Source organism: Ammospiza caudacuta, chromosome Z, assembly GCF_027887145.1.
Source record: "Ammospiza caudacuta isolate bAmmCau1 chromosome Z, bAmmCau1.pri, whole genome shotgun sequence".
Classification (NCBI taxonomy): domain Eukaryota; kingdom Metazoa; phylum Chordata; class Aves; order Passeriformes; family Passerellidae; genus Ammospiza; species Ammospiza caudacuta.
Genome location: NC_080632.1, coordinates 6289246 through 6351731, shown reverse-complemented (window position 1 = coordinate 6351731; position 62486 = coordinate 6289246). Strand labels below are relative to the sequence as shown.

The following is a 62486-nucleotide window of genomic DNA, read 5'->3' as shown; positions in this document are numbered from 1 at the left end:
TTATAGATAGGATTCTTATGTATATATTAATATATGTCTTGTTATATGTAATATGTAACACCTAATATATATTTATACTCTACATTGTTACGGTTGTGTGTTTAGTTCTATTATATTGAAATGCATATGCATTTGTATAGTTCTAAAATTGTATTCCTTTAATTCTAGGTCTAGGGTTATTTAGAGAGGGATATTGATATTTCTGTGCTTGTATATGGGCTGTACAGTTGTAGTATTATGTAATAAATTTGTTAGACTTCAATTGATATTTGCTTATAGTTAGTGTTTGTAGATAGTTTCAGTACATTTTTAACTGCATTTGATATTTGTAAATATTTCCATTGCATGATAGTAACAATAAATTTATTTTGTAACCTTAAATTGATATTTGTATGTTGGCAGCGCAGGTGTAGTAATTTATAAAAAATTTCATTTTTTAAACTTAAGTTGATTTTTGTGTATTTGTTTACTGTCACAGCATTGCAGGGTGGTAGAAATGCAACCTTCTTTGAGGTGTCTCATGCAGAAGCTGCTCAGAGGAAGGCCACGAGAACAGCCATTTCCAGTCCATGTGTGCATGGACTCATGGACTCACACATAGCTCAGCGGAGGAAAGACAGCAAAGGTCTTTGCATGAGATATTCCAGGGAGGGTTTTATTGCATCACTCACACCAGAGGGACCAGAGACAAAGGAGCAAACCATCTGTTCTGCACGACCTAAGTGTGGGGTCAGTGACCAATGACCGGAGGGCACAGGGGCGGGCAAAGGGCAGGGCCAAGGGCAACAACAACCTGTAGGGGGGATGAGGGATGAATAATTGGGGTGGACAGTGTCAACTGGCCAGTGGGGGAGGCAATCTGATGTAGATTGGCAGTAGTGCTGCAGAGCGTCATGGGTTAAGTCTTCTCTATCAGCATGGGTGGGGAAAACTCTATGATACTGAGTTTGAGGGGGGGAGTCAGAGGATTCCACAACTCCTCTGTTTTTCCTGACTATGAAGACTTCCCCAGTGCACCTCTGCAGGCACTTAACTTAACAGGGAAACAGGGGTAAAAACAATGATTATAATCCAAAAAGTTCCTCTAAGAAACAATGAAACCTATCCTGTCAACCCTCATTGTCCAAACTGTTCTGTGGTAAATAGGTATGATTCGTACTGATAAAATTGAAAGAGTAATCAATATTGGTACGGTAATTAATATTTGAGAATAATAAAACAGTTAAAAGTTGTAATGCCAAGAACAGAAAGGGAGAGGAGGGGCTTCACCCCCCTCCTGGTAGATGTTCTCAAGGACCACAGGAAGAGGCTGAAGATACAGTTGCTAAAAATGAGCAAAACCTGTTTGGGTCCCAGAAAATGCTAATTATAAGGGATTTATTGCCTTGATATGTAGATGTAGTGATATGTTAGTCCTGGCTTACATTGTACTGGCTTGGTGCGCGTGTGTAACCCAAAGGTGAATTAAAGGACACAGAGGAACACTACGAAATCTTCATCAGACAACCCGCCAAAGACTTGTGCAACCACCGAACTAAGTGGTGGCACATGCACGGTAAAGGTGATAATGAGGGCGGAGATAGAAATATGATGAACCAAAAATAGGAGGATATGGTATTAATACATGGCATATAAGGGGTGATTTTCACTTGGCAAGCTTGTACGTGAGGTGGCACACGGGTCCATGAGCCCTGCTCTCCGTACCCCACGGCTACCTTTTGCTTATGCACTATTATTGGAACCAAATTATCCCTTTTTTTAATCACTTTTATTGTATCCAATCATTGTATCCAATTTTATATCTTTTTTTAACCATTCAATCAAAATTGCTACTACCTATGATATTGTTTGTTTTTTTTATGATGGGATAATTGGGCAGACGTAACAGTTCATTGATGTCATCTGAGTTCTTCTTAACTTTTAAGTCCTTTACTTGCTCCTTCAGCCCTGGATGTTTATGAGCATAGATGTTGAGTGTGAAGCAAAGTTGAAGCAGAACATCCGCTCAAAGTCGTGGCAGCTGTGTCCATGGGCAAGCAGTGAAAAGTCTCTTGCTGCTGGTTTTATAGTGTTACATGCTTGGTGCCATTAGCATTTGTTAGCAGCTCATTTGGTGCTTAGGATGTCGCATTGGTTTGTTTCCTGAACTAGGAGTTTCAATTCTGTTAGCTTTTTTTTTTTTTTTTTTTTTACATTTTTTGCAGCAGTAACCCCAGGGACCAATACTGAGGCTACTATTTTCTTTTTTCCATCTCAAAATCAATTTTGTTTCTGCAGCCAGATTTAAACTGATGGACAAATCTGTTGAGCTTAATCTTTTTGGTCACAAATTATGGTAATGTTAGGTGCTGGCAGAGCAGGCCTCCCCAGGTCATGTGGGTCACTTTGGCCATGGGACCATTTATTTGCTGGTGGAGAGTAAGGTTTCCAAGAGGCTGCATGGGCAAGCAGGGCTCTCTTGGAGGTAATTTCTCAGAAAACAACCTGTAAATAGAATACATCTGCAAGAAAAAATAAATTGTAATAGGCTGCAAGATTTAGTAAAGACTGAGTATTTGAAAATTTCAATTCACGGATTGGTTACATCTAGAATACATAGACAAAATTGTATTTAGTTACACATCCTTTTAGTGAGGCTGTTAGAGTGTTTTAGCTCTCTGCTTCTCAAAGCCTTTGAAGACTCCTTATTCTTAAGACAAATTCACTTGGATCTTCTAATTATCATTATAAAAAGGAGACAGAGCTGTGCAGTTAGAATATAACAGAATTTTGAAAATGGAAAGCATTCTTAAAAGCTCACAAGAAATAGATATAAAAGAAGCTATGCCTTTTTAAATTTTTTTTTTATTTTATCAGATGACTTGTGTGTGTTTGAACAGTTGAACATTGGAATATATCTTTGCATGAAATTCACACATATAGAACAAAGAGTCTCATTCATGTGCAGCCACTCCAGTGGCAGGAGCGGCTCCACACGATGGAGTGCGATGCTGCAGTGCAGGAGGGGCTGCGGTGCAGGAGGGGCTGCGGTGCAGGATGAGCTGCAGTGCAGGAGGGGCTGCAGTGCAGGAGAGGCTGCAGTGCAGGAAGGGCTGCGGTGCAGGAGGAGCTGCGGTGCAGGAGGGGCTGCGGTGCAGGAGGGGCTGCGGTGCAGGAGGGGCTGCGGTGCAGGAGGGGCTGCGGTGCAGCAACGCCCGCTTCGTGGCCTCCATGAGCCGTATCCTGGAGGAGTATAATCGTCCCTTTGAAGACAACATACTTGTTCCCCTGGATGCTCTCACTTATGATACACCAGACAGACCAAAGAGAAGGGAGCAAGTGTCAAGGAAGGATGTTCAAAAATGGAAGGAAAAAACATTTAGGCATGATAGATGAAGTCAGAGAAATACAGAAGTACCAAAGAAACAGAGCAGTTGCTTTGATATTTCTGTATTTCTTTGATTTTTTTTTTTCTGTCAGATGACTTGCATGTGTTTGAGCAATTGAACATTGGTATATGACTTTCATGACATTCACACATATAGAGCAAAGAGTCTTCTAGACTTCTGAAGTTGCTGCAGGTGAGGTTTGGGTTCCCCTAGAGGGTAGACAGGAGTGGTGAGCACTGGAAGATCCAGCTGCAGTCCCCATCTGCCGGGTTTTTTCTGTTTAGGTGACCTGGAAAGGCCCGGGGTGGCCTTGGACAACCCGCACTTCAAAGGACGAGAAGAGGCTCCAGATATTTTCTCGGTCTCGGTGTTTATTAATTGTTTATCTAAAAGATTTTCTGTTGGCCCGACAGAGGTCTGCTCAGCAGTCAGCCATGAGCACACTCCGAGAGCCCCCGGGGCGGTCACCTATCTTTATACTCGAAGTTACGTATACAATATTTATCATTTTTCCCTAATACCTTTTACCCTTATTAACCAGTGCACTTTTACTAATAACCAATCCCAAAGTGCCAACATCACCACAGAAGATGGAGGCCAAGAAGAAGAAGAAGAAGGACAGGACACGCCCCAATTCCTCCATCTTACTTCTTTAGACCCCCCTGTACAGAAATCCTAAACCCTGTGTCTTACACTCTAATTAACTTATCCCTTCACCATTTACCCCAGTGAAATCCTCCTATCCTCATACAGGTGTCGTCTCCTGTGTAGGATCAAAGTCCAGCCACCAGACACTTCTGGCAACATTCCAGGACTCCCGAGCCCCCCAAGGGTGGTCTCGGTGCCTCTGCACCTCAGTCCTGAGGTGCTGAGATCCCACACCCATCCATGTTCCTTTCAGTGGTGGCTTTAGGGTGTCTGCAGCCTGGATCCAGAGAGCTCTGGGGGGCTCCTGTGGCTGCCTTTGCACTCAGGCTGAGGATGCCCAGGAGCTGCTGAGGTCGGCAGTGGGGACCAGGGCTGGGGCTTGTGGCCTGGCAGGTGTGGCTCTGGGGGCTGTGACATGCGAGGCCATGGGTCACAGTGGGAGCTGTTAGCAGGGGTGTTGAGAGTTTTTGCAGGACAATAGACATATGCAACATATGCACAATCCAGCCTTCATAGAAACTGAGTAAGGTCACAATGCCATTGAAGGACATGAAAGGAGAAAAATACACTGAGAAGCAGACAGTTCAGGATGCAAAGGCAGACAAGAAAACCGCAGCGAGACGCATGAAGAAGAAAGACTTAACCAAAATTAACTGAAATATTAAAATGAGTGTGTAAAAAGGATTTAACCAATCATGTATTACCTTGAGGTGTGAACAATAGAGAACAGCATAAATATAGTTATGCATATTGATGATTGCATGATGTCCTGTTACTGATCCTCTGCAAAGGGGCATGGCAAGCTTGGCAGCTGAGTGACATGGTTCTGATGGCCGTGACATCACAGAGGACAGGTCACGCTGGCACCTGTGTCCAGGGGCAGCACTGGGCAGTTGGATTCTGGCAGTCAGTGAGTGCACACACAGGGGGACAGCTGGGCTGGATGGGGGCTGGGAAAGGTGCCCTGTGGATTTAAAGCCACAGGGAGAGTGGGGACTCTCAGGGCAGGGCACTGTCCCCAGGGCTGGGAGAAGTGGGGCTTGGGGCTCTCAGCATGGCAGGTGCCCAGAAAGGCTCTGGGGACATTGCAGTGTTTCCAGCCCCTTGCTCCCTCCCAGCCAGATGTGCTGAGCCCCCTTTCTCCCACCAGGCCATGTCTCCAACACTGGCCTTCATCCTGGCCCTGTTATGCACCCCCAGTGGGTTGAAAGCAGACATGAATATTGATAAGGATGTGGTCAGGCGGATGCGGGAGCAGGAGGAATTTCTGCATCAGAAGATGACTCAGCTTCTGCAGGAGGTGGATGACAACAAGTCTATCATGGAAAGCCTGTTCCTTTCTGCACGGCAGCTGCTGTGGCTGCCATGGCTCACCAACGCTGGGCAGAAGGTGAATCCAGAAACTGAAAAGAGTGAAGCTGAATGGATGCAGGAGCATGAGCAGTATCTGCTTCAGGAAAGGATTCGGCTCCTGCAGGAGATGGATGGCAACAATTCCGTCATGGAAAGCCAGTTCCTTTCTGCACAGCAGCTGCTGTGGCTGCCTTTGCTCATCGAGGCTGTTCTGCTGTCTCTGGCCTTCTGGCTGGTCAGGAGATGGAACCGTGGCTCTGCCAGCTGCAGGACGCAGGAGGGATCCAGCAGCAAGTGGAACATTGTCCGGAGGAAGTTCAGCAGTAAGGAGAAGGTCAGTGAGCATGAGAAGGACAAAGGTGCAGACTGGAGTGGCAGCATTTTGTCTGTGCCCAGCCCATCACCAATGGGCACATCCAGGATAAGGCTGGAGTGGGCTGTGAGCAACCTGATCTCATTGGGAATGTCCCTGCTCATTGCTGTGGGGTTACACTGGATGGTCCATAAAGGTCACCCCCAAGCCCAGCTGTTCTGTGATTCTGTGATTCTGCAGCAGGGCCTGCCCAGCACGAAGGTGCTGCAGGAGCTGGTGGATGAGCTCCTCAATATCTGCCGAGTGCTGTCCCGGAGGAACTTCATGCCAGAGCTGCACCCAGCTGTTGGGATGGACACCAGCCCTGCAGTCTGCGGCGTCCAGGAGAACAGCAGCACCTACCACACGCTGGTCATCCTGCGGCCACCCCCCGGCCACTCCTTCAGCCTGGAGAGCAGGAAGTGGCGGCCAGCCAGGCGCATCCGTGTGGCCCTGGAGTGCCTGTGCTCCGGGGAGCAGCTGCTCGGGCACACGTGCTTTCTGCACGCCTCTGATGGCCAGCTGCCTACAGATCAGGAGTGGTACCTGATGGACACCCTCTGCACAGGCTCGTACTTGGATGCCAAGAAAGTCACCCACTGGGTGCAAACGTTGGTGCTGTCGGCCTGGCTGCTCCTGCCGCAGTCGCGCCACTCCCAGCTCACGGCACTGCCCTGCGGCAAGTCCTGCAGTTTCCGGCTGAGCGGCGCCTCTGGCCTGCACTGCAGCATCGAGATGGCTCTGGCCGTGCAGCGAGGCTGCTCAGGTGCCTGCCTGAGCCTGGAGTAGGCAGCAGCCGGCTCTGCCAGCAGCCCCGTGTGGGCCAGAGAGCTGCCGCCTCTCAGACTCACTGCTGTGATGGCACTGCTGCTGAGGTGACAGCGTAGCCACCAAAAAGGAGTTGAGGAAGGTGAAGAGAACCATTCCTCATGGGACATATTTTGTTTTCTGTTAGGATTCTTTAGTTCCTTATTATGACATCTGAGAAATGTACCCAGACATTTTTTAATAATTGTGAAACCTCCCAAGGCAGAGCTGGGAAGGTTAACATGATTTCAAATATGTAGAAATTTATGTTGCAAAAAATTATACATCCATAGTTTTCCTACACCACTTTTTTTTTCATTAAAAAAATAAAATGAAGTTTTTTGACTCCTATTTGGTCTCCCAACATGTCACTTGTGATGAGAATACAGACAAGTCACAAACATTAGTAAATTGTCAATAGAAGCAACTGTGGTGGCAATTCAAAATTTCATTGGCTCAGCCACAGCTCCATCTCAACTCTAGGAAGATTTCTTTGAAAAAGAAAAGAGAAAATATGGTCCACTAGATACCCATTATTAAAAGGAAAGAAAAACCTCTTGTATCTATGCCAAAAGTGACAGAGCCTAAGTGAAAAATGATCATCACATCTCAATTTAAAACTGCTGGCAGGTGCCCCACACCCAGACTGGGTCTTCTGATCTTTAGCAGGGAGCTGGGGCCGTTCCTAGGAAAAGAAAACAACACAAACTTCCTGGGCAAAACCAAGCTGTGTAACTGCATCAACTTGGGATCTTTTGGGCTGGGTTCTAACTTGCATTGCATGAAGTGCTTGCTGCACTGCTCTTGTTGGTTCTCCCAACTTAATAACTACTGTGACACTACTTGCAAGCATAACTTAGCACCAACACTGAACCTCCTCTTTGTCTTCCTTCTGGGTTAGAACAAAATAAATTTGAAGAGGAATAGTGCCTGAAAATTTGTTCCTCTACAGCTGCAAGTTGATCCATAACAATTCTAACTAAGAGACAGCAAGAGACTATCAGCTCTTCCAGAAGCTCTTGCGTGGTCATGGCTGAGGGAGCTTTTCCTGCAGCACTAGAAAGGGCTCCAGGGGCCCTTGGCCAAGGATGGGGATCAGGGCTCAGGGAAAAGAACCAACGGGCTCAAGGCAAAGGCTGAGAGGGCAGAGCTGCCACAGTGTGGCACAGAAAAAGCCTTATCAATTTTTTCCTTTTATTTTTTGCTGTGAGGGAACGAAACCAAAGAAATTGGTCTCAACATGCCTTCTGGGACTGCAGAGATCCCCACACATCAAACCACAGGTGAACCTTTACCCATACTAATTAGACCAATTTTGCATTTCTCCCTCACTTACAAACTGTATGCAAACTCTGAGGCAAAGGCTTAGGGATGCCAGATGAGAGTAAATGGTCATTCAATATCTTTTATTTATGGTAAGTATCGCTGGCTGAGGGTCTATATACAAATAACGAACAGGATGGGACTGCTGTGGAACACGCCTTGAGCTGTTTTGTTTTTCAGCATCAGTCTCATTACATGACTATGACAATGGGCAGATGCCAGCAGCTCACATCCCAGGCAGCAGACCAAGAACTTAATGTTACAACTTACTTTATAAGATTTTTGACTAGTCACAAAAGGAAAAGCATATTGACTGTAGTTCTAGCCAACCACTATAAGCACATGTATCTTTGGTTAAAACAATGGCTGCCTATTCCAAATACAACACCTGCTTGTAAGCCTTAAAACACAATGCACAGAGCTCCATTATCAAGCTTCAAACTTCCTAATACCTTGCTAGATAAACTTTTCTGTAGCTTAGGGAGTAATTCTAGACAAGCATTAATATACAGACCATTGTTCTATTTCTCCTTGCCTTTCTACTTGTTAAATAATTTTTTGTTGACCTATCTTATGGCTGCTATACCTTCATCCACCATCTCTTTGAGATTTCAAGAACTCTCTGTGAATGCATTTCCTACCTCTCTCTCGTATGATAAAAACTTCTTTGATAGTTTTGTCCATCATTTGTCGCACACACTGAATTATGCAGGATATTACTACTAATATAACTACCAAAACACCCAATACATAGAGACCTATCTTACAAAATTCCCTTAGTCAAGGTGCAAAGCTCCATTCTTGGAACAAGTCATCTAACCAGGACCCACCATCTTCTTTAATTTGAGCTGTCAAATCTTTCAGTTTTTGTATGCTTTTGTGGGTGGATTCAGAATGATCTGACAGGTTCATACAACACAATCTCTCAAATTCCTCACAACCATATCCTTGTGCCAGTAAAAGAAAATCAATTGCTGCTCTATTTGAAAGGGTAGCATGTCTAACACTGTTAACATCAGTCAACATATCACTGATTGCAGTGGATGTGGCATTAGTTTGTTTACTCAGTCAACATCCAAGCCGATCTAATTGTTTCAATGCCATTGCTGAAGCCAGTTGGGGTAAAAACGAACCTGCTGAAACCCTTTTCGCATCCTTCCAAGACATGAAATCACTTCTACAGTTCTCATCATAATGACGAGCAGATCTTGTTCCCCTGTGTTTCTTCTTAATGACTGCTTTAGCAGCAGGTGCTAGCACAGTGAGCATTCCATTGCTACATAAGCCACCTTAAAGGTGTGATGGGATGCCCTGCTTAGCCCTATCTCCACAAATGAATCAACATCCTTTTGGCAATTGTCGTGGATATTGGTCCCTACTATTTGAATAATTACACCAAAAACTGTAATTTTGGTATGCAGAATAATGGGGAGAAACATTGTACTTGGGAGGATTGCCTTCTCACTAACCATTACTGTAAATGTAAAGCAAAAATCCATTGTTAAAGGAGCAAGGATTTCTAATTCTTGGGGTTCAGATACTGCTCTGGGAAGTTCTTTGGCCCAATGTTCCAATTCAATACAGGATTGCTCCCATTGTCAATTTCACCAGGCTCACCATTAGATTGTTTTTTGATCAAAGGCAAATCCTTTACTGGTACACTGACCAGACAGATTGAGAAAGGCTTTTCTGGTTCCCAGTTCGACAAACATATGATATCTGGGCCTGCTGCCTTAGCTAAGATCACCCAAACATTTGGTTTTGGTTGTTCCACAAGCAAATCTGCACTACAAGAAGTAACTAAAACCCAGCAACACCAGCATATAATTTGATTTTGCTCTATTCTTTTCATAAGCTAATCTTTTTGCAAAAATCCTCACATATATATCAATTTAATAACTTTGCTTTTTGACCTTAAAATAAGATTTCACCTTCGAAAGTCCAAAAGACAGGATCTTTAACATAACAAATCAAAACCCACACTTTTTCCAAAAATCAACTCTATGAAACCAACAATTGTCACACTTATAAATAACATAAAATCAAGAGTTTACAGGTTCCACTGATGAACAAAGAGCATCAGGCATGACCTGTGATCCCTCTGTCCGGCTCACGTCTGTGTACTTGCTTCTTCGGTTTTGGACTCGTCAACACATTTTTGGCTGTAATATGGTTTGATGTTTTCCTGCTGGGACCCACTTAATTCCTGCACCTGTAGAGACAGAAGCATACCCTTTGCCCCAAGGGATTAATTGGAAAGGACCTTCAATTGGTTCTTTCCCAGGGTTTCTAATTAAAACAGGGGGATTTTTTTACAGTTTCACCTGCGTGTTATTTGAAAAATGCCTAAAAATTGGTGGATTGGGTTCTGCAACTGAGCTGTTTAAAAAATTAAAAACATACAATGCTTTGTTCAACCTCATCTGTGGTGAGAATCTCTACTCCCTGCCTCTGTTGATTTAGAATGTGTTTTAATGTCTGATGTGCCCTCTCAATAATTGCTTGACTTGTGGGAGAGTGAGGAACACCAAGGATGTGATGAACACCCCAATCTTTTAGAAATTTGGCCAATTTTTGAGATATATATGTGGGACCATTGTCGGTTTTTACTTCTTGGGGCACACTCAATGAAGGAAAAGCTTGCAAAAAATGTTGACAGGCATGATTACCTGTTTCACCTGTGTGAAGAGAAGCAAAAACTGCACCAGAGAACATGTTCACTGAAACATGAGTATTGTTAAATTTACCAAAGGAAGGCTATTTAGTGATATCCATTTGTCGTAACTGCAGGCTTTGCAAACCTCGTGGGTTGACTGCTCCTGTAGAAACAGGAGGGTGCACAAGCTGACAGTCAGGGCAAGTACTGATGATAGCCTTAGCTTGACTTTTGGAAATTTAAACATTCCCACAAGTGCTTGTGTGTTTTGGTGAAAAAAGGCATGACTCAGATTTGTTTGTTCTAAAATGTTTGGCAAAGTGTTTGAAATAACCACTGTCAGTTTGTCTGCTCTCGCATTTCCTTCCACTAAAAATCCAGGAAGCAAAGAATGAGGCCTGATGTGAGAAACAAAATATGGATTAGTTCTATATTGCAAAGTTGTATAAAGACATGAAAGCCAATGGTATAAAGTGTCATTACTAACATCCTTTAAAACTGACTCTTCTAATCTTTTAACTACATTAGCAACATAAGCAGAATCTATGATTAAATTAAAAGGTTGTGGGAAGAGCTGGAAAGCCCAAACTACAGCAGCAAGCTCAACAATCTGAGGAGATCCTTCTACTGTTTGAATGTCTGACTCTCAGGCATTAGTTGTTTCGTTCAGCCAAGTTATGACTCATTTGTAACTTTTGCCAGAGCCATCAGTGAAGAGAGTTATTGCGTTTAAAGGTTTTTTACCTAACATAGGTTTCTCTCTAAAACTCAGTTTTTCTTACAATAATTTGGGAGCTGGGTAATGAACAGAACAAGCACCTGGGAAGTCCAACAATGCATACTGCAAATCATTCGAATTTTGCATTGCCCAATTAAGATAATCTTTTCTCATTGGTAAATAGATAACTACAAATTCTTGACCTGCTAAACTTAACAATCTGGTTCTGGCTTTAATTACAATTTGTGCTATCATCCCTAGAACTTTAAAAACAGTCTTTTGAAACCTGTAGGAAAGAAAAATCCATTCTATTATCAACAAAGGATCTGTCTCAGAAGGGTCTCACTGAAAAAAGAGACCACAAAGTTGCATTTTTTCTCCTAAAATTGCAATAAAGAAAGGCTTTTCTGGAATACAGTGATGAGTTTGTTGTCTTTGGAGAACTCCCATGACCTTGTCATGGGCTGCACGAGCTTCAGGTGTTAGAATTCTAGGAGAGTTGATGTTGCATCTTCCTCTCAGTAAATTGAGAAGTGGACCCAGTTCATCATTGGTGATTCCCAAAACAGGTCTGACCCAATTCATTTCTCCTAGAAGCTGTTGCAGCTTGGTGACACTGGTCCGGAGCTGTATCTTCTGCAGTGTTATTGTTTTTTCAGTCATCTTCCATCCCAGATCCTTCCAGGGTGGAACTTCTTTGATTTTTGTTGTAGAAATTTTAAGTCCAACATTTTGGATTTCAGTAACAACACTAGGACAAGCTTGCTCCATCTCTTGCTCTCTTGTTGGAGCTGCGATGAGCAAATGATCCATATAGTGTAGAATCATGGATTTTGGATACTTCGGTCGAACTGGAAACAAAGCTTGTGCAAGAAAATACTGGCAAATTGTAGGCAAATTCTTCATTCCTTTTAGCAATGGTTTCCAGTGGTATCTCTGCATGGGTTCTCTTTGATTGATGACTAGATCTGAAAAGGCAGATCTTGGACCATCATCAGGATGAAGTGGGATGCTGAAAAAACAATCCTTTAAATCAATGACAGTGAGAGGCCAGTATTGTGAGATCATTGATAAAGAAGGAAGTCCAGGTTGAAATGGTCCCATATCTTCAATCACTTCATTGATCTTCCTCAGGTCCTTTCCTTAGGATTTTTCCTCCTGACAAGCTGAGAGGCCTCTGGAACAAAATGTAAACAATGGTTATCTGCTGCTGTGGAATGCAGCAGGTGCATCTGTGATTGGTCTTGTGTTGGATGTTTCTAATTAATGGCCAATCACAGCCCAGCTGGCTCAGACAGAGAGTCCGTGCCACAAACCTTTGTTATAATTTTTTTCCATTCTATTCTTAGCTAGCCTTCTGATGAAATCCTTTCTTCTATTCTTTTTGTATAGTTTTAATATAATATATATCATAAAATAATTAATCAAGCCTTCTGAAACATGGAGTCAGATCCTCATTTCTTCCGTCAACCTGAGACTCCTGTGAACACCGTCACAGTGCTTTTACCTGCCTTTGGTTTTCCTTATGTTCTGCTTCTGTTTATCTCTGCTCTTTCCTTAATTGCCTCAGCAAGAAGACAGTTGCTCCCCTTCTACAAGATGCACAAGGAAGAAGAAGAAATGCATCAGAAGAAGAAGAAATGCATCTTTCTCACTTTATCCCTTCCTGGAGTACTTTCATTTCTGTGACAGCTTTCTCAAATCACAGCTTGCAGGGTTTCATGCCTGTGCTTCCCACCTCTGTAAGGGATAAATGTCACAGAGCTCTGGCCACTGTTCGGAGGTGCTGAAGCTCCTGAACTCCTCTGGCCTTCTCCACTGCACAGTTCTGACTGAAGGGATGGGTTTGTTGGACATCAGTGCGGACATGGTGAAGCCACGGGGCACCAGCTGCAGAGGGTGATGCTCCCCACACCAGGAACAGATGTCTGGAGAGGTGCCACAGCAGCCAGCAGAGAGCTGGGCTCCAGATTATGGCCTTGAACTTTGAATAAGGATTACCAGGTTTAAATAAGTTATGTCTGCTAACAAGCAGGGAAACGGGTGCTGTGTGTGAATACCTGGTTTCTCAAAACCAGCCTGTCTCCCTTTTTCATGGACAGGTCTTTGGAGGATCAGAAATGTGGGTACAAAAGCACAGCTACAGCCTCAAATATTTGCATGCCTTTTGACAATAAGGGAGAAAAACCCACTCAGGTAAACTCCTGGCCCTTGTAACTTAGGATTTCATCCTCAGTGTTACATGCGGTATTCATGGATATCTTACCTATGTGCAAAGGAATATTTTCCACTAGGTCTACAAGGGTATATTTCTGCTTGGGGAATGTAACTATTCTCACTGAAAAAAACCCTCTGCACCAGGTTTGTATTGGGATGTGGACCCTCTGGAAGCAGGTCTACCTTGAATTCCATGTTAAACTGAAGTTATAAAGGAGAAATAATATTTTCATAACCAGCCTTGCTTCAGATCTTACACTCAGATAGAATACCACCGAGTGCAGTAGGGACTAAATAAATATTTCACTGGTAAACAACAAGCCTAAATTGTTTATGAAGCATAAAACAATTATCTTTGACTCCACCTGATGCTGCTGAGCAAGCTGTTCCTATTTATTGTGCTATTATTAGATGGGAATTTAGTGCATTGGACAGCATCTTTCCTGAATGGATGACATAACCAAGTCCATGTGGCACAGACTCATTCTCCAGCACAATTCCGAACTCTGTACACAGCCCATCATCCTGCATGGAAGGATTTCTTAAAATCCCAAACACATGTGAATGTATTTATCATTTAGAAAAGGGTGCCTAGACTTTCAAAACACTCCTGTGGATCTAGATGTTCTGACTACTACTTAAAGACTTGAGGATATAAAATGTCATTATATGTACATACAACTCTGATTTAATTTCTGTATGGAGACAATATTTCTGCAGAGTTCCTTAACACAAAGTGCAGCAAAAAAGCCATGCCAGTTTGCACTGTCAGTGATGAGAAATGAGAGGTAAAAAAGCAGATTTTGTTACCACTGGAGGTAACACTCACACAGGAAAAACCCACATGGAATCAGAAATTGCTTGGTGAGGTGGCCACATTTAAATAAAACCTCAGAAACAGCTCTAAAAATGGAACAGAGGGATCTTTAAGGCAACTGTCCAGGAAAGTGAAGAAATTGTATTTTTGGCAGTAAGCACTGAGAAAACCATGCAGAGAATAAAATAAAATAAAATGAACAGGAACCACGTGCCCTGGTTGCTGCCTTGGCTTTGGTGAACCTTGACCTGCTGTTGCACCATGTTGCAGAAAGCAAACATGGGTGAGCAAGAGGATGGTGTTCCAGTGCCATTTTATCAGTGTTCTAGTCTATATCAATATTTATTGATATTCTCTTGGCATTTCTAGTACGCTTACTACACACTCACCCTTTCCCCCTCTCATGGATCCATTCATATTCCTGTTTTTTGAGGCTCCTACTCTGACAGCTGGCAGAGCAGTGGCAGTGATTGCAGCCCCTGGTCCCTGTGCATCCATGGGAGATGTCCAGAACCATATCCACTCCCATGGTGATGCCTGGGAGTGAGATGTCAGACACTGAAGCAATAATCTTTTAAAATATTTTGCGTCCCCTCATTGTTTCATATGTATGTTTTGGTTATTTTCCTGTTTTAGAAGCCAGTGAAGAGTAAGGCAGGCATATCTGTCACTCCATAATAAATGGAAGGAAGCACAGTCTTGGAGCACAGATCTAAAACCAGCTTGCTAAAATTTACAGTTAAAAAGCTGGAAGTGCACCATAAAGTGAAGATGCTAAATGGTTCCGTTTCAGAGGCAAAGGGCATTTAGAGAACATCCAGGAAAGTTTTAGAAGCATTTTGTAGCAGGTGAAAAGATAATGAAAAGGTAGAGGGAATGTTAAATAAAGCTGAAATGTTAAATAAAACTGAAGGGGCTGGAAAAATGCAGATGCAAAATGAAAATGTGTAAATAACTGTTTAACAAATTGAAGGAATTGCTGAAAAAGTACAATGTGCAGACCCCTGCATATGATTATTAGAATTGAATTGAAATTATTTTTAAATGAGAAATTGTACAAAATGAATAGCTGTATTTGAGGATAAACATTTGCCCACCATCTCCAGGGTGGGCAGGGTGCCCATTAGTGCAGCACGTCTGTGGTGTGCCGGAGGTGTCGGGGGACAACGCGCCGTAATCGCGCTGTGCCGCCCGGTGGGTCTCGGGTGAGAAGCCCAATTGAACAAAAAATCCTAAATTCACCTCGCTCTGCCCTCGCACCGAGGTGAGAGGGGGCAGAGCGGGGGACACCCGCAGGATGCCCCGCGACGGGGCTCCCCTCCCATCCCGCGAGCATCATTCCCTCCCTGCTCCCTCCAACTTGTGCCCGGCTGCCGCCCGCGGGGCTCCGGGGAGTTTAAAGCTCCCGGTCTCCCACCGCAGCCTCCCAGGGTCCGGGGGCCGGCCAGGGACGGCTCTCTCGGAGGGGACGGAACAGAGCGACTCCGCTCTTCCCCAGGGTGATAGTGGAACCCTGGAAAAAGTTAAAGATAGAATCTAAAATGTTAGGCTTTGTGCTTTCCCAGATCAACTGCACCTGCGTAAGCAGTATGATAAATTATATAATTGTTAGATGTGATGATTGTTTAGTAATTAAATGTAATTATTATATAACCATAAGAAGAATAGTAAGAAACTATGTTGGAAATTCAGAGAGGGGCTAAATTTATGCATACAATAGAACAATATAAGTTTAATAATTAACATGAAAGTTATGTAACGATAGAGTATAAAACATGATCATTTCGGATGTATGGTCGGAGTCAGATTTGGGTTGAATATACCCCAATTCCCAGAGCTCTTAATAAAAAGCACCGCATATAATCCCCCTTGATTATGTGTTTTTGAACGCTAACAAGGGGAGCGGGCGGGGACCTCTGGCTCTCCTTGACCGGAGCGGGCAGGGCGCTCCCGTTCTCTTTGGCTGGACTGGGCAGGGTCGGGCGGGAGGTCCGGCTCTCCCTGGAGGGGTCCGGGCAGGGCAGCTGGCTCTCCTTGAGGAGAGCGGGCAGAGTCAGGCAGGGCACCCCGCTCCTCCTGAGGAGACCGGCCGTGCACCCGCAGTGCCCCGGGCAGGGCTCTGCTCCGGCTCTCCCCCCGCAGCTCGGGAAGGAGGAGGAGGGCGCGGGCGGTGTCGGCTACGACCCCACTCCGCCTCCGCCCCGCCGGCTCCATCGCCATCGCGGGGCTTTTTTCCAGCCATCCCTCGGGCGCTTTTTTGGGATGCCGTGACGTCAGCGTTGTCAGGGATGAGTAACCGCCGTGAGGGAGCAGCTTCGCCTCAACCTCCCGGCGAGGGTCCTGTGCCGGGCACGGCGCCCCCAGCGCTGGGACCCTGCTGTCCCCGGCCCGGCGCCGTGGTTGGGGTCGCGGCCAGCCCCCCTCCGTGTTCCCGGTGCTGCCCGCGGGCTGCCAGCCCCCTCTGGCCGCCTGCCCAGCCCCGCTTTGGGGCACGGCCGTGTTCAACGCGCTCCCAAATCCGTAGGTGTGATCCCAGCTATGTGAAATTGGATCCCACCTACGTGTGATGCCACCTGCGCGGGTTTGGTCCTGCTGCCCTTGTAGCCTCTGCATTTGCCCGCGCAGCTGTCAAAGAGCCCGTCCTTATCAGAGTGGGGTATTCAACCCAGCCCCGCAGTGGGGTGTCTGAAGCCAGGCAAGGCTTTTCACACCTGTCCAGCTCAAACACAGGAAAAGCAGATAAAACCGGTGAGCAACCCGCCCACCTTGTCCTTGCCGAGGTGAGTCCATGAGTACTGTGGTCATTAGCACAAGTGCTGTGTAACTTGAGTCCTGCAGTTGTAATGACTGCGCTTGAGTAGCTCAAATGAAATTACTGCCCCGGCTTCTTCTAGCAGCACGCAGGCTGAGAGAAGCACTTGTTACTGGAAGAGTGCTTCCTTGTTTGGATTAAAATATCTACAGGCTGGTTTCTTGCTCTTTTGTCTTTAAGGCAGCGTGAACTCGTTCAGGTTTTGAATGTTGGTACTTGCTCACAGTGGGGAAATGCTTCCTGATAATTAAAGCACACCTGTGTCTTACCGATTTGTTCAATGAAAAACCACTATTTATTCAGGCATAAGAGTCACCCAAGACGGTCCCGAAGAAGTGCTATTCATATCACTAAGAGACTTTCTGATGATGAGTGGGTAAGTGTTAAATTTATTCTTTTATAAATTTTTTTTTTTAATTCTGTCTCCTTACCACTAGCTTTGTAAAGAGGTCACAGGCAGGCCTTTCTCATTTTGCAAGTCTAATATATTCAGCCATCCATCCTTGTGCTGAATGATACTTAACTATTCTGTCATTCACAGGCAGAGTCTGACCCTCCCTTACCACATATTTTACAAGAGGTTTCCAAATTAAGATTTAAGGTGTGCAGCACCGGAATTTCAGATGTTGATGTGCCACCAAAGAAAATGTGAACAGGGAACCAAGGGGTGGATTCAAAGTAAAAGTCCATACATGCACTAAGTTTAATTAGGCCACATCTGTGCAATTACCATGTGAATTAGGTTTGATTTAAAGTGACTGAATATTACGTTAAAAAAAAAAAGAAGCAGGGATAAAGGGCTGATGTTCTGCTGGATTGGCTTCTACAACAAGCTAAAATCCCTTTTTAAAAGATCCATCACACATTCCAGACTTGCAGCTTTTCATTACAGTGATCTGCTACTGCAATCAGACAGCAGGCAAACTGGAGAGGGGTCTAAGGTACAACCCACTGGTGAAGCAGACCCCTCCTTTGTCCAGCTTTATTTCAGAGAGGAGCATTTCTGTTTGCAACCATAATGAAATACTGAGGTGCATGACAAATTTAAAGAGCAGACCAGAAAGCTGTCAGCCTCTCTTACAAACTGGGAAATGTCACAACAACAACATTTGATTTTAAGATCAGCATTGTTGCAACAATCACTGTGACAATATGAGCTGTCCAAACCATGAAGTAACCTAGTTGTCAAAACCAGCAAATTCTCATATAAGGACAAATCACTGCAGAATGAGTAATCTTCTATCTGGAGGTTTTAGATGCAAATGTCAACTAGGAGGAAATATTCTGTGTGGCAAGACAGGGTGTTTGTTTTGCCTGTTTTGTTTCAAAAGTGTACAATCTCATCTATTTCCTTGCAAGCAGGAACTGATCTAACAGTTAAAGTTGAAATAATCCTAAATTGGGGATGTTCAAACCTGCAGATTCAATCTAAACTAGCAATTATGCCTGTATGACCACATGTTCCATGTAGTCACATAGGTATTTCTATTGTAATACAGTGTTCAGGACCAGAGTTTTGGGTGCAGTCTTGTTGCAGAATTTTGTTCAGACATGGCTTATAGAAGGGCCATGATCACATACAGCTGGTTAAAAAGTAAAAGGCAGCTGTAAGCAGCAAGTTCTCAGGCTTTTCCCTTAAACAGTAAATACCGTGTCCTTGGCTAAGTGATGAGGAAAATATGGTGAAAAACATGGAGTCCTTGAAAGGGTGTTCAATAACAAGTCAACAGCAGGATGAGAAAAACAAGTATTAGCCTCAACAAGAAACCACAGGTATTGACAACAAAGGAGGGGTTGGTGTGTAATCTGTAACCAATGATGAGCTCGGGTTTTGCAATATGTATGAACTAAATTAACACTACTATAAAAGTGTGTAAACTGGATCAATAAATCAGAGTTTGATGCTCATCAATGGGATGTGATCATCTCCCTTCACTTCGTCAAATGGTGACACCCAATCGTGATATGGCAACGCACCACGGAGGAGTGAAGACACGGGTCGGGTCCTGAGAAGCAGCTGGGATGGCAGAAAATGCGGAGAAAAGAAAAAAAAAAGGGATAAAAAAGAAGCTGAGACGCATCGTGCCTCAGGCGATCGTAAAGGCAAGCCCGACCAATATTGCTGCCGGACCTTGAAGAGCTGCAATCAGGGCTGATGATTTAGGTATGGAAAGGCAAGCAGCATATGATTTATTTACTGCCTTTTTACAAAAAAGGCAGGTGCAAAAGGATTTACCAGGGCTATTGACTTATGGCTACGATAGGGGAGTTTTTATTAACCCCCATACAGTTCACGAGTTAATGGAATGGCATAAATTTGGTGATTTATTATGGGAGGCTACTTTAGAGGACAATAAAACTGCCAAGAAGTTAGGTAAATTATGGAGAGTCGTTCACAATGAATTACTGCAGTTTCAGGCCGAGAAAAAGGCTGCCCGGCAGGCAACAGCTGGTCATGGGCGTAATAAAGATTACGATCAGGACAGGGGAACACCATTAGCTCCTGCAATGAGGACGGTTTTATTACCTGCTTCGCTGCCCTCCTCTGCTTCAGCAAGCCAGTCTAAACAGTGCGCTTCTGAGGCTTCCGCACCCCCTGAACAACAGGAGCCATGGCCGAGACCACCCGGTAATCTCCCGAAAATCAATGAGCCGATCCCTAGGGCGGAAAACGACCTAGTGGGGGCTATTGCAAGGGAACAGAGGTTGGCGTGGGCTGCGCTTGCCAGAGAAGCTACGGAAAAGGGGGATGAGGAAGTGCTGCTACCGAGCTGGCTTGTCCTGTGGTATTCCATCCGCAGGAGGGAGGAGGCATGCAGGCTACTATTACAGCCCTTAATTGGAAATTGCTGTCTCAACTGAGGTCTACTGTTAGTCAATTTGGAGTGAAAAGTGAGCCAGCCAAACAGATGTTAGATTATATTTTTGATACCAGTCTTCTTTTGGTGAATGATTGTCATGGATTAGCTAAATTGATTTTTACTCAACATCAGCAGTTGTTATTTAATGCTCATTGGCAGGGGCTTGTGAACAAGTGTGTGGCGGTCCAGAGGCAGCCGGGAGACCCTCTCCATGGCATAACTGTTAATGAGCTTATGGGCCTGGGACCTTTTCTTCGTACCGAGGCACAAGCTTTGTTGGGGCAAGAGAAGTGCCGGGAGGCTATGCGGTTGGTCAGGCTTGCTATAGAGAAGGTAAAAGAGCCGGGAGGGGTATCCGTGTATATGGGAATTAAGCAAGGGCCAGAAGAGTCATTTGGGTCATTTATTGATAAGGCTGCTGCCGCAATCAAAAGGGCCGGGGTACCAGAATATCTTAGGGGGGCATTACTCAAGGAGTGCGCTCCTCAAAATTGTAATTCTACTACTAGGAGCGTGCTTAATACTTTGGGTGCCAATTGGACTATAGAGGAGGCATTAGAGAGGATGGCTTTGATGCCAACAGGACCACAAGCCTTTGTGGTAGATGCAATCAAACAATTAGGGCTAAGCTTACAAGAACAAGCAAAGACCTCTCAGAATCAGGTGTTAGCTGCTCTTGCACCACTTCAAACGTCAGCAGCACTGCCTTCAATGCCTAGTTGGTGCCAGAACCGCAGTGACCACGCACCGACACAAGTCGTCACTGCTGCAACAGCACCCTCTCCTGTCTCCAACCCACCACAGCCGGGAGCCTCGGCTTGGAACCGGCAGCCGCCGTAGGAGTTATGCTGATGACCCCGCACCCACGAAAAATCCTGACAGGGATTCATGGACCTATTGTTATACAGGGTCAAGCTGAGTGCTCTGCTGTTCGGAAGATCATCTGCGTTGGGATTATTTGTTTTGCCGGTATCATTGGTGTGGACTATATGGTTACAGTACATACCCCTTTCCCACCACTCCAAATTAACAAAGGACTGAGAATTGCTCAGCTGGTGCCACTTGAGCCAAATGACTAAGGGATTACAGGTTATAAAAGGACAAGAGAGGGGAGAAAATGGTTTTGAATCCCCCGGAGGACTTACCTTACTGACTTTGAACCTTTCTGAGAGACCCAAGAAAAGGGTGGAAGTGGAATTTCAAGGACAGAAAGGATCATTTTCAGGCTTGCTCGATACTGGAGCAGATTCCAGCATTATTAGCCCTAGCCGTTCACCTCCTCTCCGGGTTCGCATGAATGAAAAATAGCTAACAGCTTTCTTACCACCTACCGTGCAATGCCTGATAAGGCAGGACATTATGGCTCAGTTGGGGGTGGTTTCAACCCTTTGGGGTAAAAGCCATTGCTTGGAACGTGGCTGGGGAACCTTATAGGGATACTAGGTGTGCTTTTAATGCTTTTGCTTATTTTACCTTGTATTTTTAATTGTATTCAAGATATGGTCAGTAGAATGATAGAAAAAACCTGGCAGACTAACCTCCTTGAGGCAAAAAAAAACAAAAACGGGGAATATGTTGCAGAATTTTGTTCAGACATGGCTTATAGAAGGGCCATGATCACATACAGCTGGTTAAAAAGTAAAAGGCAGCTGTAAGCAGCAAGTTCTCAGGCTTTTCCCTTAAACAGTAAATACCGTGTCCTTGGCTAAGTGATGAGGAAAATATGGTGAAAAACATGGAGTCCTTGAAAGGGTGTTCAATAACAAGTCAACAGCAGGATGAGAAAAACAAGTATTAGCCTCAACAAGAAACCGCAGGTATTGACAACAAAGGAGAGGTTGGTGTGTAATCTGTAACCAATGATGAGCTTGGGTTTTGCAATATGTATGAACTTAACACTACTATAAAAGTGTCTAAGCTGGATCAATAAATCGGAGTTCGAGGCTCATCAATTGGATGGTCGTCTCCCTTCACTTCGTCAAGTCTCTCCCTTTTTTGGGCTTGCTGCGTCCAATGAATCTGTTACCCCGGGAGGAATGAGCGTGTTCAATGCATCATATCCTAAAATTGTAGCAGAATGGACGTGATTGTATCATATTGCTACCAGACATTATTGCATTCTTGCATTCTCAGATTCAAAGTGCTGCAGGTGATTTGCTAAATTTACTCCAATTTCCATTTTATTTACCATCCAGATTAATTCCGTGGATAAATGAGATGTAATTATGCATTATATAAGTGTATAAACGCAGAGCAATCATGTAATGCTGTGTAGTTACACAGGGACCTTTGCACTGAGGAGCTGCTCTTGTTCAGCAGCAGCCTACTTAAAAAGATTTAGATTCAACCTTTAAAAAGAGAGAGAAAAAGGGAATCCTGTTTTTGTTTTTAAAATGCCTTCATGAATTTTATGATATGTTAAGTGTGAAAGTTGTGGTAAGACTTGGCTCTAGTCTGAGTATTTATCTGCTTTCTATATTGTTTGTTGTAAAACAGATAAAGGCTGTGAATACATTGAAGGGATATAATTATCTGGTTACCTACCTTCTTCTAGTATTTGCACTAGTTTCCAAATCTACTTTCTTGCAAGTAGATTTGAATTGAGAATTTTTTCACTGCTTTATGTATCAGTGATTGGAGATTTGGCATGGGGACTTCAGCTTTTGCTGGGGGTGGATGGTTGAAACCTCACCCAGCTGCTGAGTGACAAACGTTTTGCTTGTTTGCCTGACATATGTGCTTGGGAGTTTCAGCTCATTTCCCTTCAGTGCACTTGCTCCCCGTGAAAAGAAATAACAAGCATGGAAGTTGTCAACTGCTAATTACTGTTGGGTGGTGAAGAGGTCAAGCTTTGCTGTGGGCAGGGAAGGGAGATAGAGGTAATTACTCCAACGTGTGCACAAGTATGTATGGCCTGAGATATCAGTAGAGCAGTTTAAAATACCCACACTTGCATGGGTATATTCATCTTCTATGACCAAGGTTTGTGGGGGTTTAGGACTAAATATATGGCAAAGAGAATTGTAAACATGCCTAATGCAGATACCGTTTTAGGGGATTTATGTTCTTGTAGTGAATTTTCATTAGGCTTTCATTACAAAATTGCATTTTAATCAAATCCTACTTCTTAATCATAACTTCTGAGTCACTATTATCTCATATATGGTGATAGATGTCAGGATCATAAAGCTGCTCAATCACAGTAGATAAAAGGAACAGAATCTATTCACAGCTTGAAAGTAAAAGATTGAATATAAGGCATCCTCCATGAGAGGCTTGTCACAGGATCTTGGCAATCTTACTGAACCTGTTTTCTTTGCCTGCTTGGAATTTGGGATGAAAAGGACCAACCATATCTGCATCAGAGTGATTGTACAAGGATCAACTAATAATGTTTTATTCCCTTTCCAAAGAGAGCACACAGCACAGAGAGAGGCATCATCATCAGGATTTCATCTGAACTGGGTTCAGTAATGCATTCAAGGGCAATATACATTTAAAATACAACCTAGGCCCTTAGAGACTGCTGTGCCTGTGCACAAGGGCTGTGCAACTCGTTTGAAGCTTTATGAAAGCATGCTGAAGCATTTTGGCTTTCAGTTGCTTTAAGTGGAATTATGCTGGTGATGAAGTTAGTCTAATAGTCATAGCTTGCTAATTGACCACTTTTCAAAACACCACTAGGAAGGAGACTTGGAGGTCCAGCTGGTCTGTGAGTAACAGCATCATTATGATTGCTAGACTAAAGCCAGAGACAATCTTTCTTCTTGCCTTTTCACTCCCAGTAGAGAATGAATAAATGATAAGTAGGGGAAAGAAGCAGGCTGTGGTTTTCCCTGTTTCAGTAAGCACCATTGCTTAGATGACCTTCTAGCCCTACTACATGGTTTTATTTGATGCAAAAACCTGCCGTGTGTCACTCACAGGAGTTTCTTGTTAACTTGTATTTAATGATTTTCTGTGAATTGATTCTACAGTATTGTGATTTCACCAAGTTCTCTCCCCTAAATCTCACTGCAGTACAGTTTAAATAATCCTCTTCCCTGTACTGAATGCTGCTCATTTTGCTTTAGGCACCAAAATCTCTCTGTGTGACAAAAGCCCTTATACTCCAGGTTAAGAAAGTCCCAAATTGAAGAGGTTCACTTATCATAATTTTACAAATAATTGCAGGTGTCATGGGCAGAGCAGCAGTATGAAAAAAAGCGAACCAAGCGAGCCGCCGTGACAGACTCAGCTGAAAGCCTTTTCAACGACCCTATGTGGAATCAGCAGTGGTATCTGGTAAGAATTTGTTGCCCTGTGGAACTGGGGAAGGTGGTTGTGCCACCAGCTGCATTATTTTACCAGTATCAGAGTGGTTGCACAGAGGGGAATAAATTAAAAGTATCTTTTGTTAGCGTATGCTGTAAAAATGAGTGATCTCTATAAATAACATTTTCAGACAACCTTCTCTCTTCTGTGGAATGTCACTTCTACAAAGATCCTCGATCCATTACCATATCTGAAGCCGGCCATCTATTTCTTTATTAAAATTGGTAGTACAGAATACATATACCAGATTAAAACAAAAGCATCTGCATGCATGTGACAAGCACCTTCAGCTATATGAACTAGGATTTCTGTGTTAGAGGGTCTCTAAAGCTTGCTCACATGCTCAAAACCTCAGGGAAAAAAAATTTCCTGAGCTCCACAGTTTCTATCTGCATGTGTCAATTCAGAAATCCACTTGATCATTTAGATTTTACATGGTTTCTTCCAAGAGCCTGTGTTTCCATTGTGCATCTAGCTGTACCTTCAGTCTAGGATTCATTGCTTTTACAGAATAGGGATGGGATTAAAGGTGGGTATAACAAATCAGAAAGAAAGGTCAAGCACAAATGGGACCTGAGTGGCTGGAAATAATTTTCCTCAGCTCATCTTGGAAAAACAATATCAAAATCTAGGCTACTTTCCTTCTTTTGAACTAGGTAAGATGAATTATAAACCACATAGCACAAAATATTTCCTCGAAGATTCCTGCAGACTTCTTTTGAACAGAAAAAATATTGTTATCTGTAAGAATTTAGCTTTTCTTAGATCCAGAATGTCTGTTTACTTCCTTGCCGGTATCCAAAAAAGCAGGACATTTCCAAGATGTCTGTATTAGACAAACACACAAATGCACACATGATTCATAAAAGCAGTCAGGGGAAAAAAAACTGACAATGTTCTGCTCTCCAGGAGATTTAGTTCCTTTTCCCACCTATTTATGGTTTTCACTACTTTTCCCTCTAGTTTTCACAGATGAGAAACAAAAACCTACTGCTTAGCCTTGTTTGCAATGAACGTTGAATTTTTCTGATTAAATGCATAAAAGAGTTAGACATTTTCTTCCAAAATATGGTTTTTTGCCTTGTAGTGAATAACTGACTATTACCTTATTTTTATGATTTGATGGCAACAGTTTTAGCTCTATCCTGTGTACCTTCACACATCACCAGGAAAAAAATATTATTTGATGGATTCAAGAGAACAAAGTTTGAAATCTCAAATAATTTCCTGAGTGGAAGTAGTCGAGTACAGATAGCAAAATATGAAAGAAATTTCCCCCCATAACAAATTTCTTTTCCTAAACCTTATATTTTATGCAGTATTTCTTTGGAAACAAAGACACAAAGAAAACCTGCCATCAGCTAATGTAATTGCACACAGAGAAGGAGAAAGAAAGTGCTTCTTCTTACATCTCTGCTTTTACGGGGGCTGTAAGCATGTTTTCTAAATTATGCACTGCTCCTTTAGCATTAGAGGGGGAAAATTACCCATTTAGGAGATACTCTTCAAAAAACTTGCTGCAGAAGAGAAGGCTACACATGATTCATACTTCCAGCTGATTTACCACAGGAACACCAATGAGGGTAGTAAAGAGAAAATTGTGATTCAACACAGTTGTTGCCAACCAAACGACTACCTTAATTGTTTTACCCATTAATTATTTTGCTCTGGCTAACTTTAACATCCAAGGAGAAAATACACTTGGAGGAACTCCAGCTCACTGCACTGCGGGCACTGTCTTGGCTCCTCATCAAATGGAAAGAACAAACATTAGCAGGTCTGATTATTAACCCAGTGTTCCAAGGTCCATCAGTGCATCCTCACCACTCCTTTCAGTTTCTGCTGCCTACTTACCAAAAATACAAGGTGTTTTTTTGTTCTGGAGTGGTCTTCAGGGATATTTGTGCAGTGCAGTAAATCTTTTAATGCCGCAAGTATTTGATAAAATTAATTTTTGGTTTGTATTTGCAAAATTTGAGTGAAATACACACTGTTCTGGCTGAGATTGTTTACAGCATCTTTAGAATATGACTTTGGATCTGTTTGGTATAAATGGATAAAATACTGATATATTTGAATCCATTCTGTCCCACAGCAAGATGCAAGAATTACTCCATCCCTGCCCAAACTGGATCTCCATGTTATTCTTGTGTGGCAGAAAGGATTCACAGGAGTCATCATCACAGTCCTGGATGATGGATTGGAGTGGAATCACACTCACATCTATGCTAACTATGTAAGTTTGAGCATTAGAATGCTGTGGAATAGATTAACCAGTTGTAAATTTGATAAACAGACACTCTTCCCCAGCTCATTGTCTGTTCTGTAAGTCAGCTCCTGCAGTACAGAGACTGAAACACTTGCCTTAGGCATGATTTGGAGCCTGGTCTGTGTCACAGGAAGCTGAATGTCACTTAGCAATGGTAGCAGGGCAGATATTTTGTTGTTTTGTTTTTTCCTGCAGTAGATTTAGTTCCCAGACGCATTTGTATGTAGTGGTTTAATGATAAATTATTACAGCTCCATGAAAAAGTTATGGAATTGTTAATGGCCATCAAATTCTACCAGCTTGATTCCTGCCAATGAGGCACATCAAGTAAATAAATACAGACTCTAGAACCCATTTTGTTAGCAATTTAGAAATGCCTTTTCTAGTTGTCTGAATTAATTCTGCTTCTCCTTTTTTGTTTTTTTTTTACATGTAGGACCCAAAGGCAAGTTACGATTTCAACGACAATGATCATGATCCCTTTCCTAGATATGACCCAACAAATGAAAACAAGTGAGTAGCCTCACAGCTGTCTGAAGAGAACAAAACATTGCAGTGTTAGTTTGTGTGTTAGAAGATACAAGCGGAGAAATTTCTGTGTAGGTGTCCTGTGGCAATTATTTTATAAGAGGAAGAATTTGTGTAACAGAATCACTGCATGCTTGAGCTTGGAAGGGACTTCTGAAGGTCATCTGCTCAAGCAGGGAGCTCTAGAGGCTTCTGCCCAGCACGATCAGGATGGCTTTTGAATATTCCAAGGAGGGAGAGGCCCCAACCTCCCTGGGCAACCTGTGGCAGTGCTTGGTTGCCCTCAATGTAAAGAATCACTATTGGATGCTCAGAAGGAGCCTCCTGTGTTCCAGTTTGCAGGACCATTCTCACATAACATTGATATAAACACTGGGATAAAATTCCTAGATGAAGAACTTCATAATTGTAATCTCCCTATGACATCATCCCTATGATGTCCTGAATTTTTTTATGCCCCATGTAAGATGCTGAGGTATTTCCGCAAGGTGAAGGGAATAACCTATTCTTGTGCCTCTGTTTGTTTCTGGAATGATACCTCCCAAAGTATATTTTTACTTCAATACTCTGCTTTCCACTGGAAATTTCAAATTAAAAAGTCTCAATGGGTCTGTCAGACCTGGGCACATCCATCATAGTCCGGTTATGGATTTTGTACATAAGAAAGAGAACAGGAGGGACCTCCCTAGAAGCTGGTACACAAAACAGTCAATTTCTTAAACAAATTAGGATGCCACTACTCTCTGCAGATAGCAAGAAACTGATGCATTGGCTCCCTGTTTCCCATCACACAATACTGTAGCATTCACAACATAAATCATTGCATGAGGGAAAAAAAGAAAGATCAGTCTGAGGATAATATAGCCATGAATAAGACATTTGAAAAATAGCATTTCTACTTTGTTGCAGTGTTATTTTAGAGAAAGAAGCCATTATCCTCTTGTTATGATTTCATTATCTCTTAAATCTACCTGTATTGTCTCTAATCTTTATTAATAAGTAAATGGAATTCAGCCCAGAAGCATTGAAGCATGTCACTGAATAAAAATCTGTAGCATTACATAATACAATGCTCTTACCTTGAGACTTATGGGAAGGATTGCTGTATTGAGGAATTAGAATCACCCATGGGGAAAAGAATTGCATAGAAAAGAGTTTGCTACAAGAGAAAACGGGGACAATTTCAAGGCTCACTGTCACAGACATCTTTTGTGAAAAATCCTTTCTTTAGGATTTTTCCCTCTTCTAGAAAGCTGAGGCCCCAGGAAGAGAATGTAAACAATGGTTATCTGCTGCTGTGAAATGCAACAGGTGCACCTGTGATTGGCCCATTGTGGAGAGTATTATTAATAGTTGGTTAGCTGAGAAAGGCCACGCTGAAATAATGCCGCTGGTTAAGCTGAAGGAGAAAAGTCAGCAGTCAGCAAGCTAAAAGGAAAGGTCAGCAGTGACCTTGCTGCAACATGAGGATAGGGAGTTGAGATTAGTTCTGAAATATCCTAAGAATATGTAGAAAGTATCAAAAGTAGAACCATAGGAATGTAGAAGTAGGCGTAGATGCTGATATGTAAGCTGACCAATCCTGAGCTCAACTTTTGCAATATGTATGAAGCTCATTATTAACTGTATTTAACCCGCCGTACTAATCAATAAAATTGGGCCTGTAATGATCAAACGGATGTCTGGGTCTCCTTCCGTCGACAGCCCATGTTGCATGTTTACAATTAAGGGCCAATCAGAGACCGAGCTCTCTCTGGGACAGAATCAAAGAGATCTCCTTTGATTATTCATTCTTTTTCTATTCTTAGCATAGCAAGCTTCTCAAATTTTCTCTCTATTCCTATTAGCATAGTCATAATGTAACATATATATCATAAAATAATAAGTCCAGCCTTCTGATAATGGAATCAACATTCTCGTCTCTCTCACCCTGAAAAACCCTTGCAAGCCCAGTAACAGCTCACTTTCGGAAATCCTACATAAATGCTGTGATTTAGAAAAGGCATATCTAAATGTGTGATTAAAAAGTATTGGTATCATATTTCTGTCTGAAGACATATTTTTAACTCCATAATTTTATGCCACTTTTTCACTCTGCTAAAATACTGGTATCTTCAGTGAGATTAAAGAAAGCATTTATCGTCTCATGGAAATGTTTCTTTTGAGCATGAAGTAGGTGAATTATATTTAATGAAGCTTAGGAGAAGAAAGTATTTTTGTATCATATAGATACAACTCAAAAGCTCTTCAATAACTGCATATTGCATTAATTGAAAGGAAAAGTTTGAACAAATCAAGGTCCTTGATGAGTCTTTCTGTACAATGCAACAAAGCTGTTATGATGTGTTCTTTATTCTTGCTGTATTTATTCAGGCATGGGACACGGTGTGCAGGGGAAATTGCCATGCAAGCCAACAACAGAAAATGCAGAGTTGGAGTAGCCTACAACTCCAGGGCTGGAGGTAAGGAACAAAAATAATTAGATGTCTAATGTGAATGGAAACAAGACAGATGCTGAGTATTGCCAGATACCATTAATCTGAAATATGAATGATTGGTCATTCTTGGAAAACATTTATCTTGCAGTATTATAAGCTTCAAAATCCTGTCTGGCAACAGTGCTGAGTGACACCTGTACATGACAGGATTTCTTTAATGAAGTCTGGAATTGGATTATGAATAGATAGATAGATAGGTAGAATATGTAACAAGAGCAGCAATAGTTCAGGTAAGATGACGATGATTATGATGATAGTAATAAAATTAATAATCATAATGTTAAGAGTATCAACAACAATTACTAATATTACCAACAACAAAAATAACAGCAACAACTTATAATTTACCTGGAGTTAAGACAGTATCTTTTAAGGAATGAAGGACTAATTACTTTTTATTGTTTATCCAGGGAAGGAGAGGGATTCAGTGGAGTGAAAGTAGGAGTACACAAAATTATACCCATCAATATTTGCAGCATATTGTTTCCATTTACACAATCACATTCAAAAGTTCATGTCAGCCAAGTCATGCAAACTGCTGTCCTTTTTGTTTCAACACCTTCCTTCTCTACTTCACCACAAGTTAAATTTGAAAACAAGTAAAGTCTTTCTTGCCCACCAATCAATATTGTTATTTTGCTTTTTAATCAGTGACTCAATCTGCTAGTTATTTATGAAATTATCATGATGTAGGTATCAGTTGCAAATGGTTATTTAGCTCAGAGAAAGTTATTTGTACAGTCCTCCTTTTTCCATTATTCCCTCTTTTTCCTTTTAAACGATGGGATGATGAGTGGCAATTGACACCCATAACTGTCGTTCCCACCATTTCAGCGTGGTGTTTCCTTGGCTCCCAGTCACTCCACTGAGCTGTCATGGATGTCAGTTTTGCAGTTTGCCATTGCCATAATGCATTATGCTGTCATGATCTGTTTAAATAAAATATCTCACTCATAATATGAAGACGTCAGATTTTCAAAGGAAGGCAAAATGGATGAAGCTGCAAAGATGTCTGAACTCCCACTGTGCCCATATTTTAAGGCTCTTGCATCTACTGAGGAGATTCTTCCACAGCTATTTGCATGTGATCCGTGCTCATTTGCAAATGCAAACTACAGATCTGTGCAGGATGATTTATCTAGGAAAGGGAAATAACAGGAGGAAAAGCAGTCTAGCAATCCATATTACCCAGGCAGATCTTTGCTTGGCATGAGAGAATCTGGAAATTCTGAGCCGACAGGAAAAAAAAGAGTAATCAAACCATTCTGAGTTTAAGACAATCCTGGGTAAGTGGTGTTTTTAGTACCTGAGGCACAGGATATACCTCAGTGGGTTTCCCAGCTTTGTGAGTGATAGTGGAGCAGCTGTGGTAGAGAGGATTAACTCCTTTTTCTGACTTTAACACTAATGAATATGAAATAATAAAGCTCAGCTTTATCTCGGAGGTATTAGGAGTATTAAGAGGTCAGTCTTTCAGGAAAATAATTATGCTTGCAGTCTTTCTTTCCTCTGCTTTATAGCATGAAAAAAAAAGAAGAAGACACCTAGCTGCAAGGTTAAGTTTGGAGGTTTTTTGTTGTGGGGTATTTTTGGGGTTTTTTTTAATGGAATGACTACATTTTGCCTGCTGAGCTTTGGCAAAATTCCCGTTTTGTGGAAATACCAGAAAATGAGTAGTCATAATTCACCAACTGCCAGCAATGGTGCAGCTGCTGTAGTACTAACCTGCCAAATCCAAGGGAACCCAGACATTTTTATTGCTTGTAAACACAGGCTGAATCCTGACTGAGGTGACTCATATTGCTGCTGTTGCTGTGAGAGCCATGCCACAGTGGGAATTTTGCCAGATTTCTGCTTTTTCTGCTGTCTTCCAGCATTGGGCAGTAGTAGCAGCCCCACTGCAGAGCTGTGGCTTTGCACAGCAAAGGATCCAGTGCAGATGAACAACTGCCTGCACCTGAATTTTAAGTACCACTGAGTTTCAGGCTTGCTCTGAAGGAGATTAGATCATGCAGCTCCTAATAAATTGTTAATGTCTAGATATCTCTGGATTGCTTACAGCAGAAAAAAAACGTGGCAGAGGAAAAACAGTGAGTTGTTTTGTTTTTTCTGTGGTGAAGGTTGAAGAGCTGGTGAAACTGCAATGTCACAGAGACAGCAAAACCTTTAAGGACTGCTAGGGACAAGTGCTTTGGTCAGAACGTTCAGAATTACACCTTGAACTAAAACTCCTAGAACTCTTACAGACAAATATAATGTTGATAAAACCTATTTAATTTCAGCGGCATTTTAGCTGTTTGAGAAGTCTTTGTTGCAGATCTAAGAGAGAAGGAGGAAGAAGAAAGAGAATGCAATAAGAAAAAAGCAGGAACAGTAAGCAAGATCTCTTCTTTGGTCTCTGTAGAAGGAACAAAAAAAAAACAAATAGGAGACTAAGAAGATTTTAAGGGGTTTGTGGTGGGATTTTTGTACAAAAACACTGAGCTTTGCCAATAAAATCTAACTGCACTGTTTTACATTGACAGGAGCTCTCTTCAATACTTTTTATGTGAACAGCAGTTGGCTGTGGTTGCAGCACTTAAGGCTTAATTTTACTGGAAACATTAAAACCGGTTAACTAAGACAAGGAGGAGGGAACAGAAAGTAAATTCAGTCTGCTTCTGGGTTTTTTTTTCCCTGTGAAGGTATATGGATGCTGGACGGAATAGTCACGGATGCTATTGAGGCCAGTTCAATTGGTTTCAACCCAGAACATGTGGATATTTACAGTGCAAGCTGGGGCCCTAATGATGATGGCAAAACTGTGGAGGGGCCTGGGAGACTGGCACAGAAGGCTTTCGAGTATGGGATAAACCAGGTATGATACTTCAGGGGAAAATAAAGCAAAAAAATTTAGCAGAGACAAGGGTTTTAAAATGGTTGACACCAGAGAAGAAATGAAATAGGTTTGTGCTGTTTTGCTTAAATATATTTGAATAGGTATAATGTATTTTAATAGTGCAGGTGAGAGAAATTTCCAGCCAGAAAGGACTTTTGAGAAAACACCATTAGGGCTTTCTAAACTGGTTTTTAGCTGCTAGTCTCCATGGATAACCTTTTTTTTTTTTACACCCTTAATTTTGCTGCCTTGGTCTCACCTACCACCATTCTCTGCTGCTTGTTTTACACTGAACAGTAATTGGATTTCTGCACTGGAAACCCATACAATTTAATACAAATTCCTGCTTCATGAATAATTTGCTATGTGAAATAGTGATGCATTTTAGCACCCTGTGGATGAGCTTGTATTGCGCTAATTGCATTAATTTATAAATTGGTACATGTCATGATCCAATTAAAATGAATATAGTACAAATGCATGATGAGGAGTACGGGGAGAAATATTTTTACGGGTTTCTTTTTTTCATGTTACACTCTTTGGATCTGTTGGGTGATAAATAGGGTACAAACTGAGAGCTGCCATGAATTTATTAGTCAATTTTCTAGCTCTTGCCAGTGAGGTGAAAAGATATCTAAAGATGGAGACGTACTAATAAAGAGAGGAAGAGTGAATCATAGATGGGAGAAGAGAGAAATAGCTTGAAGGACAAACAAAAAGAAAATTTTGTATAAAGGGCAATTAACATCATTAGGCAGAAGAAGAAAAAGAGAGAACAATTTAAATGCTGTCCGCTGACAAAGACAATATGAGGGAAAAATGGAGACAGAGTAGAGAGCTTGTAACAGGTTATATACCCATAAGTGTTGTAGTGTGTTTTGTTAGTTTATTTAATTGCTCACCCATTTTCTGTATTGTTCCCCACCCTGTTTGATAATGGTTCTGCCCTCCCTGTTTTTCCCGCCACAGACTTGTCTATTATGTTGTTCCCATGGCAACTCGCGCCACTGGGGTTGTCAGTCCTTTTAGTTATATAATTCCTCCTCCCCCTAATACCCTTAAATGTACACTTGTTTCTCTTCCCTGGGCCCAGTCAATCACCCCCACTCCTCCTATTTTACCAGAATCTTCTTCCCTAGGGGGGTTATGATTGGCTGTGGTCCCGGGGCCCCTCCTTTACATTGTATTGATTGGGTTTTCCCTAATGCCTGTTATGTTAGGTTCACCTCCATGTTCTCCCTTATTGGTTCTGTGTAAACCCCTCCCTGAAACACCCTCTCCCTTTATAGCCTTGTTCCACCCTCCATTCCTGGTCTCTCCCTGGTTGTTGTCTTGGGCATCACAATAAACCCGACTTGACCCCATCGAGAGTCCAGCTCCTTATTTCCCGTCATGGTGGCAGCGAGACCAGTCCACAGTGAGCACAGCCCAAGGCCTCCTGACGCCCAGGGGTACTCGCATTGGATTGCAGCTGGGTGTCGGCCTACCCTCTGCTAGCCGGACACTGACCTCCAAGGCCAGATACACCTCGCCGCAGATTGGCGCCCAATGTGGGGCCTGGCTGCACTTCTGAACAGCTGGACGCCAGACCACCGGACCCCGCAGACTGGATTTATAATTCCTTTTGGCCGCCAAGCTACCCCTGGTAGTAGCAGACCCCGTTCTAGGGGTAGTGCTCCCAGGGGACCCGAAGCCGCAACTCCCCACCCCTCAGGAGGGCTTCGGCGACGGGAACCACCTGCCCGAGTTTTGTTTGCACCACCACTAGACCAGGTAAGCCCCGGACTCGGTGGCTTTGCCCCTGTCTTTTTAAGTTTCCCTGGGAGTCCATGCCCTGCATTGGGGACCGCTCTTGACCCTCCTTCCCTTAAGGGCTGATCCCCAGGCAGTGTTTCTTTCCCTCACTGCTCTTCTTCTTGGGGCAGTCCTCACCCCTTTTGTTTTTTGTTTTTCCTTTCCTGTGGGGTCTGTATCCCCAGACTTGGGGCCAGATGCCACCACCCTACATCCCTTCTTTCCCTTCGTTGAAACCCCAGACTTGGGGACAGCGGAGGGAGCAGGGGCCAGCTGTGTGTGTCTCATTTTAGTTTTAGTTTTCCTTGGGTGGGTGGAGTTTTCCACCATGGGATCTTGCTCCTCCTAAGGCGACCTTGTCTAGGGTACCTTAGGAGAACCATGGGTGGAGGGTAGAGCAAATGGAGTTTATTATGTTGTAAAAGATTTGTTACTTGGGGGAGAGTTTTCTGCCCCCAAGAAAGAGTTGAAGTTGTTGGTTAAATGGGCTTTTTCTCATTTTCCCGAAGTTACCCCAGAAATTGTAAGAGAGCCACAGTTTTGGGCAGCCGTTCTGGCAAAATGAGATAGCTAAGTTAATTCCGGGGAAACACAACTATCTCTTGTGGCGTATTGGGTGGGCAAAGTGTTAACTACGCTGCGCCCGCCCGGGAAATTGAGCAAAAGCCCATCCTATTCTAGTTTGCTCCCCAGTTCTCCCAGTTGTCGTGCCCCTACCCCTCATTCCTTACCCTCTTCCCCCAGGCAGGAGCCCTCGAGAGGGATTTTAAAGGCCAGCAAGAAGCAGGGGGACCATCTCGCCCCTGCTCCCTCTCGACCGGCTCGGCCTCCTCCTCTGAAGGGTCTTGGCCAGACTCTTCGGAGCCCTCTTCCCGATCCCTCTGTTCCTCTCCCCAAGTCCCCAGTTGTATCTCCAAAGGTTGTAAGGTTTGCTGATGTTACCCAAGATGGCTCCCATGGAGCCCAAAATGGCAGAGACTGCATGGTCTTTCCCGCCTTTACCCCTTCTTCTACCCAAAATCCCTTTCTTCCAAAAGACAACCCCTTCCTTTCCCCTGACCCGTCCTCTTTTACCGTTGCTCCACCCTCAGTTCCTCCCTCTGTTCCACCCTTTTCTCCACCCTCGGCTTCTCCCTCGGCTCCGCCCCCTACTCCACTTATTGCTCTGCCCCCAGTTAACCCCTCCCCAACTCCTCCTCCATAATCTGCTCCGCCTTCAAGCTCCACCCAGAAGGCGGAGAGAACTAATTTGCCCCACCCAAGCCGGTGCCCCGCCTCAGCGCCAGGCCACGCCTCAACCTCCTCCACTTCCGGTTCCCACACTCCTCCTTCTGGTTCCCACAGTTTGTGTTCCGGGGGAAGGGGTGGGGGTGGATGACCGGAAGCTAGGGCAAGCGCCTTTATTGGAAGCTGCCCTGGTCATATACCACCTCAGCAGTGAGGGGGGCTCTCTGGCCCAATGGGTGCCTTTAGCACAAGCCCAGATTAAGGAACTGTGCAAGGCCCAGAGGGAGTTTTCCCGGGAATCTGAGTATTTCCGGGGGCTCCTTCGTTCGGTCCTTGCGCAGGGAGATCTGGTACCTGCCGACCTGAGAGCCCTCTTCTCTAGCCTTTTAGGCCCTATGGAGTTTAGGGTCTGGGTGGCTGAGTGGGGGAGGGAGATTGTGGAGGTTCTCCCAACGCTTTGGGGGAATCCTACCACATCTCATGACGCGGATGGCACTCAGGTGCTCTGTGAAGAACTTCTGGTGGGCACAGGGACTTGGGGAAGTGGGGCGGCGCAGGCAAGTGCACTATTCCCACAGCAGCTTTCAGAGACTGGCAAGGCGGCAGGGCAGGCCTTCTATAAACTCGCTTCTGTCACCTCTCAATATGAGGCAGAGGAAATTAGACACGGACCACAGGAACCTTACCTTGCGTTCGTAGAACGTCTCTATCAGTTTGTGGGTGCAGATGTTCCAGGAGACAAGGAAAGGGAAGAAGTGTTAAGACAGATGGCCTACCGGAACGCCAATGCGGCGTGTAGGGAGGCCATCCGGTCCCTCCCTCTGAGCCCACAGCCGACCATCGAGAAGATGATTGAGGCGTGCGCAAGGAAGGTTCCCCTGCAAGACCCCAAGGCTCGCCTCTGCTGAACATCAGTCGCCTTTGCCAAACTGCCATTCGAGGAATTCCCAGAAGCCGAAGCTGCAGCCGCCAGTGGACCATTAACACCGGGGTCCAGCAGGAGGACCACGGCCACCCATCCCTGCCACCTGTACAGGAAGATGGGGCACTGGATGCCGCAGTGTCCCATGAGGCAAAAGTTCCTGGAATGTAGGAGGAAGGAGGAGGAGGGAGAAAAACAACAAAAAAACTAGTCGTTGAGCACAGCCCCTCCCTGCACGATGACAGAAATGTGGCGGGCACAGTAACATCTGGCGGGGAGGGGGGAAAGAAGGGAGAGCCACCACACGCCCTACCGGACTTGTCGTATTTAATATCGGACTTGACAAATTGCACCTGTGGTATTCCACCCCAACCTGCACTTACCACCTGGTTGTCTGCTTCCCCATACAGGCTGCAGCTCACTAGAGAAATTCACCTCCCTAATAGTGATATTCAGCTGGTGTCTGCTGACCTCCAACATTCCGGTCGCTGGAGGAAGTTAGGACGTTGCAGGTGGACCATTGTCGGGGACACAAAGCACACACAGCAAGACCTTTACATCGTCCCAGGACTGGTCACCACAGACCAGGACAGTTTCGCGGTAGGGCTGTACTGTGTCTGACCCCCACTTTTCCTCCCCAAAGGTCAGGTCATCGCCCAGGCCATCCCAGTTCCAGATGAGACTCACTGGACCAAGTCATCTGAAGATTCATCACCTCCGACAGTGGCCTGGGCGCAAGTAGTGGGGAGGGAGAAGCCCCGCCTAACATGTCAACTCTCGTTGGGCGGGGACTGTAAAATCATAAGGGGTCTTATAGACACAGGGGCAGATGTGACGATCATTCCGTCTCAGAAGTGGCCATCACATTGGGGCTTGCAGAACGCAGCCAGAACCATTCAAGGTGTAGGAGGGCTCCAATTGGTGAAACAATCTAGGAGCATTGTGCAAATTACAGGGCCAGACGGGCACTTGGCTCCAGTACGTCCGTTCGTAGTGGATTACACCGAGCTTCTCTGGGGGAGAGACCTAGCCCAGTGGGGAGCCAAAACTGACCTTCCAGAGGCTCCCCAGGTTTTTTGGGCAGTGGCCACTGAGGAGCACCAGACCTGGAAGCTGGAATGGCAGACTGATGAACCAGTACAGGTCTTGCAGTGGCCACTTAACAAACAAAAATTGAAGGCACTCACCGAGCTCATTCAGGAGGGCAACTTAGGGGCAACATAGTGGAGACTATGTCTCCCTGGAATTCTCCAGTCTTTGTAATCAAGAAGCCCAACAAAGATAAGTGGCGGCTCCTGACTGACCTCCACCAAATTAATGCACATATTCTAGACATGGGGTCTCTCCAACCAGGGATGCCCTCCCCAGCAATGCTCCCCCAAAATTGGAATCTGGCTGTTATCGATATCAAAGACTGTTTCTTCCAAACTCCTCTACACCCTGATGATGCCCCGCGTTTCGCTTTCACAGCTCCCTCCATCAACCGTGAGTCCCCAGCCAAGCGCTATCACTGGTGGGTCCTCCCACAGGGAATGAAGAATTTGCCGGTGATCTGTCAGTGGTATGTCGCTTCTCTGCTGTTCCCCATTCATACAGCCCTCGGGGATGCCGTCGTGATACATCACTACATGGACGACATCCTCGTTTGGGCACCTGAGGATGATCTGCTTGCCGATGCGCTTGACCTAAAAACCAATGCGTTGGTTGCTGCAGGGTTCGAGCTCCAGCAGGACAAGATTCAAAGGATGCCACCTTGGAGGTACCTGGGCCTTGAAATCACAAAGTGGACCATTGTGCCGCAAAAATTGGCAATTCGGACTAAAGTTCAGACTCTAGCGGATGTTCACCAGCTGTGTGGGTCTTTAAATTGGGTGAAACCCTGGCTGGGTATATCCAGCGAAGACCTGGCCCCCCTTTTCAATTTGTTGAAAGGGGGAGAGGGGCTTAGTTCCCCTAGGAGTCTCACCCCAGAGGCTCGGTTAGCACTGGAAAGGATCCAAAAAGCTATTTCGGCCAGGCAGGCCCACCACTACCATCCGGGCCTGCCATTCAAATTTATCATACTGGGAAAGTTGCCACACCTCCATGGCATTATCCATCAGTGGGACAGAAGCCTGAAGGACCAGGGCTGGGGAGATAAGCTTTTAATCATAGAGTGGGTCTTTCTCAGCCACCATCGGTCCAAAAGAATGACAAGGACACAGGAGCTGGTAGCCGAACTGATCCTCAACGCAAGATTGAGGATCAATCTTCCTTGAGGAAAGGAAAATTAAATAAGCTCTGATAAACTTGCCTTTTTTTTATTTTTTAAGACATTTTTTTCTAGAAATGATGAGGATCAAACAGCAGCATATAGAAAAAGTTACTCATTGAACCTATACTCTGTTTTTAACTTGAGAACCTGAGGAAAGCTGCTGTATCAGGAGCACTAAACCTAGGCCAATGAGATCAAGAGTTGGGCTGTAGGGTGAGCAGTGGGATATTGCAAATAGCGGGTTTATTCTGTCTCTGTCTGTCGCAGACATTTCTCCACAGAAATCCTTTCTTTCAGATTTCTGCTTCTTCGGGAGGCCAGAGGCCCCCGAAGAGAAGGTAAACAATTATTATCAGCTGCTGGGGAATGCAACAAGAACACCTTGATTGGCTCATTTTCTATGTTTATAATTAAGAGCCAATCACCAGTGCAAGCCAGGGGACTGAGTCCTTGGCCACAGCTTTGTTGTGGATTCTTTTCTATCTATTCTTAGCTTAGCTAGTAGCTCTGCAAAACCTCTCTCTATATTCTTATTAGTATAACTATAATGTATTATATATATATCTTAATAAATCAAGCCTTCTGATCAAGATACAAGATTCACCGTCTCTCTCTCACCAGCTGCACCCACACAGGTGCGGTAATATCTGGTGACCCCTCGTGTAAGAGCAAAGATTAATCTGATAAGACCAGAGGAGCAAAATTGCTGCACTGAGTAAAAATCCTGTATGTGTAGCATTTGAGGGTTGCTTTGAAGTGACCTCAGAAAGTGGATTCAAGCCAGGAGCTGAAGAACCGAAGATCCTGGTTTGGACAGAGTTCACAGCCAAGGCTGACCACAAAGAGAACTTTCTTCTGGAAAACCATCATGAAAGATGATGGAAAAGAGCAGCAGACCTGTGGAGCTGGCCAGAGCAAGCTGGATTCTTGAAAAAGGTACTGTTCACTTTTCTATCCCTGAGGGTTCAGCCGCAAGAAAATTATGGCTGTTTATATGGGGGAGATACCCTTTGAAGTACGTGGTTCATTTTACTCCTTCAGAGAAGAAACTCATGGCCCTCTGGAAATATTGGTGCAGGGAAGACGGTTTCCTTTTGTCAGAAACAGATATCTATGAATTCTTTCGATGGGCAAAGCTTTTTGGGTTCTTTGCTGATGTCTTATATACTTTAGATGTTTTTGTCTGGGAGTGCATGGACTCCATTATCCAGCGTGTCTACATTGAGGGACGCGTGTTGCCTTCTATCTACCCAGCATTTATAAAGCTTTTCCCAGTCCTGAAACACAGAGCAGCTTGTTTTCAATGGATCTCTAATTGTTATGGCCAGGCTCCATTTCCACCGCCCTTGGCAGAAGACCCGGTGGGTGATGACTTTGGGCTTTTTTCCCCCCACTGCTTCGCGGCGGGGGGGGCTGAAACTTCGCGGCCCGAAGAAGTTTTTTTTACTCTTGCTCCGGAGCATGCTCAGATGGAGTCTCCTCCTCCCCCCCCTTCTCTCTCTCCGGGGGGATGGGAGCGGCCGCTCAAGCCACAGCCGGCCTCTCAGACTCCGCCTTCAGACATGGGGGCGGCACCGGTCTCTGAGGTTTCCTCCATGGCCCTGCTAGAGCTGTCACTCCAGGAGATCCCGTCTCCGCCTCTCCAGGCGGTCCCGCCCGCGGTTTCACCGGCCTCCCTGCCCCCGCCAGAGCCTGTGTCGGAGAAGGCAGAAGAGACAGCACTTCCGTCGATTGACCTGTTGCTAAGCAACAGCGACGCTCCGCCGCTTCTCCCGGCTCTGCTGCTGCCGTGCCTGCTGCCGCTTTCAGAGCCAAGGGACGCGGCGGCGGCGTGTTCCCGCGCATCCCCGCCACTTCAAGCAAAGACAGTCCCAGAGTCAGCGGCAGAAAACGCTGTTGAACCTGCGGGACCCTCGGAGCAGCTCGCAGCGGATCCCACGCTCAGCGTGGTTCCCTCCCCAGTTTCGGCTCCCTCCCCGCTGCTTCCACTGGACATCCCAGCAGTCGCCCCGGCGGGGGGTCTCTCCTTCCATGGAGCGGGGGCTGCCCGCCAGCTGACTGTTGTGGCAGTCCAGCTGCCTGTTTTTAAGATCAGCATTCTCGGTGGTTTGGGGGGTGGTTTTTCGGGGATTGTCCCATGGAGGCCGCCGCCTCTCTTGTGCCCTAGTGGCATGGGGGGGCAGGTGCATCCAGAGAGTTCTGCCTTTGATCCCCAGCCCGGAGGGGATGGGGATGATGCCACGGGGCGGATGAGAGACAAACCCGATGCATTGCAGAGGGAGAGGGCACAGTTGGAGGAGACCATAGCTGTTTTGCTGTGGGAAACGAACATCTCCAGACCCCAGATGGGATTGCTGGGGAAGGCTTCTATTTCCCTGCTGCTGGCATGCTTTAGTGGTTTAGGGGAAAGGAAGCGTCTCACTACCCGTGCTGCCATTGTGCTGGCAGCTGGGTTCAGGCCTGTGGATATGCACAGCCTTCCTTATGGGTTTGGCCTGGGCTGTTTGGCTCAGGAAATTTCTGGGCCGGGCCCACTGCGAGGCCTCCTTATGTTTTTGGGGATTCTGGTTTGTCCTACCGGTCCGGGTCCCCCTTTGTGAGCCAGTTTTGTGGTACCTGGTCCAGCATGGGCCAGGGCCCCCAGGGCCTTTCCTTCTCTGGCACTGCTCTGCCCGGCTGCTGCTCTTTTGTTTTTCGATCAAAAAAAAAAAAAAAAAAAAATTAAAAATTAAATAAAAAAGATTGAAAATACTGGGCAGCAGCTCTGAAGCGCTGAAGCACTGAAAGGCCAGCAGAAAGGACATTTCAAAATTCTTCAAGTTGTTTCAAATTGTTTCAAATTGTATTAAGACTGTCAATGGTTTTTGATAACTATTGATGGAACTCTTTTGCAGAAGTCTGTTTCAGGACCAAAAGGACTTACAGATATTCCAAGGGAAACAACTTCGGCTCTTGGACTGTTCCTGAAACTCAGCTGCATGGACTTGAATTCTCTTTGCATTGTTTCTTGCAATTTTTCTTATATTGTAGGATTGTTTTAGTGATTTGTGAATATTCTATATTTTATAGGTGAAGGAATTTCCTGTTCATTCCACATCAGCATTTTTCTTTTTTTTTTATACAATTTATAAAGGTGAGATGTCGCAGACATTTCTCCACAGAAATCCTTTCTTTCAGATTTCTGCTTCTTCGGGAGGCCAGAGGCCCCCGAAGAGAAGGTAAACAATTATTATCAGCTGCTGGGGAATGCAACAGGAACACCTTGATTGGCTCATTTTCTATGTTTATAATTAAGAGCCAATCACCAGTGCAAGCCAGGGGACTGAGTCCTTGGCCACAGCTTTGTTGTGGATTCGTTTCTATCTATTCTTAGCTAGCCTAGCTGCTCTGCAAAACCTCTCTCTATATTCTTATTAGTATAACTATAATGTATTATATATATATCTTAATAAATCAAGCCTTCTGATCAAGATACAAGATTCACCATCTCTCTCTCTCAGAAGGTAATATCTGTCTTCCACAGTGCTTATGGGAATTACTCCTCTTCTATGTTTGCTATATTAGGCTTTTTGGGGAAAGGAGTTGTTAAGGATACATTCTGAGATCTGAAATATCTGTGATAACCGTTCATTTCCTTTTTTTTTTCCTAGGGTCGAAATGGGAAAGGCTCCATTTTCGTGTGGGCTTCAGGGAACGGAGGTCGCCAGGGTGACAACTGCAACTGTGATGGTTACACTGACAGCATCTACACCATCTCCATTAGCAGTGCTTCTCAGCAAGGGCTCTCTCCCTGGTATGCAGAGAAGTGCTCCTCAACTCTGGCCACAGCATACAGCAGCGGGGATTACACTGACCAAAGAATTGTAAGTTGTTTTTACCAGTTTCAGAACAAACAGAAAAGTATGATATATGCAAATAATAAACAAAACATCCTAAACGCTTGGCTTCCAGTGCCTGCTTTATGTTATGTGGTTAGTGCCTTTTGGAAAATTTAAGGGATCTGCGATCCAAAAGGTGATTGTATTCCTCTATTCTTCTACCTTAAAGCAATGGTTAAATGAAATCATTGTGTCGATGCAGTCAAATCAATGTGCTGAATTTGTCTGCGGTTTGTGTATGAATGTGGTCTCTGTATGATTTGATATGGCACTATTCTTCACAAAGGGCAAATGAAGAGAGATTTAGAGCAAAAATAAAATCTGTGATGTCAGGGCCGCTGCTCTACCTTGTCATTACATTTTTTAATGCAAGGGACAGCAACCACAGTGAGTGGCTCCAAACCTTCCAAACTCGGCAAGCAGGCATGCCAGTCTGTGTGCCTTCCTTAATTGTGCTGAAGAAAATTGGTGTGGCACAATAGTGCTGAAATACCTGTAATTTCTGTCCAGCCCTGGTTCATGTTAATTTTACAATGCACTGCACTGATGGTGATTAAAACAGCGTCATTCCAAGTTAGCTGGAGATCAGTCCTTACTATGTGGCTTCTCTTTATAGTCAAGATTTAGATAAATGGGCTGATGAGTTTGGTGTTTATTCATTACAAATTATAGTTCTTCTGCTGAAGAGGGAGCAGAACACCAATGCTAATCCTATGAGTAATTTCCTAGTAAGCAGTAATTTTGAATGTTCTAGGCCCAACACAATGATCTGTTTTCATGAATCACCAGTAAGGCTGAAACACTTATTGTGAAACCTTTAGACTAAAATAAGATATTCAGAGTGGGAGTATTTTGTTCCAACAAAAAACGTTTTGATACTAAAATTATAGTTGAAGTAAAAAGAGTGGATTGAAATATGAACAGATTTAAACACTCATCCCTTTTTCTTGCTGTGAGGAGTGTATTAATATGCACCAAGGAAAGGACACATAGTTGCGTTTGCGAGTATGGATACTACAGTATTTACAACTGTTTATTTATGCTTTTTTTCTTTTTCTTTTTTCTTTTTTTTTTGGTAAGTTTTATTGTTTTCTGTCAGACAAGTGTTGATCTTCACAATGAATGTACAGAAACTCACACAGGGACTTCTGCATCTGCACCTCTGGCAGCAGGAATTTTTGCTCTGGCGCTAGAAGCAAAGTAAGATGTCACACCATCACCTTTGAAACTTCTTTCTCTCAGACACCCCACTGACTTTCCCAAAATGCCTGCTGTAAGAGGCACTACCTCATACTGCAACTCCACTTTTTATCAGTCAGGCAAAAGTCAGTCCACTTTTTGTTTCCTCAGGCTGATGACTAAAAAATGAGCAGCTACTTGCCCCAACACCTTCCTAGAAAAGCAGAACCAATGCAAATAAATCATGATGACTGAGGAATATTTTGTGTGTTTGTGTGTTGGCAACAGCATTTACTGATTTCTGGTCAGATGCATCTAAAAGTGAGTGTGCACATGGAATCAGGAGAATGTGATTTGAAGACAATGGGCTGCAGGAGTTTAAGCTAAGCCTCAGCAAATGTGCAGAAGAATTTCTGCCAGTGACAAGGCATAAAAGAGAAGGTGACCAAGCTTGTCTGTCAGAGCAGTAAGGGAGCAGGCAGGTTTGGATGCTGTAGGGCAGGTAGTCAGAATTTAGGCCTTGGGGAAGCTAAGAAAGGATGGGACAATGACTTTTTTTCACAGAAAACACTTTAGGCAATAGTGCACAGGTTTAATGCTTGTATTATGTAGATTCAGCTCCATTTTCTACTGCACATCCCTTTGATGACATAAGCCTATATGAAATATTAGATGTTAAAAATCAGATTTTTAAAGAGTAGAGTGAGTCACAGATGGAATCAAATACCCAGTTTTCAAAGTCCTGGCATTAAAAAGTGAGGTAGAAAATTCTAGTGTTGCTAGCTAACTTTGAATACCCGAATTGTTTTGGAGGATTGGACTCTTGCTAGATACCCATTCTTCATGGACACAGAAATCTTGTGCTCCCAGAGAGGTATTGTGAGGATAAGTGCAAAATGCTGTGTGTTATAAAGCAGTGGGACGCCATATGCATTTGAAGCACATTCTGTTTCAGTCTAATAATTGATGGAAAAATGATAGATAGCCCTGAAACAACTAACCAGAAGCATTTTCCAAACAGCCCAGATCTAATGTGGAGGGATATGCAGCACTTGGTAGTGTGGACCTCAGAATATGACCCACTGGCTGGAAATCCAGGATGGAAAAAGAATGGAGCAGGACTGATGGTCAACAGCCGATTCGGGTTTGGGCTACTCAACACCAATGCCTTGGTGGATTTAGCTGATCCCAAGAGATGGAAAAGCGTACCAGAAAAGAGAGAGTGCATTGTCAAAGACAAGAGCTTTGAACCCAGGTAAGGATTTGCAGTTACCTATTGTAATAAAGCCTGAAGGATCATATTCTTCACAGATTGCTCTGAACAGGAATAAGGAACTTCTTTTGATTCATTTAGTTTTGCCAGACTGTATTCCCCAGAGGCAGGCAAGCAACATTGCTTCTTGGTTTGTTTTTTTAGTGTAAGACTGATGGAAATTACTAGCATGAAGCCTTAACAAAGACTAAGATTATTATATCTGCTTGTGCAGACAGTGTATAAAAGAATGATACCGTGAGGCTGAGCCCAATCAGCAAGGCTGTGAATTTTAGACAACCATCAGAAGAGAGATGAAAAGATACTGATGTCTCACAAAGATTTTTTAAAAATAAAAGTGTCTGTAATGGGTCTTAGCAATTCTTCTCCTGTGACAGGCTTGTATATGTTGTAATCAAGGTGATATATTTAAGTTTAGTAATGTCTGCAGCATTTCTCTTATGAAACACAAATGTGTCAAAGGCTCACTGAAAAGTCTTATGAGCCACATGCCAACATCACAGTGAACCTGAACAGATAGATTAATTATCATTAGTCCTTGGGCTGGTTAATCAATAAGGATACCTAGACTCTTTTTGTCTCTGCATGTTGGCATATGGATTTTTTCCAGAAAAAAAATATCAGTTTCAATGGCTGAAATTATACCATGTATACCATGTATGTCATTCTTTTTCTATATTTATGGTGTTGCCTTTAAATATATTTATAAATTGTGACAAGGCTCCTTGGGGCTTCTCTGCTCCTTATTATGTAAATATTGCTCCCTTGCTTTTTTTCTTATACATAAACAAGCCAAACAAAATTTCTCCCGTGCAGTGGAACCTCTTTTGCTGCAGAAATGCTTTATGAGCTGCAGCATTTTTGCAATAATAACAATGCAAATGCATTTTTTCACCCTGTTGGAGGACCAGGCTGTAACAATATACATCCAGTCACGAAAATAAAAAATCTCTTAACCAGTGAAGAAATCATGACAAGTCTGTAGTGGTTTCATAATACTGTATGAGTTTTACCTTCAAAACTTCCATTTCAGAAGTTTCTTGAACAGCTCATCGGTGGGAAAGACTGGTTGTGCCTGACATCTTCTCCTTATGCTTCTTTTACTTGTGTTCACTACCTTTTCGTGCCAGAGATAGAACACTGAACAAGATGTACCTTCTTGGTGCGACCTAACAGCTTGTGCACTCCTAAGCACTGCTGTAAAAATAATGTCAGGAGCCACTGCTAAAGGAGGCACTGCTGAGCAGTGTATTTTCCAGGTCACCTCTGCTCGAGGCAGTGTGCAAAGCTGACAAATATGAAAAGTAGGAGCAGGCAGCACATGGACAATCAGAGTGTTGATCTTGCACCCACACAGGGACCAGCACTGTCTTACTGGCTGAGAGAGAGAGGGACAAATCTCCCAATGGATTCAAGAACTGGGACTTCATGTCTGTCCACACGTGGGGGGAAAATCCAGCAGGCACCTGGATTTTAAGAATTACTGATATGGTGAGTATGCCTGTATGCTAACTAGCTGTGTTTGGGAGCTAAAACAGATTAAATGATCACTCATCACTACAAAGCACATTGAGTAATGAGCCTGCTCATTAAGCAAGATTATGAGAGGCTATTGACGATATCCAGCTGGGTTAAGGATTAAAGAAAAAAGGTAGGGTCAAATTTTCTTGTTCTTTACATATATGCAACGCCCCATTCCCATTTCACTAGCCCATACCTCTAAAAAAATTTCAAGCTTGTTTTTTTCAGACACATATCACCAAAATTAATCACTTGATAAAGTTTTCTTTGATTCTTGGATAGAAATATTAAATGAAATTAACACATGGTTAACTGGAAATTCTTTTCTGCAGAGAAGAGCACAGCATGGATCTAGTCTTCTTTTGGTCCATATACATAGCTTTCATTACCTGGGAACCTTTTGAATTAATGATTTTTTGGGGGATCTCAGTGATCTATTCTGATGTATACATTCCCCTAATTTCTTTCTGAGAGTATCTAGTGCTGAACAACGCTTAAGGATTAAAGCTGAGTAGTCTACAGATATGAAATAAATCAGTTCACTAAAGCTACCTGGGGAATATGGATTAGAACAGCAAGACACCAGAATTAAGCTGCTTGGTAGGCAACTGAAAAAGAATTCCCTTCAAAGAGAGAGTGATCAAGCTCACTCATTGAAGTTGTCTGTTAATAAGCTTGTCCTTAAGGCTCAGATCTTGCCAAAAACTGAAAGCTTCCTGTTGGACACCGAGCCTTCAGCCCCTATTGGCCTCAAATTGTAAACAGGAGGGTGTTGCCAAGAGCTGAGCAGATGGACAAGGCACCGGGAGTAAATATTACCATCAGCAGTGTAGTGTTAATGCTGCAGGCTCATAGATAGCCCCATGGTTACAGATATCCTGCTCTTTGAATGCATTTTGTGGAACAAAGTTGAGAAGAGCATTTTGTTTGTCAATTAGCCCTCATTTCAAGTGAAAGCTTCCTGAAACTTACAATAAAGCAAGATTTTTGTCCTCAAGGCATAATACACTCAATCCTCACCTTGTAGGTTTTTTCTCTAGTTTTTTCTCTACTTGTCTCTTCCACTTTCTACTTCTATTTCTACTTCCACTTCTATTTCTACTGCCACCAAAATTTATAAATAAACATTTGCTGCTTTCTTCCACACACTGTATTTCAGGTTGCTGTTGTACACCACATAATAAAAAAGAATAGTATTCTACATTGCCATTTCCAATGTTAAGTTTTATAAGGAATGACCAAGGAACAGCCTAGTGAACAAGTTGTAATAATGCAAAATACTGCTTCAGTAACTTCTAGTATTCTGTGTTATGACAAAATTCCATTGATGCTTACATGATGAATTAATAATTATGTTACATTAAAATGTGAATATTTTATGTGGTTAGGCTATTTTATTAAATCCCACATTCTAATATACTCTGTCTCTACTACATCTGGGGTTTTTGTGCTTATGAATCATACTCCATAGGTAGGTATTGAAAGCCTGATAATTTGCTTTGGTCGCTTCTGTGTACTTTGCATTCAAGTGTGTATTTTGCTCTTTTATGTCCTGAGAGCCCATTCTGATGCCATGCTTGTTTTTCAGTCCAGGCGAATACAAAATGAGGGGAGGATTGTAAACTGGAAATTGATTTTGCGTGGCACTGCTACCCAGCCCGAGCACATGAAGCAGCCACGTGTGTATACATCCTACAATGCTGTGCAGAATGACAGAAGAGGAGTGGAGAAGATGACGGATCTTGTGGAGGTAGAGTTGTATTGCATTTATTCCTTACATGTTTTTCAGTTTATAAAAAAATGTTGGTTTTTTTGGTGAGGTTTTTGGGGGTTTTTTTTGCCTAGTAAGAAGACACATATTTATTTTGTATTCATTTCATCTAACTCCTGATTGGTTTTGAGTGTATATCGTAATTTTGCCCATGTCAACAACTAATATTTTTATGTGTCTCTCCTTCAAATTGCAAAATGTAAGGAATTTGGGATCATAACAGGAAATTGCTCCCAAAGCAAGGAACTCTGTGGCTAATGCAGCTGAGTGGTGGAAGGAGGGAGGAAGACACCTCTGACAGACACACTAAATTGATGTAATTCTACTGAAAACGAGTGTCACATTCTAAAGGAAATTTTCCTGCTGGAGAGCTTCCAGTGAGTTTGCAAGGAATTTCAGAAACAAAAGGCTTGAGAAAAATCAGGGACTCTTTGATTCAAAGGTTTGGCCCAGGATCTGTTGCTGCCAGATCCTTTAGCCGCCCCTGTTTACCCTACAGATAGCAGTGCTCTAAAAATACAACAAGGCAGGGTGACCCTGGGTTGCAGGATGCACAGGATGGTAGTAATGCACATTTTCATAGTGCTTGACTATGTCAACAGCATCAGAAAATAATCCCATCACATCAAATTGTCTCCCCATTAAGTAATTAGGACATCCATAAAGCACAGATAGTTTAACCTTCCTCAGACAGGTTATGAAAGGTGAGTGTGATAATGGTCTCTAAATCCATTACATAAATGTCCCCAGGTCTGGCAGCTGCGGGCAAAAAAAAAAATTGGAAGAAAGTAAAAGTGGATTCAGCATTTGCTGTAGTAGAAAATGGGTGGACATGGTAAAAATTACATGAAGATAAAATGAGTGTTCAGTTAGAAATGCCATTCTGGTTTGAATGAGGAAGCTCCTCAGGCATATACTAGTGTTGAAATAAGATCATGCCTCTCACCAGCTGCTCTGTGAACCTGTACTTGGGATTGGCCTTCCAAGGTCTCCTAGGTTTGTGTTATGCTCACCCATTTGCCATACTTCACTGCCTTTTTCTCAGGTGAGATCATCTACAGAAAAGGTTTCAGGGAAACACTGCGTCCATCCTTTTCCTGAGAGTACAAGGCACAATCAGAACTGCAATCACCACTGCATTTTATGTTTCCTTCATTTAGAGTGCTGTGTCTCATGACACAAGAATTATTTCCTAAGACTGGGACAAATCCAAATACTATAATATGTATAAAATGAAATGTTGTATTTTGCCATCTGAATTTATAAATGCCTGTATTGTGGAATCTGAATTTATAAATGCCTGTATTGCGGGAGGATTTGATATTTTTTACAGTGTAGTACTTTCAAAAGTTTGTTTCGGTTGATGAAGCCATTTATTATAATGGTTAATAGCTTCTGAAAAATAAAAGAATTAAAAGACACTCAAAAATATATTAAGGGAATTGCAGCAGTTAATAAATAACCTAAAATACACTTTCAGGAATAACTTTGATCAGATACTTAGATAAGGCAATGTAAAAATACACTCACAATATTTGGATAGGTAATCTAAAATACACTCACAGAAGAAACTTTGGAATTAGAATATTTGAAGAAGAAGAAGTGGAAGCCAATAAGTTAAAGTGACCTGCCAACCCGTTAGGATCAAGCCAAGTACAACAGTTACTTCAGCTAAGTCATGGAAAAACATGCCAAGGATAACAGGAAGAAGACCAAATTAGGAAAAGCTTAAAATTTAACTAAGGAAGACCAAGAATTCCCGGAAGACTCCACCTGCCTATGAATATGCATGTAATAAATGATGTAATCCTTGTTTAAAATTGTATAAAAACCCGCTTTTGCTGTACATAATTTAGAAATCCATTTTGTGATTTCTCTGACGCGTCGTAATAAAATACCTTCTGCTTATCTGACTTAGGCTGAGTCTCTTAAGCAGTTATTCTCGCCTTTTGGGGCAAAATTCGGCATCATTGATAATGGTCTACTTGTTTTCTAGATGCCCAAGAGGCTCCTGAATGAAAAAATGACATTTTCCCACACACAGGTGGAGATCACCATCCAGAGCAAGCCTTAATCCAGTCAGTCTTTCATTGACACCTGACCTTTTTTCATGCTAATCTGTGTTCTAGGACCATACCACACTGGAGAGCCTGAGTGAAAAACCCAAGGCCACAGAAGACACCAGCAGTGACAAAGCAGAAGATAAAACCCCTTCAGAAGCCATGCTGCATTTACTGCAAAGTGCTTTTAGCAGGCAGATGGATCAGAAGCAGCTGCCAAAGAAGACTGCAAGCGAGAAGTTAAACATTCCATACGAACACTTCTATCAAGCCCTCAGAAAATTGAACGAGCCCTCCCAGTTAAGAGGCTCAGAAGAAAGTCTGTACAGTGACTACGTTGATCTTTTTTACAATGACAAACCTTACAAGCATAGAGATGATAAACTGCTGCAAGCGTTGGTTGATATCATAAATGAGGGAAATTAACTGTAGGGTATGGCACTGAGTTGGAAATATTCGTTCTCCCCACCTGTAGTTTTTTTTCCAAAGTCTGTGTACACTCTAGTTGTGTGATTGCTGCTTTGATTGCTTCATATTTAATACAAATATCAAGGAGGGGAAAAACGGGTGTAAGGGGATAAGACAGGAAAATTACACTTTTTAGTATAATCTTTTTTCAAAACCTTTCTTCAGAGTAGATTTGCCCTTTCAGGCATGAAATGCAGTAGTACTCCCCTGAAAACCCTAATACTCTATTTTAAACAATTTTCACATTGCTTATTCTTCCACCCTCTTCACTTAAGCATGCAGTAGGATTCAAAATCTGAATTACCAAGCAGTTTTGAACCAAATTGCCAAAGCTATGGGGATATATTCTCATCCATGGATTTGTCATGAATATTGCAGTCTTTGTTATATTTGTCATTTATTCCGATTTAATACTTGCAGCCAGTACTGCTTCCGTCATAGGTGTTTTGTTCCTCCTCCAAACAAACGCTCCCTTGCCCTTCTGTTCTCCTGTAGAGGAACATCTGGGAGGCTGGGGTTGGACTGGGGCATCGGTGAACACTGATGAAGTTATTCAAAATTTAGATACAGACAGAAACACCCAAATTAAAAAAGAGCCGCCGTGGAGGCATCCCAGACCATGGGATGGCATTCTCTCCAGCAGGCTTGGAACTTACCCAAGTGAAGTGCCTGAATTATGGTCTTTCTAGACCCCATGTGTTCAATGAGGGCAGAGTCTCACTTCAGAGTACTTGGCTTTCTTTTCACGAGTTATGCATCCCCTGATGGAGCACTGACCTGTTTGTGCCAATTATTTGAGCTTTGGGCTCCAACCTCTGACCCGTGGAGCCTCAGTCAGGTCTCCAAAGCAGTACAAGGCTGCCTTCTGAGATGCCTACATCTGCAAGCAGCCAGAGACTGTTGCAGAAAAGTCCACCCAAAGACTCTAAAATTCCCAAAATTTCTAGGAAGACGAGGCAAAATTGTCTGAGATTTAAATAAAAAAACAAACAGTATCCTGAGAAGGGTGAGCATGGAATGTGGAGTGGTAAGAAGAGTTTGTGAGGCAGAGGTGGCTGTCAGAAAACAACTAGGGTAAGTAACCCCCTAACATTAGCAGTTCTCCATACATACCTCTTTAATTAGAGTCAAAATTATATATTATTTTGCTTCTAATAAATGAAAAAAAAAAAAAAGCCATGTTGGAGGCTCAGAAAAGCTAGGGGATCTAGAACAAGGAAATGAAGATTCCTAGGGGATAGTTATCTCATTGAAGTACTAAAGAAAACCCAAAAAAGTGCTGACTGCTTTTTACTTTTCTTCCTCTTACCTACTATTGAAATGTGTTTTGTAGACTCTCTAGAAATATTTGATTGGATTCTTTCTCACTGTCTATTCCTTAAAATTATGCAAGTATCTCTAAGACAGGAATTTTACATTTTGCTCATAATCCATCAGTTCAAATAAAAGTTTTTCAAACTTCACACTAAATCCTGTAATTTAAAGGTAAACCTATTTACTGTAACTAATTAAGAATTCTGTGGAAAAAAGGACTTCTCTAAAGACTTTGAAAATTTTCTTACCAAATGTAAGATATAAAAAACATTCTTTGTCGTGGCTTCATGCCTGTCTTGGCCTTAGCCTGCCTTTTTGCCAGTTTTAAGGATTCTTTAATATTCTTCTAGTCAGCAGTTGAAGGATAATATCTCTGCTACTGAATGCTGCTGGTACTGAATCACTCCTTCTCTACTAAGAAATTTGCTTAGGAAGAGAAGTCATTAAAAAAAAAATAATAAATTCCTGCAAGTGGTCCAGATCAGAAAGCTTTTCCCTTTGCTGTCCTTTCCATGCAAAAGCTTTCTGGCAGTGCATAACTAATGAACAAGAAAACCATGAAAATTTCTAATTGCTATTACAGAATGAGAGCACTTATTTTCACTAATGTTTAATTTTCAGAATAGGCTCATATGGCAAGGTAAGGGCCAATTTTAGTCCTGTGCAATGAAGCTTAGAGGCTGGTTCCCTCAGATAACAACAAATTTAGCTAGTCCTCATTCAGGTATATTACAGGGAGGAAAGTACTAACAACACTCCATCAGGCCTTGAAAGAAATGTTCAGGTTAAAAGGGTGGGAAACTAAAGACCCTCCTTTGTTTTAAGATCAGTTCCTATGCTGTAGCCAAAGTTTCAATAGATTACAAGTTTAAAATCTCTCTTTTGAATGTTTCCAACCCAGATCAGCTTGTATAGGAGTAAATTATTTTTATTGTTAGTCTTTCCTTGGTGCCTGTGTGGGTTTTGTGAAAAATGTAAAAGTAAAAAAAAAGTTTTCTCTCAGAATTTTAAATTATCTTTTTGTTACAGGTATTTATAATATAGCAAAGATTTTATTGAACAGAGAGAATTTTAAAAGGCATAATAAATTATATTGAAAAACCAGATTTTTTCTTGAGAAAGAGACAATTTCATCCAATAAAACATATTTTTTAAAAGGCATGTTACAACAGCAACTGCAACATGCATGCGATGTGATGTTAAAATTTGTCTACTAGTAGCATAATACAATGTGTTAGCAGTGCTCAGTGTGTGGTCTTAACATTTGTAAAGAAAACAGCAAGATAAAGTCAAGCTATTGACTTAAAAGGAATGGGAAATTGAGTTTAGAATGAAAAATAATGGTTTGGGGAAATAATCAGGATTGGGTGGAAAGAAATGTGGAATGTACTGAGAATGAGGGCTTCCAAGGGATCTCTTCAGCAGGAACACTCACTTGTTTCCTTCTCACAACAGCAGCCAAGTAAGGTTTGCTGTGGAAATCACTGACAGCAGCACTGTCTCTAATTCCGACAATTAAAATAATTCTGCCTATTTAATACACAGATGTGTGTGTCAGAAGCACTAAAATGAAATAATGCAGCAAAAAGAGTCAGGGGGTCAGGTTAAACACATGGGTCTTCTCTTCCTTGCATGAAAACTGTTGAAATAATTGTTGTTCCCTCCACTCACATTGGCAGCAAAAAGAGCCCTTAAACCCTTGTACACTGAACAGTGTAACCAACTACCTCTCATTTACAAAATCTTCTTTGTCAAATGCCCTAAGGATAATTAAAACACTCTTAATGTGATTTCAACAGACACATTCCCTTGTGAGAAATACTGACAGTAAATGTACACAGAAAATTAACTTCTGAAGTAGCTTTAAGAAAAGAGAGAAATCTAAGCCTAAATTAGAGCAAAGTACCTAGCTTCCACACTAAACAGTATTTTTTCCTCCAAGTTGACTGGCTTTTGAAATGCTTCATTTGAACTTTCTACCTTCCCCAGCTTTGAGTTTTCCAAGCAGAGTTTCTGTTAAGTCACATCTTGTAACCCCAAACTTGTTAATTTAGATTTCTAATGAAGTGTCCTCTTTCTTACTTCTCCCTTTCCTCTCCACTCTGAAAACAAGCATAAACATTTTCAGTAAATAGAAGGCTAATTTAAGAAAGAGAATGTGGAGCCTTACAAATAAAATGCTAGCTCTAGTTTTTCTTATTGAATTACCTTAGTGTCATAGATTAAATGAGGATGAGGTCTGTTTTTTAAAGAGCACATTCACAGGAAGGGCGAAAAAAATCAACCTAAACCTTGATTTTTTTTTTTTTTTTGTGCATAGATCACACTATGGAGGTGACAGTCACAATTAACCCCTTGTGCATCAGAGCCTCAGGAGGGACTGCACTGTCCCTGAGAGTCTCCTTCTGCAACATTAAGCCAGCCTCTGCCACTGCAGTTTTCCAAACATTAAAAATCTGGAGGATTTGTAATTCTCCAGAAGAAAAGTTGGCATCTGAGTTAGTACAGTTCTGAAAGTAATTACAGAAGAAAAATTATAGGGAGAAAAGCAAAGAATTATTATACAACACAGAGTACCTGCACAGCCTAAACTCTTTCTGTTTGATCAAGTGTTTCCTTTCAGGAAGTCCATTTTCAAAGCTCTGAGGGACCATTCCATTCACAGCAGCGTTTTAGAAAAGGAAAACTCTAGAAATGTGTATTTTGCTTGGAATCAATTGGCTATCTAATATTTCTAACTGCAGACTGAAAAGGTTCAAACTCCAATCACTCTAGGCACTAATAAAGCTAATTTCTGTGAACATTCTTCTATTTAATTACACAAGTACCAATTAAAAATATCACTTCTCCTATTGCATTTGTGAGAATAATGTAACCAGAAAGAATGAGAAATTTTGTTTCCAGAAATGCACTAAATGCCTACTGGAAAAAAAAAAATCTAATATGTTCCAAGTCCCCCATTAAGATACCAGAGAAAAATAAATAGATAATATATGAAAGTGAATGTTTATCAGGAAAATATATCTTAATGTATATGCCATTTCAGCTATTTGACCGCCTCCAATCAAATGTAGCTAAGCATGTATCTCTTTCTTTCTGATGTCATATTCTTTCCCTAAAACAAATGAATTGGTTGCTGTTGCATGCAGCATTTTGTTTGACTATGGCCACATTACCAGGCAGTGTTTCAAACCATAAACATGCAGCATAATGCAGTGCCATATATTCTGATAAGGAAGTGCACTTAGGACCAGGGGTGTGCAGCCCTGCCTGTGCTGCTGCACAAAGGGCTCATGTGAAACAGATCCATAAAGGCTGGAAAAAGAGGACAGCCAAACGCCAGCCCCATTAGATCCACTGAATTAATTCCTCTCTTCAGAATAACGTTGGTGGGGTGCAGAGCACCACAAACATCCAGGATGTCAGGACTAAGCTTGGCCCCACAGTTCAACAGGGAGCTCAGCTACTTCCGCCCTCATTCACTGCTCATGAGAGACATATTAAAAACTGAGGATTTAGTATGAACTCTCAGCTATGAGCTTCTCCTCTTTTACATTGTATTTTTCTTACCTCACTTCAGAGAGGTGCACTGCCCTTCAGTGAAACCTTTTGAAAAATACCAGTAGTTATTAAAAACACCACTTCACCCAAGAGTTTCAGGCATCAAGCTGTCTGAATGCAGTTCATTGCTTACATTTTTTTACATAGAAAAATACACACGTGCATATGTAGCAACCCCATCCATGTACAACTTCACGTAAAGTCTCCTTGATACTAGAATGTAACAGTTCTTAGCAGGAAGGAAGAAAATGCAGCACTAATTTGGTAAAACAGAGTTTAAAGCTAAATTTCAGCTTGGATTTTCCCTCATAGTGGTATTAATAGTGCAGGTTGTTTTGGAGTGGGACAGAAGGGAGATTTGCTTGTTTGGTTGTCCCTTTAGCAATTGGGGGTAAAGAATTTCCCAAAGAATTCTGTGTTTTTGCAATTGATCTAACAGGAAAATAATTCTATAATGCAAAAGATAGCTATAATTCTGCAAGAGTCTTTGAACAGTTTAGACAGTTAAACTTTGCTGACTTTGTAACACAACCAATAAGTGTGTATTGGGCACTGCAAACACAGGATCTTGAGTCTCTAGCAAAAACATCCAGTCAAAATTCTTTCAAGACTGTGAGCATTGAATTTGAAGCTTTTCAGGAAGAAGTATTCATAATACCTTGAATATTTATTTGTATTTACTTTAAAATTAATAGGCATAGCCTCCTTTAGAGTGTCTGTATGTTCCAGAGTTCATTCTGAGTCACACTATGGAGGAGACTGTCTGTCTCCAGATCTATACAGCAACTGTGAATCACACTCTTCATTCAGGCACTGAATTTATGTGTCTACAGTTAGGCTGTGTTAACATTGCCATCATCTCTTCCCCCTTCTGGCTCCCAGGATGGTGCTGAGCCATGCTGAGTCCACCTTTTGTAAAGCTGGGCTGAAGCTCTTGCCCTGAGTGTTCAGACAACGGAGCACTACAGTCCACTGATGGTTATAGAAAATTTGCAGGGATCTCCCACCGCTGTCCAATATTGTCTCTGCAATTGGATTGTTCTCCTTCCTCAACCCCACCAGGCTTGAGGAAAATCAATTCAGAAAACAAAAGGCATTCTTGGCTTTGGAAAGTCATTAAAGCACAGGCTGCGTGTGATGCAAAACCATTAAGCCTGCACTTAATCCTATTTTCTTGCTTAAATCAGTCTCCTGTCCTGTTTAAGTGTGTGTATGGGATCAAGTACCTCCCTGAACACTTGGCTGAATCAGAAAGGATTACTCTTGCATGGTACTTCTGCAGGGAACAGGGGGGATATGATGCTAAAGTTCTGCTCAATTACTGCAAATACCTCCTTGCAATCCCATATTGAGTGAGTGAGTCATGCCTGGATTTCCATACACTGTGCCACCAAGTCCCATGAGCTGCTTACATTGCAGAGTGCTGGGTTTTAACCTGGCATGGTGAATCACCTTCCCTCTGGGAAATGTGTGCACAACCCTCTTTATTAGGGAAACAACACTTGCAGAGCCCCTGACAAGCATCATGCATTTGGAGACCTTACTTCCACACAGTCCTTAATAAACACGTCAGATAATAACTTCACATCCTTAGCAAACATGTCAGATGTTCAGTCATTTCACACCTGTGTGACCTTACTCTTCTTTGGAAGCTCAGGGGATGCTCTCCATTTATAAGAAGGTAGACCATGTGCAGTGTATTATAAAGTTAATTTATTTTCATATTATAGGGCTGTACAGATTGCATCCAGAACAGTCAGAAGACAGATGCTTTGTTATTAATTGCAGAGCCTGCAAGGCTTAAATCTGCAAGGCTCACTCTGAAGGCACTCACATACCCGAGAAATGAAAACAGATGAAAATTATTTGACTTGAGTGTTATTCCACAGCAGCTGAAAAGAAAGAGATGGCAGTTTGGACACAAAGACAGGCAAGAAGGAGTACATTTTGTGCATTTTGTACTTTTCCATCCTCTTTATTCAAACAGCTCTGTTACAGTACCCTGGCATCAAAGGACAAATTTTAGAGATCTTCCTGCTGCTCATGCTGATGAGTCAGATATTGTTTGTTTTTTGACAGAATTAATTGCTTTCTTGATCTCTCATGTCTCTCTTTCCTATCAGAAGCCTAATCATAAAATCCAAAGCCCAGCATTTCCAGCTATTCAAGGTTCATCAGCTCTGCAGTTTGTGTTAATGAGCTTGGTTCTTTGAATTCACCCCTGTAATTTTATACTAGCTGAGAGCCTAAGCCATTATCCATTTTTGGGGGTGGTCATCAACATGTACTTACCTTTAGATATGATGAGAGTTTACCTTTCTCAGAAAAGCTAATGGCAATTTCCTCAGCTGAGCCTGTTGCACTGCTCAAAAACCCTACAGAAGCACCTTTCAGAAGCATGGCCACCACACACCATGCTTGCACATTGCACCTGATGTCTAGATCACCCTGCCCCATCATCTCCTCTTTTCCTGAGTCACAAGTGGAGCTCATCAGCTCAGGCACTTTGTTTTCATCAGCAGTACCCCTGTCCCTCAGTAAAAACCAAATTATGAAAAAGATTACCAGCCTCCTGGGATTTAGACATTGAAAAACAGCAAGAGTTTTGCTTCATGGAGGCTGCCCTCAACCCTCTTAGCCTTCACCTTCAGTGAACGGTGGAGTGAAATTAATAACAAATTTGATGGAGTGGAATTAATGACAATTAATTCAGTATCTCACGCATTTAATTCCCATTGCCATCACTTGGATCTACACATTGTTTGCAAGATTTGCAGATCCTATAATGTGTGGGCATATGATGGTTCTCTTGTAGGTTCCAAAGCAGATTTCAGACAGTAACTAATCTGAAAAAAAAAATCCTCAGGACCTGAAAGCTGTAAAACAGCCAAAGCTGTTGGATTTGAAACAGGACTACCCAGCTTAAAGGTAGTGGGCATTGTCCTTAGAATTGCCAATAATATACACTAACAAGCATGGATATATCTCTTCATAAATCAGGGGAAAACGTCTAAAGGTAAGCATCACTAACTGCTCTCTTGAGTAGCAATAATTTTCCTTTGGTGACAATGCTTCACACTTTTTTGTAGACAGCAAATGGAGACCAGAGTGGCACAGCCCTCCTTTTTCAGCAGCTGCCATGGTTTTTAACTTTTCCCAGCCCATAGGTAGCCAGGAGAAAGACTACAGAATCATAGAATCATGCTGAGTTGGAAGGGGCCCATAAGGATCATTGATTTCAAGCTCTGGTCCCGTGCAGGACATCCCAAGAGTGACATCATGTTCCTGAGAGCATTGTCCAAATGCTTCCTGAATTCCGTCAGTCATGGTGCCATGACCACTACCCTAGGTACCTGTTCCAGGGCCCAAGCACACCCTGGGGGAAAACCTTTCCTGGTATCCAATCTTGCTGGGAAGGATGAAAGTTTGACAAGAAAGTCTCAGAGATAAATATGTTTAGCAAAAAGATTTTTGAATGTAGAATCTGAAGGAGGAATAGAGATGGAAGCAAGTTTTGATATAGAAGAAAATAATTGCTGAGCCAGTCTTACTGGATAACCAAGGAGGCAAAGGGTATGTTAGTTAGAAGGGGGTTTTATGACTTAGAGCAAAGGATAAACCCACCTCAAACAAGAAGATGTTTTTCTAAGCAGAAAGAAAGCACAGGCAAACAAGTCAGCAAATGTTGCAAGTAGAAAAAAGGTTTCAGAATTTTCCACGGCAAGAAAAGTTAAAAACAACTTGTAGCTTAAAATGTAATGTACTAGCTTTTAGTGGCTGGAGAACAGTAACATGAATACGGTAATTATAGTAGTTATGATAGTCTATAGATAATAGTTAAGGCATAGATTGGTTCTACTGTATTGATGCTCAGCAAAGAAAAGTATATAATGCATTTGTAAGCTAAACTAAGGGTCTCCAGGCCTGCCCGCAGCTGGAGCTGACAGCTGTAGGCACAGGCTCTGTCACCCACCACCCTGCACTGCTGTAACCTCTTGCATGGAATAAACTGCATTTTGAAGAGTCCCACATCCCTCATTTCAGCTCTTACACAACCCAAACCTCCCCCAATTCAACTTCAGGCCATTTCTTGGAGTCCTGTCACTGGTGTCAGAGAGTGAGCAGATTGGAACCTGCCCCTTGCAAGGATGTTGGAGCCCTAGTGAGGTCTCCTCTCAGTCTCCTCCAGCTGAACACACCAAGGTCCTCAAAAACTCCTCATCTTCATGCCCTTCAACATCCTCATGGCATCCTTTGGTCTCTGACAGTTTAATGCCTTTTTTATGTTCTGATGCCAGAACTGCACCCAATATTCCAGGTGAGGCCGGCCCGGCCCAGCGCAGAGCAGGACAATCCCTGCCTGGCCCAGCCGGCCTGGTGTCCCCAGGACAGGGATGTCCCTGCTGGCTCCAGGGCACTGCTGGCTCGTGTCCTGCTGGCCACCAAACAGGATTTCCAGGACCATCCCAGGTGCAGAATCCAGCACTTTCCCTCATGGAATTTCACACAGGTGGAGATTGTCCAGCCCTTTAATTTGTCAAGGTGGCCTCTGCAGGGCCTCTCGTCTTTTGAGGCAGACAACAGCTCCTCTCAGCTTAATGCTGTTGTCAGACTTCGTGTTCCTTCCAGGTCTGCATTCAGGCCATTTGTGAAGATGCTGAAGAGAACCTGTCCTAAGATGGAGCCTTGAAAAGCCCCACTAATGACAGGTGACCACTCTGGTGTTACCTGATTCTCTAGAACTTTTTCCTCCCAACTCATGAGCCAGCTGCTCACTCATCGCATGATGTGTTTATCCAGCTGTGGGATTTTGTCCAGAAGGATCCTGGGAAAGACAGTAGGGAAAGCTTTGCTGAAATCCAAAAAGATCACATTAGCTGGTTTCTCTTGATCCACAAGGGGAGGTATTTTATTGTAAAAGGAAATCAGGTTTGGCAAGCAGGACTTTCCCCTCATAAAGCTATGCTGGAATTGTTCTTCAGGTGTTTTTCAATACCTCCCAGATAATCTTGTTCATGATTTTACCTGTCAGAGAAATGAGACTGACAGGCCTGTTGTTTCTGGGGTTTTCCTTCTTGCCCTTCTTGAAAATCACCACAATGTTCACCCACTTCCAGGCAGCTGGGACCTCTCCAGCTCCTGACTGCTCAAAAATCCTTGAGGGAGGCTTTGGGATGACATTGGCAACTGAAGATTCTCACACAAATCCCATCAGGCTCCACAGACCTGTAGGGATCCTGTTGGAGCAGCAAATCCCACATAAGGGTCAGCTGGGAGGTAATTGCTTTTGCAAATGTGGTCTTCCAGCTCAGGGCACTGAAACTCCTGTGTTCCATCATCCATGCTGAAGACAGAGGTAAAGAATGTGTTAAAAATCTCCGTCTTGTCTCTGTCTCTGTTTGTGAGGTGACATCCTCATCCTGGAATGGGGTAATGTTATTTTCTACATTGGCTTTTGTCATGAATATATTGGAAAAAACTCTTGTTAGATGAGCAGTAGCACTTCAGCTAACCAGAAAAATAACACAGGTGGGGGCAGCATCACCTATTGTTTGCCCTGAAGAGGGGAAGGCTGAGTCATCTTCCTATACATATCATGTTTAATAGCTCATTGTGCCATCTGTGTGACTGCTGTTCAAAAACCTTCTGATCTGGGGTAATGCTTGGCATATCCTCAGTAGTGCTGCTGACAAATAGGGTTGCCCAGAAGTCCCTCAGCCAGATTAAAATGTTATTTATGATTTTTTTTTGCTTTGGGTAATACATGAATTCCCAGCACTGCTTTCCTCTGCTAGAAAAAACTTTGGCTTTATCCTGATAAACACTCGTGGAACAAGATGAAGCTGGCTGCAGGAAACAGCTGGCAGACAGGATTTGTATGACAGTGCCTGCACTGAGCAGACCAGAGCTGGATGAAGCAAGAAGAAGAGTGAAAAGGGTGCAAGGGACCTGCATGGATGAACAAGGAACTCCTGCCATTATGCAACAGTAAGCAGGAAAACACAGGAGATGGAAGCAGGGTCAGGCCACTTGGAATGAACACAAAGAGGTTGTCAGAGTAAGTGGACATGAGACAAGGAAAGCCAAGGCCCATCTGGAATTAAATCTAGCCAAGGATGTCAGGAACATGCCAAAATTCAAGAAAGGAAATGCAGGGTCCTGCAGCTGGGCAGGAATAACCCCAAGCACTAGCACAAACAGCTCTGCAGAGAAGGACCTGCAGCTCCTGGGGGACAAAGAGCTGTCCCTGAGCCAGCAGAGCGCCCTGGGGACAAGGAGGCCAAGGGGATCCTGGAGTGCCCTTGGGAGGGCATTGCCAGCAGGTCAGGGAGGGATCCTGCCCCTCTGCCCAGCCCTGGAGGCACCTCTGGAGGGCCGTGTCCAGCTCTGGATCCTCAGGGCAGGAGGGACACAGAGCTCCTGGAGAGGGCCAGCCAAGGCTGTGGGGGTGAGGAGGGGCCTGGGGCATCTCCCTCACCAGGAAAGGCTGGGGGAGCTGGGGCTGCTCAGCCTGGAGAGGAGCCCCAACTGAGAGGGGCCTCAGCCCTGGGTGTCCCTGTCTGCAGGGTGGGGCAGAGCAGGGTCCAGGCTCTGCTCTGTAGGGACAATGGGACAAGAGGAATGGGCAGGGACCGATCCCAGGAACTTTCAGCTGGACATGAGGCAGAGCTCCTTCCTGTGCAGTGACCAAGCCCTGAACAGACTGCAAGAGAGGCTGTGGAGTTTCTCTTCACTGGAAATATTCCAGGACCTGGACACAATCCTGTGCCACATGCTCTGGGGTCACCCTGCTGGGGCAGGGACTTGGATAAGATCACCCACCATGGTCCCTTCCAACCTGACCC

The 62486-nt window shown here is 43.1% G+C and overlaps 1 protein-coding gene across 1 annotated transcript; it reads left to right on the top strand.

Annotated features, from left to right (window-relative positions):
• The first annotated feature begins 24177 nt into the window (after positions 1-24177).
• Positions 24178-50724, top strand: LOC131571260 (neuroendocrine convertase 1-like). The gene is made up of 12 exons (XM_058823906.1): positions 24178-24216; positions 26342-26482; positions 26952-27028; positions 29417-29505; positions 32226-32398; positions 42267-42479; positions 43594-43694; positions 44695-44928; positions 46077-46108; positions 46304-46437; positions 48056-48217; positions 50368-50724. The coding sequence occupies exons 1-12, from the start codon at positions 24193-24195 to the stop codon at positions 50722-50724; spliced, it is 1737 nt and encodes a 578-aa protein (XP_058679889.1). The 5' UTR covers positions 24178-24192.
• The last annotated feature ends 11762 nt before the right edge of the window (positions 50725-62486 follow it).

Excerpts from the sequence above, each read along its gene's own strand:
- LOC131571260 (XM_058823906.1), top strand. The coding sequence starts at position 24,193 with ATGTGGAATCAGCAGTGGTATCTG. Across the intron at positions 29,506-32,225 it reads CTACAACTCCAGGGCTGGAG|GTATATGGATGCTGGACGGA; the intron begins GTAAGGAACAAA and ends TTCCCTGTGAAG. Across the intron at positions 42,480-43,593 it reads ATTACACTGACCAAAGAATT|ACAAGTGTTGATCTTCACAA; the intron begins GTAAGTTGTTTT and ends GTTTTCTGTCAG.